Source organism: Amblyomma americanum, chromosome 7 (assembly GCF_052857255.1).
Source record: "Amblyomma americanum isolate KBUSLIRL-KWMA chromosome 7, ASM5285725v1, whole genome shotgun sequence".
NCBI classification, from domain to species: domain Eukaryota; kingdom Metazoa; phylum Arthropoda; class Arachnida; order Ixodida; family Ixodidae; genus Amblyomma; species Amblyomma americanum.
This window is the reverse complement of record NC_135503.1, coordinates 149,661,715-149,733,556: the sequence shown is the minus strand read 5'-3', so window position 1 is coordinate 149,733,556 and position 71,842 is coordinate 149,661,715. Positions and strand designations below refer to the sequence as shown.

Genomic DNA, 71,842 nt, shown 5'->3' with positions numbered 1-71,842 from the left:
ATGTGACAACGAGTAGGATGCAAAACAGAAAGGAAACCAAAAAAGGCCGGATGCAATCTGGGAAAGCAAACTCATTATTTTAGATATGACAATTCCTTCTTGAGGCATCTTGATCAGCGTATGTTAATTAGTATTAGTTAATGACATGATATGATCTTCGCCACGTCACTCGTCGGCTCATGACGTCAAATGGTGCCGATTCTTGCGGGCACTTTTTTGCCGATATGACCTTGAACCTGGGCCATCTAAAGCTTTCGCATTAATCAAAGAAGCCGCTCGCCTCTAGATACACATAAATACAAAGCACCTCATTTGCTGTACTACAGGCGCAGCTTGTTTTCGAAGGCAGCATACAGAGAACAAGTGCTCTCGCTATGCTGGATAGAGCTAAAACATCGAAATATACTGATATGCATAGCCATCAAATAGTAAAGCACATTTCGGCGACCAGTTTCTTTACATTCGCTTTTCTCACCTCCTCTCCCCCCGCGCTCCTCATTTCTGGTAGATGGTGTAGAAGGTTTGTGTTTGTCAATTGCCGGTACATGCGCGAATGAGCGAGAGGCTTCCATTACGAACAAGTATACGTAAAGCAGTTGCCGAGTATTGACACTGATCAGCTTACAAATAGATCGTGAAGCAAACATAATGCAACAATTAGCTGTGGTTTAAGTACTGCTTAACATGGTTAGAGAACGAAAGCTGTGGTGTATGGGGCAAGAAGAAGCAGCATGGCCTCTGTTAAGTTGAGTGCGTTCTGCACACTCGGTAGGCCAGGGGCGCGCCCTGCCAGGTCTCGGATAAAGGCTGATCGCGAGAGTATGGCTACCCAATGAACGCTACGGCCTATTGCTGCTGTGGCGTAGTCAGCGTTAATGCATGCAGCCCACATATATCTCTCTCCACCGCCACGTACCTCAAAGCGCGATTGAGTCGTCCACTGCCTCAGGGAGCCAGTTAGGCGCGTTTCATCAAAATCATCGCAGTCTAGAACGCTGTGTTACTAACGGCGACAGCCAGCCTGGTTTAGCAACGGCGACAGCAAGGTTCGCCTGTTGGCAGCCAGCAAAGCGGTTTCTACTGGGTGGCTCCGAGCAACTCGATGATGAGCGCTCCCAGGCCTGCCATTAAGGAGCGCGCGGAATGGACCCAGGTGTCAGTTGGTTCCACTTACTAAGCTTTGCCCAGTCGGGGTATGGACCCGAAAGAGCGGAGGCGTAAGTTTGAGCCGAACCGGAGCCTTTTGACGCCGCTGCAGCGAGCAAGCGGCCGTTATCTTCCCCAATCGCCGTGACTATGTCGGGGAGCAAAGGGGTCTAATTTCCTGTAGCTCTAGGGTGTTGTGAGCACCGCGGTCTTCGTGCGCAGCCTTCGCAAACATCTCCAAGGACAAAACACCACTTTCGGTCCCTCTTACCGGCCTTGTGTTCTGGCCTTGCGCGTCGGCTGTCATCTGATGAAAAACAGGTCTCAGCAGGGCGTGGAATTCTTCAGCTAGCCAGAGGACATTACTCCGACGGCATCCCCCTCTCTCCCGGGCTCAAAATGTGACGGGAGCGTGTCCGTATGTGCGGTTGTGCGAGTTGTGTGAACAAGTGAAAGTTTCAGGGCACTTCTTCCCCAGCGATGGCATCCTCAACCTGCGGAATCTAGGGAAGCTGAACGCTAAAAAACTCGACCGCTAGTGCATTAGAATATTTCCTCATATTTGATCTTACTCTCGTAAAAATGTAAATTAGCCTACTGTGCATCTTCCTCCTTGACGGAGTCCGACACGTCCATCGGAGTCGGGACTTGCGGTGCTGAAGGAGTCAGTCAACTCAGGGGCCCTCTGTCTCCAACTCTGGTGGCCTGCGGTGGGGTTGATGCGCCATCTCCGACACTGATGGCAGCGTGAGGATGGACCGTGCGACATCATGCTTTCTCTACGGGTGAGTGTTTCGGCTTTTGCTGTAGAATTTGCCAGGCTTCTGATTTTGAGAGAATAATCTTGAACCACTGGGAATCAAGTGTTTGTCCACTGAGAGGGGTTACTCTCGCGACATTTTTGAGACAGCAAAGCCAAAGCTGAGAAAGCAGGGCCATGGACCTAATGAAATTGTCGAGGTCGTACTTGCTGTTGATGTGCAAGGGACTGTCAGTAGAGGTGCTGAGCAGAATAACAAAAACTGAACTGTGCGAGATGATTCCTAAATTCGTCGAGAATAACTATCAGCTTGCAGATACGTGGAACTTGGTACGGGAGGCGGTACGGAAGGCTGAAGAGAAAGCCGACCAAGAAGAAAAAGCACGTAAGGTAAAAAGGAAGGTGACCGGGAGTAGGAAGAAGGGAAGCAGCGCCGTAAGTGCGAAGCTGAAAAAGAAGAAACTGAAATAAAGTAATTAGAGCTTGAACTCGAGGCTGAGAAAAGACGACTCGCAATGCTAAACGGGCTGAACGGGAACGAACTAGCGATGCTATCTCCGTCCAGACAGGGCCCTCAACGTTCCAGTCCATCGCCGAGTTGGACAGGCATGGCACCGCAATACAGGACTGTGAAATGGCGAACAACCGACATGGATGGCACACGACAAAGCGAGGCAAAGAGTAAGTGGTCACACAGACCGTCACAGAGACAGCTGGATGTGCCTCCGCGACAGCTCATTCAGAAAACGTGAGGAAGGGACACGGATGGCGTCGGACAAAACAGAGCCAAATGAGAGCTCCGAACACGCACTGTTCAGTGAAAATGGGAACTGTCGCCGAGCTGGTTAAGAAGCCTGTATCCAGGTGGATAACCGGCACGGGTGTGAAAGGGATAATTTCCCCAAAGGTAGAGGTTTCAAAAGGGAAATAACGGGCAGCCCTTTAAAGATCGTGAATCCTGGCAACTACGAGCTGAAGCGTCACTGTGGCGTCAGCGAGCAAACCAGAGTTGTGGCTACCTCGGCAAAGCTGGCGTATCAAGAGTGTGGAGCTGCAGTTGGGTTAAAATGCTGTGTTGAAAGCCACGCTGAGAGAGAGGACGAGAGCCCGATTCTATACGAGCAGTGCGTTTCTGAGGAAAGCACTGAGGGCGATAGGCAGGCGGTGGAGGTCTACCTTCAGGGAAGCGAACTGCCAAACTCGGGGGCAGAAGAAGGTCCGTCTATCAGCTGGGTAGAGCTGACACTGCTGCGAAGGCCAGCTTTGAATTGGATGAAGGTTTCCGTGGCGCGACTGAAAACCTAGAGGGAGCTATTTGTGATCAGGGGACGCACACAGAACTGTCTAGGCAGAAAAAAAGCAAAAGGGCAAGGACCAAGACTAAACGGTTGAAATATCAGGCTCTAAGTTCAGGTGGACAGACAGGTGCGAACGTTAGCACCGATGGAAATGCGGCACAATTGGAAGCAAAACTTTCCCGCATTGAACCTCGTAAATTTGCGGCTAACGTTACTGCTCAGGCGAAATGCGCGGATTGTTCTAAACCTGACCGAAGTAACAGAAAGGATAGACCGCATTTTGCAAGCCAAACAGTGGCGAGGTTTTGCAAAGGGCATCAGCCTGCGGGAAGACCCAGACCACCCCGACCTGACAGAAAGGCTGTAAAGAAAAAAGGAAAGCTACCCAAAAAATCAGAAGGTGCTAGATTGCGTGACATTCGGCGCATGCGAGCACAGGGATGGAGCAACAGAGACCACACATACAGCCTTGTCTGGCGCGCGCACTTGAGAAGAAAGATGGGTCCTTCACTTTCGGCGCTGTATTCCAGAAAGCGCCCAAGGCGAAAGTGTAGCCGAACTTCCCGCTTGGGGCGAGAAGAAAGAGCAGCTTCTTGCTCTGGTCACAGCGCGTTACCCAATGTCCGCTATCGGGTTTGGATGCCCTATCAAAGCTTTCGGAATGCGTCGACGGTGAGCGGAAATGACAGTGGCGATCAGGAATGGCTTCTTTCAGAGGCTTTTTTTCACGAGTTTACAGCGGGACAATCAGTCAGAGGGTGACCCCGGCGGGCGCGTCTTAAAGACTAATCCTTTCAACGCGGGGGTGGTGAGTCAGCTGTCACCCCGCGTAGCCACTCGAAGTAGCTGTTTTTTTGTTAATTCCTCTTTTTTATGTGTGCAAAATTGGGGAAGGAAGGGTACTTTGTGTTGGGTTAACGATACGGGGTTAATCAGATATCGTTGTATTTTCTTATAACTGCGATAAAGGGCTATTTCCCATTAAGGTAGAAAAGAGGGTGAAGATGCCCTGCTACCAAATGATAAGGGCACTCACAGGAGTGCAGATAAGAGCCTTATAGACGAGACGTATATTCCTTGATTGGAACCGTTCGCGACACTGTAGCTAATGCATTGCAGGGGCAATGAAAGTACGTGTATTTGTACGCATTTGTTTAATCGTGTTTAGCGGCGCCTGGTTGGTTAGCCGATTGTAGTATTCGGAGATTAACCTAATGAAGTGAGAATACAGACTTTTGGCAGAACAGCTGGGCCACCTTTGGGTGTAGACAATGGTGACGGGGTGCAGCATTGATTGAATGAGTTTAAGAGAAGGCTTTCGCGTGTATCGGGAATCAGTGACAGTTGTGAAGTGCAGTCGCATATTTGAGAGTTCAACTGGGATCGTTGATTCTCCGTCTCTAGCGATCAAGCTTCTTTGAAAGGATCCTGCAGGTTAATCTGGGCTGGGCCTAAATTTCGGCAGACTTTCGATATTCGGGTGAGATAGGGGATCAGGACTTTTATTGATAAGGAATGGAGTTCATATTCAAAATTCGTAGGCTTTGACACACAACTGCTTATCGTACAACATGGCAGTCGGTCTTTAACGGTCTCAGATGGGGCACGGACGCTCGCTTTGACCCTAAATTCGTGAAAAATCGATGGGTCAGTATTCTAGAGCAGGATTTTGTTTGGTGCTAGAGGGAAGCCGTGTTGGTCCTGAGTAATTTCCGAGCGCTTATGTGTGAAGCAGTGCTTTGTTGTCTGGAACGTCCCACCTGTGCTTTCCTGTATTCGTGCTTGGGTGCTTTGGGAGTTGATGCTGCAAGCCAGGAAGAGAACGCGGACGCAAGCTCATTCTTCCTGCCCAGCGGTTGTCAACGCTGGCCATTCGAGATTTTTCGGGCCTCGGAGGAGCTGTTACGAACGGCGACAGACAGTCTGGTTTAGCAAAGCGACAGCAATTCTTGCCTGTTGGCAGCCAGCAAAGCTGTTTCTACTGGGTAGCTCCGAGCAACTCGATGATGAGCGTTCCCAGGCCTGCCGTCAAGCATCACGCGTAATGGACCCAGGTGTCAGCTGGTTCCAATTACCGAGCTTTGCCCGGTCGGAGTATGGGACTCGAAAGAGCGGAGGCCTGAAGTTTGAGCCCAACCGGACCTTTCGACGCCGCTGCAGCGAGCAAGCGGCCGTTATCTTCCCCAATCGCCATGACTATGTCGGGGAACAAAGGGGCCTCGTTTCCGGTGGCTCTAGGGCGTTCTGAGCACCGCGATTATCGTCCGCACACTTCGCAAGCATCTCAAAGGAGAAAACGACCACTTTTGGCCCCTATTCCAGACATTTCGTTCTGGCCTTGCGCGTCGACTGTTATCTGATGAAGAACCGGTGTCAGCAGCACGTATGAACCTTCAGCTGGCCAGAGGACATTACTCTGACGGCATCTCGCTCTCTCCCAGGCTCAACTAGTGACGAGGGCGTGTCCTTATGTGCGGTGGTGTGAGTTTGTGCGAACAAGTGAAAGTTTCAGGCCACTCTCACCCCGGCGAGGGCGTCCTCAACCTGGGGACTCTAGGGAAGATGAACGCTGTAAAACTCGACCACGAGTGCATTCGAGTAGTTCCTCACATTTGACCTCACGCTTGTAAAAATGTAAATAAACCTGCTATACAGTTTCCTCCTTATCGGTATCCGACAACGTCCTTCGGAGCCGGGACCTGCGGTGCTGAATGAGTCAGCCAACTCAGGGGCCCTCTGTCTCCAGCTCTGGTGACACGGGCGGTGTTGAAGCGCAATTCCTAACACTGGTGGCCTCCGGTGGGGTTGAAGCCCCATCTCCAAAAGCTGTCAACGCTAACGCCAATGAACACAAAGAATTCCGACGGTCTATAGACCTCCTGCATGTTTGTAAACAAACGAGGTGGCGCTGCAGTCGCTAGCGAGCTCGTGGTAGGCAAAAGGTCGGGGAGTGGCGTCGCGGATAGGTGTTGAGCGCGGGTTTTCGAGGCTTGTAGGCGCGTTTCCAGTTTCTTCGAATCACAGTAATGGTTGATGTTTTCAACTTAGTAATTTCTTGAATTACACGAGCTCGCGTTGACCACGTGCGACGTATTCAGAGAAATAGTTGGCCACTGTGTATTGTATATATGGTTATTAGTAAACAGAAAGCATTTCTGCCGTTGATTTCTACTCTAGGCATTGAATAAAATGTAAAGTTTTTGACACTCTGCTATAGCCAGAATGATATTACTTCGGGACAGCAGTGAGATGATGTGCTGGCGTTCTTTCGGCGGAGCAGACGTGCGCTCACCGTCTGCTGACACACGTACCTGTCGCGCTGAGCGAAAAGTGGGGACAGCGTCGTCTGCCATTCTCCGTCTCGCTTAAGCGCTGTTTTTAGCCGCAGGATCACGCACCAGCCAGGCCGACTTCTGTCTCCCCTTGTTAAACTGGTCGATTTGGTGAAAATTTGATTTCTGGAATTATTTTCTTTCTTACCCTGGGGTGATCTGTTTCGTGACGAAAAAATTATAGCAAAATATTCAGTAGAAATTTATAAATTACGCTTTCTTGATGTGTTCTCGAAAATTGAGGTAATTTCTCTGATTTCTTTGACGCTTTCTTTGAGTTCATTGCCACATTTCTTTGACCAAAGCGCAAGCGAAGAGGCTAAAAACGAGGGAATAAACGTTAAGGTTCGTTTTCTGACCTTTCACTTTTTCTGCGATTGGGCATCACTCACACCTTCGTAATTTCGTAACGCAGGAAAATAGAATGATTCTATTTCTCCCAAACGATTTCCGAGTGAGAGATTGAGAAGTAATAAATCGCTTAATTTTTTCCTACACGTGCAGTACTATATATATGTTCGTTATTTTTGTAAGAAACGTTTTCATGTAACTATGCATGCGTAAGTACATGATCATCTAAAAGAAGAGCTAACAGCGTCATCATACAGAACAGGGCTTTGTGAACATGCTGGCATAAAAAATAGCGCACTTTCTACTCAATTATTTAAGACCTTGGGGTGACTTGACGAGGGTGTTAATTGTAATGACTCAAGAACTGCACCAGGTATACGTAAAAATAAAGCGCATTAGTGAAACTAGCGCAGCAGTTTAATATTTGCACCAAATTTATGTACATATCGCATGCATAAATAACGAAAACGCGTTTCATCGCCGCGTTTCCTCTCAATCTCGCCACATGTCTGTTAGTAGCACGCCTGCTTCTCCAAACAAGCTTCGCGATCATGGACCACATCATGAAACATGACGCATGCGCGATGCAATATATGAAAAAGCATGTGGCGTTTACGTTATTCTAAGCATGCCAACGTGACCGCGCAAGAACTTACCAAATTTCTTTCAACTCGAATCAGATAATTACGTCAGTCATATTTAAAAAAACATTTTCAGGTACACATTAAATGCCATAAAACGCGTCGTTTAAACATGCTGTGCTATTAACAAAAGAACGCATTTCTTGGGGCCGAGTGAACCTGCTGGCGCCCCGTGCACACCGGCTCAATGTGATAAATATGTGCTTTTTTTCCTTGCACAGTTATGAGCGCACCATGCTGATGTTCAGGTGAATGAACGCAGTAACTTCCATGCTATTAAGTACATTCAGTGGCAGTGCCAATCGACTCCCAGAATTCGCGTTCTACTACCACGGCCCATTCCCTGCTAGCCAGTTTCCTTATGCGGTATTTATCTGCTAGAAACCTATCGGGGCTAATTTAAATTTCCTTTTATACTACTACGCGGATCCAACAGTGACGCAGCTGGTCAGTACATGCTGCTTCTGCAGTAGTCAGGCATGATGCAGCCGCCGATAGCTAAGGCAGCTGCGGTAGGCACGGGCAGCCGGAACCTGTTTTGCCTACCATGCGAAAGTCGCTCCTGACATCAGCGCCACCGCATCCTCGTGACGTCGCGGGGTGAAGGAGGTCCATAGGTTCAGTGCCGCGTTTTTGCTACAACGATGTGAATGCCAACGCATGCAGCGCACATCTGTCACCACTGTCACGTAGCTTAAAGCGCTCTTGAGGTATGGACGTCATACTCTATTAGTCTCTTAACTTTGTACTTGACCGTTATTGACCTTGAAATCGACCATTGACCTTGAGCTTTGACTTTGGCATGACCTTGATGTGCCTAGGATAGCATGTGGTAGTAAATCATTGTTATACCAGGGCTTAGTCTTGGTTTGACCCTTGCCTAACTTGAAGGTCACTAGCGCAAGCACCGCGAAATCGTTACGTGGTAGCATAATGAAACTTTGGCTTCAAAAATACCCTCTCACGTACTGGTGGTAACAATGGTACACCCCTGTCCGCAGGCCATGAACTCTTAGACGGTTCAACGCAGATTATAGGTTTTTGCTATTTTCTGTACACAGTGTCTGTACACACCTTATTAAATAATTACAGACAGCTTAGTGCCAGTATTGTAATAACTAGTCATGGCAATGGTAGTATCATAATTTTGGCTTCCCTGTCTCACAGGATTCTGAGAATTGACCTTAACTCAAAAACTCCTGAATGGATTTTTGTTCTTTTTTGTTTTCTGAAGTTGAACAGCCAAACTCAACATCAAAATATTAGGCTTAGGTTGAGTGAGGTCGCCAGTGGCCTCAGGAAAGGTGAGGTGAGGTCATCTAAGGAGACCTCAACCTCAACTGATGAGGTTCAGGTTGAGTGTTGTCGGCATTTTTTTTGAGATTGAGGTGAAGTCAAGATTTTTTAGGTCAGATGCCCACCTCTGTTCATTATATCTTAAGTAAGCTTGTTTCAATCAATTGTATTTTGTACAGATATATGAATTATTATTATTATTATTATTAGAATTTTTACACACTCTGAATAGAATTCTAATGTCAACTCAGTAATGTATATCCTGGAATAATATGTATAGAAAAGGTGTACAGTTGTTATATTTGCCTTGGGCTAATCAGACAAAAAAAAGCTAAATGCAATATCTTAACAAGGTTAGCCGCAATAACCATGAAAATTACATCATGTTACACCACACGCAATCCCTAGTCTCGGAAAGTGCATTCCTTGCGGACTAATTGTGGATTCCAGAGATTAAAATGCGGAACTCCTGATATTAACAGATACGTCAGTGGTAAAATCGATATCTTTGCTCTTAACGCAAATGAACTGAAGTTTTGTTCCTCTAGTGCACGGTTTTTCTCTAGCTTTTTATGTTCTAAGTATTTTGATGAACAGCCGCCGCGGTTGCTCAGTGGTTACGGCTCTCGGCTGCTGACCCGAAAGACGCGAGTTCAATCCCAACCGCGGCGGTCGAATTTCGATAGAGGCGAAATTCTAGAGGAACGTGTACTGTGCGATGTCAGTGCACGTTAAAGAACCCCAGGCGGTCGAAACTTCCGGAGCCATTCACTACGGCGTCCCTCATAGCCTGAGTCGCTTTTTGACGTTAAAACCGTTGAACCTGTTTTTATGTACAGTAAAAAAATTGGGGGACGCTTAAGCTTCGCCTTTAAGACTGGAACACGACAAGGTGTTGCAGCACTGCCAGGGACTCCACGGAACGCCATCGGCTGTTCGGCGCGACGCCTTTCCTTAAAACCAATTTTCATTTCATTTCCTTCCCTTGCGGCGCGGTCCGGGTTGTCCACCGAAGTATGTGACAGGCATTCCTTCCTTTCCTTGCGCTGCCGTCGCGCGCTATCTGTTGAGGCAGTGGCGTGCATTGCGAGGAGGAGGAGGAAGGATTTTTCGCTCACGGGGGGAGGAGGGATTTTTCGCTCACGGCCGACGCCTACGACACTGGCTTTTCTGCGACACGAGCTCCTTAACGCTGTCGCGTTAAAGGTGTGCCTAATTCACTTTACAGAAATGCACGTTTATGAATTTTCTTAATCTGCAATACCTACAAACGTCGCCTTCGTTCGCTTTATTACCCTTGTGTGCTCCTTTTCGCTTGCATTTCATTCACTGCAGTGCATTCACAGCCTTGAGCTCTTCTTTGTCTAATATTCCATAACCAATTTACTTTCGCCTTGGACGCTTATATTTACTTTCTTGCTTTCGCAAGGAACGAAATGAGTTCAGTGTGTATAGTTCTGTATTGTACTAGCTGCACTTTCTATTTTTTTCTACATACTATTCTTTTCGAACTGATGTGTGTCGCTTTGTGAGAGGTGTACTGCTGCTGCTTTGTAGGGAACGAGGACTTGTCAAGCTGCTGACGGAGCTTTTGAAGCGATAGCTTCATTACACCACGTAAAACCGATTTTGCCGTGCCTGACATAGCCCTCTACTGCTAAAGCGCAGCGCAACCGGTTGAACAGGTGTGCAGCGCGTAATGTCACAGGTGCGCCACCGACGCCGGCTTCTTCCCTGCACCGGAGCCGCCGCTGGCTCCTCCGCCTTGCATGACGTCTCAGCCGCGCATGCGCAGTAGAGCGCGCGCCGCGCCGGTGCTCGGCTGCAATAAACAGGGGGTGCAAAGCGCTTCCTAGCCAACAAGATATCTGATACCTGATTTAATATCTGCAGCGGGTCCATGGACCTAAGATATTAATCTTATTTTTGGAAATGATGGTGGTGTTGGTAGTAGTTTTTTTTTTATTAAAGTAATAGTGAAAAGGAAGGAAAAGATTTTTCCTTGCCCCGGCATCTGCCATCGATACTGAAGCACCTGAGCTGGCCGGGGCAGCGGAAATAAAGGATAGCAGGCAGAATGGAGAAATGAAATGGAAGAGGAATGGCGGAGTGCTTGTCTTGAAGCACTCTGGCATGGGTCGGCCCGGTATTGCACTGCCTTCGGGATCGGCCCGGGGTATATTAGCGCGGCGCGTGTTTTCTTTCACTCTTTACTCTCCTATCCTTTACCCCCTCCTACTGTCTGCACGCGGCAGAAAACGTGGCTCGGCTTGAGCCAGTAGGCAGGCCCGTGCACTTTCCTTTTCCTTCTTCCACTCGGCAGCATCAATCAGTCAGTCTTCCTAGTCAGATGCGTGATGAATGAAGAGGTGAAATATCAGCGCACGTAGTCAGTAGGACAATAGTACAGGCTACGCGAAGCCACGTAGACGGATATCGAAGTTGTAGCATGGTATAAGGCGGGTCATCAGACAGCCTAAGAAGAGAGGATTGTCTGGCCTGGCCAGACCAACTCTTCTCCTCAAACGAGGGGTTGACCAAACTAAAGTGAACCCATTTAACCCGTGGATCGCAATCGCCTGCACACTAGGTTTACCCGCAGCTAAACCACCAGCAATTTTTGCCTCGCCTCCCTCATAATTGATGGGAATAATTCTTCGCATCGCTTTGGTCTCCTGGTATTTATGCGATTAAGACATGCAGACTCTGTTCGACTTATTCAAATAATTCAAGAGGAAATACTTCGTACGTCCAGTGAACCTTTCTCATCATGGGCCCATATAAGAGTGGGAGTGCCAGTCGAGTCTCTTCTTCGGCTGCATTTCTCTGGCCTTCTTCCTTTTGTAAGGGCACAGCTATTCAACTTTTCAGAGCTCCGCGATGTCGTCTTTTTGCGGGGCGTGGTTGAGGTTTCCTCGAGGAGTAATAGCACTCCTTCATATTCCCCGAACCGCACTCGCCGAGATGGCTTAGTGGCTCTGGCGTTCGGCGGCTGATCCCATGCAAGGTCGCGCGTTCTATCCCGGTCGCGGTGGCCGTGTCGATGGAGGCAAAGCCCAAAAAAGCGCGTGTGTGCGGTGCGATGTCAGTGCTCGTTCATCACAGCTCTATGTTAACGCGACAGCGTTAAAGAGCTCGTGTCGCAGAAAAGACGGTGTCTTCGGCGTCTTTGGCCGCGAGCGAAAAATGGCGCATCTCGGTGGACACCTGAAGCGCGCCGTAAGGGAAGGCATTTTCTTTCCCTTACGGCGCGGTTCAGGTGTCCACCGAGAACCCACTGCCTAACGCCCACCGGTAAAAATGGGTACAAGCCACCTCCGGCCCGGCGCCCGGCTTCTTCAGGGGTGTGTGCTTGGAGGAGGCTCCGCAAACCACGCTGCGCCCATTCGGGGGCAAACCCAGTTTGGAACAACTCAGCTTGCAATGGTGGCAAAGGTGGATTCACACGACGGACCGAATCGCAGATCTCGCGGACGAACCGCGCATACGTAGGCTTGACGTCACGGATTCAGGCCAACCGGCTCATGTCCGCGGACGACGCGGACGGAAAATGCAAGGCGCTTTTTCGCTTTGGGATTCTGGCGGGAAAGAAACACAAATTCAGAATGAAACGCCACGTTGTCTGGCCACCCTGCTACTTTTTGTGCATTTTTTGCGACAGCCGCATCAGAGTAAGCATCACTGTTTACATGCGAAACGTGTGCTTGCGTGCGCATGTCTAGTGTGCTTGTCGCGTCTTTGTCGTTCTCTGACCAACGTGCGCACCATGAGTTTGTCCGACGACGCTGCGCTTTTCTTAATTAATCTTGTAGAGCAGTTCCCAACGCTTTGGGACATTGCCCGCAATGATTATTCGAACACCGAGTTGAAGCAAGCGTTGTGGGATAAAATAACTGAGCAAATGACTGAACAATGGCCAGCCTACGCTCCCTACCAAACAGGTATGTGATATTTTGTAAATTCGGAAATGCACCTCGCCTATTGTTTTTTCGTGTTTTCTTGTAGCCTTGTTTATTTGGTCATATTTCACGATGTGACGATAAAGTGACTGCTGCAAATAAAAAAACACGCAGCATGATTGACACGCTGTGCACTGTGTGAAAGCCCGGTGTACATTTGTTTGATATGGATAATGGTTGTTTTTTTCATTTCACGCAGAATCATTGAAGACCTTTTTTTAATAACAAAAGACGCACGTACCGCCTGGAGAAGAAAAAAATGCTCGAAACAAAAAGTGGGCAGGCAGCCGACGAGGCGTACACTGGGAAGTGGCGATTTTTCAGGACCCTGAGATTCCTAGATGCCGTGGGAATGCCGACTCACCGCTCAATCAACGGGCAGTGCGAAGGCAATGCAGCGAGCGCAGAAGTGGTAAGATATTTTGTGTTGCGCCTCGCATATCTGACCCTCACAATATTAGCAGTGCATTATTGGCAGTTTTCCTGTCGAAAACTTGGAAAATGCGAAAACCTGTGACCCGTTTGTTTGGAGCGGTGCATGTGCGCATGACCTCTAGTAGAAATAGCAGATTAAGCTCCCAGAGCGGACAAGGATAGAGAAATGAGGTACTCGTTATGGCGCAAATAAGAAAGCCAGCCGCCATCGGAGATCAGGCAAGCATAGGAGAATGTTGCTTGCTCTTTTGTTTGCAGAGCTTATAAATGGGAAATTAAGTATCATATTGTTATCGCTCAAGAATATTTCCACTTATTTTTAAGGCATAATATAATTATTGTTACTATCCCGATTGTCAACCGCACAAAAAAAAAATTGAAACATTCGCCTTGTTTTTCCTGGCTTTAGATGGCTGTTGGCCTTCTTCATATTATGCTTGCAGTAAGAACTGCACGTTTGGGGCAAGAGTTCACTATGTACTTATGTTTTTGAAGTTCGAATAGGATGTTCGAGAAAATATTTTCGTGCGATAACTGTACTTGCTACTTTTCCGTAACAATTACAATAACTTCCAAGACCTCCGACCATGTGTATTGCACACTGAAAACAGTAATCAGGACCATTATCATTTATTATCATTTCAGTCTCCAGAGCAAGACACAAATGAAGCTGTAGGGAGAACTGCAGCAGAGTCTGGCCTACTTGAGACCCAGTCAGCACCATCCCCACCCTCTCCAGGTCAGCAACCAGGCAAGAAGAGGAGGAGGACAAATGAACGGGCTCAAGAGTCGAGTGCTCGCTGGAGCGACCGCCAGCAAATGCTGGAAAAATTGGCCAGTGCATTTGAAGTGCATGTGCAGCCAGAGGATCCAGCAGACCAGTTCGGAAAACTGGTCGCTGCACATATTAAATCTGTGCCCAGAGAGAAAGTGCTGTCCTGTCAGGCAGAGATCTTGAAGGTCATTGAAAGATTTTCAAGTGATATGAGTTAGTCGGGAATAAAAACTTTATAAACATTTTATTTAAACACTTTCACTGTTGTCAATACTTGCTCACGTCTATGTGGGCAGCCTCACGCTGCCATGGCACAGCACCTTCATTTCCAAAGAAGTCGCACAATTGTTGTCGTACTGCTGCACCGATGGCATTAATCCTTCCACGAGGTGAAGGCTGCATATTAAGTTCTGAGGTGTTGCCAAGCTCGAGATGTGCATCTCCATCACTCATACCATCCATTCCCACAAAGTTGTGTAGCACACACGCTGCGTCCACAATCACTGTAGCACGTTCTGGCTTGGCATTGATCACGGTGTGGAGGAAGCGAAACCGATTGGCAAGTATGCCAAAGGCATTCTCAACGACGCGTCGTGCACGGGACAACCTGAAAAGCAAAAATACAAATCAGTCTACAAAGCACGCATACAAGTGCAAAAACAGGCACGGACAGTGCCTAAAACAATGAAAAGGTGACGACAAGATGACGCACTATCAAACATCTGGATCAAGTGACTGCAGGAATCAGTTTTAAAGCACAAAATGTTGTATTCAGTATTTACCTGTAGTTGAATATCTTCTTGTCCTCGGTGAGCTTTTTGTCACTGAACGGCTTCATGAGATTCCTGCCTATTGGAAATGCATCATCACCAACTAATACAGCTGGCACCACAATGTCAGGTGAACTTGCCACTTTCACGCCGTCTCGCAGGCCGGCTGTTTCGTTGGTGATGTTTTTCTGCAGAGGTGTTGTTTGCCAGACCCCCGCGTCTCCTTGCGATCCTGGTGCACCAACATCAGTGTAGATAAACCTGTAGTTGGCGTCCACCACAGCAAACAGGATTATGCTGAACGTCTTCTTATAGTTACAGTATATCGAGCCCGACTTGGCAGGTTTGGTTATGGTGACATGCTTGCCGTCAATTGCCCCGGCACAGTTGGGGAAGTTCCATTGACTTCCAAAGCCCTGCATCACTTCTGTCCACGCTTCCTCTGTTTTGGGCGTTTTTATATACTCCGCTCTCAGTTCTTGGCATATAGCCGTGCAGGTTTCATGAATGATATCATTCACGCTTGAATGACCGAGCCGGAACTGGCAACTCAGCGAATGATGGCTCTCTCCTGGGAAGACAGAGCATAATGCAATGTAAATTCGGTAGCAAATTAAAAGAAGTGCACAAAAATTTTCAATCTGGAATTTGTTTCACAAGAGCACCACAATATAGCAACCCTTGAAATGTTTGTTATTCTAGCGTAACGAAGCTTCTCGGGTGACTAAGTCCCCATTCTTTTGCATCTCCTGAATGTCAAGATGTTATTAATCAAACCAAACGAATCTGCCGCAATAACACATTCCATAAGTTCTCGTGTTACACGGTGCCGCTAACTTGAAGACTCGTAGACTGGTAAAATAGCATCGAGCGGCAGCAGTTAAGCATCAAATATTAGACATGCGGAGCCCCCACCAGCTTCATTTTATCTTTATCGTCAATTGCACTTCTGAAGCAATTCCGGGAATAAGATTCCCATACTAACACGTTCCCTTCAGCTGCCCCCAAACAAAGAAAAAAACTGTCGCTACAAGCACCTACACAGAAAAGTACGACGCTCACCTGAGGCAAGGTACCGTAGTGTCACCTGCAGCCGTGTCTTCGCGGGAATGGCTTTCCTCATGACAGTATCTTGTCTTTCAATCCGTGGACCCACGCGTGACAACAGCTGCAGATATTGTTCTTCGTTCACACGGAGCAGCCGGCGGAATTCGGCTCGATCTGCTTCCAGAAGCTCCTCGTACAACTGGTTTTGCAACCCAAGCTCCTTTCTGGCAACCCAGTTCCTTTGCCAGCAACTGCGTTTTGCGCAGTAATTATCAGAATCATCATCGAGCTGGTCTAATTCGATTACCACTGCAGCGATCGCTGCCAACTGTCGCTTCCGCTGCACCTCCATTTTGACGACTACTCTCGAACCAGTTCTCAGCTGCCGTTCGCAGCCAACCTGGTGTCGAGAGCTTGGCTGCTCCTTCCGTTTCCGTCCGCTCTGTCGTCTGCTATTCACGTCTGTCGTGTGAATGCTTTTAGCCCGCGGACGGACCATGACGTCACGGATTCGTTCCGCGAGGTCTGCGATTCGGTCCGTCGTGCGGATCCACCTTAACCAGCGCTGACATGAGCGTTCAAAGCGTAACCAGCGCTGACATCAGCGGTTAAACACTGAGGTCCTTCGTCAGAAGCGATTCAGAGTATCACTGCTTTCTGGCTGTCCGACATTGTGAGAGAAAAAATGGCCAGGCTTAGCTTGGTTAAGCCAAGAATGCGTTGCATATTTCGATGGAGTTCCGTGCTGCTCCGTTGACTCGATAGGCTATTGACTCGATCGCCATTGAAACTGCCCGTGTAGCAGCGCTCGATCGCCTTTGAGTCAATAGACTATCGGTTCGAAGGCCTTCGAAATGCCCGTGTGACAGGGGTATAAGACTGTCTCGGCGAAGGAGCGCAGCTCTTTTATACATATGCCGTGACGTCAATCATAGCGCAGCGCCCCTAGCGGGAGGAGCGGGAGTCAGGTGGTGGCTGCGGCCGCGCGCGACCGCGCCAGTTGGGGCCCAGCTTTTCCTCCGTGACGTCACGCGCCGGCGCAGCGCCCCTAGCGGGAGGAGCGGGAGTCAGGTGGTGGCTGCGGCCGCGCGCGACCGCGCGAGTTGGGGCCCAGCTTTTCCTCCGTGACGTCACGCGCCGGCGCAGCGCCCCTAGCGGGAGGAGCGGGAGTCAGGTGGTGAGTGAGTGAGTAAAAACTTTATTGAAAGAAAGTGTAGATTCGTGGTCAGTATGTGAGGTTCAGACCATGTAGGTCTCGTACCACACAGGCCCATTCGACAGCCTTGACTTGAGTGCCTCGGTCGTCGCTGACCTTTACTGAAAGCCACGCGTCAGGTGAGGGAGCAGCCATGAGATCTGCGGGTGGGGGATGTGCTTTACAGTCCCAGATTATGTGGTCTAAAGTAGCTTTTGCACCGCAGAAGTGGCAGTTAGGGCTGGAGGTTGTAATAAATATGTGCGAGTACACATTTGGGTTGGGGAAAGAGTCGGTTTGTAGTCTTCTCCACGCCACCTGCTGCTCCCTTGACAGGGAGGGGTGCGGCGGCGGGAACTGCCTACGTGCGAGTCTAAAATGGGTGGTGTGGTCGTGATAGGAGGTTAGCGCTTCACCGGTTGCCTCCGAGTTCGGACCGTCTACTGCTCGGCCGGCTTTAACTCGAGCTTGTGCGTTGGCGGCCGCGTTTCCGGGGTTTCCGGCGTGCGCCGGGACCCATACCAGGTCAATGTCTCGGAGGGGGGATGTGTCTTTAACATTTTCCAGGATATTTCTGGCCGTGAGTGAGATGCGGCATTTGGCAAAGTTCGCAAGCCCCGCCGCGGTGGCTCAGTGGTTAGGGCGCTCTACTACTGAACCGAAGTTCCCGGGTTCGAACCCGACCGCGGCGGCTGCGTTTTTATGGAGGAAAAACGGTAAGGCGCCCGTGTGCTGTGCGATGTCAGTGCACGTTAAAGATCCCCAGGTGGTCGAAATTATTCCGGAGCCCTCCACCACGGCACCTCTCTCTTCCTCTCTTCTTTCACTCCCTCCTTTATCCCTTCCCTTACGGCGCGGTTCAGGTGTCCAACGATATATGAGACAGATACTGCGCCATTTCCTTTCCCCCCCAAAAACCAATTATTATTATTATTAAAGTTCGCAATGGCATATTTGGAATCGCTAACGATGGTTGTAGCGTACGTAAAGGCGATAGCAGCTGCAATTGCAGCTTCTTACGCGGTTTCCGCGTTCTTGGTAAATACTGTAGCGGCCATGAGTGGAGTGGCCGGGTCCGGGTCCTGAGGATGAGATACCCCACAGATGGCGAATCTGTGGGGGCTGTCTTGGTAGTTGGCTGCATCGACGTAGATGACGTCTGGAAGACTCTGCAAGCGTCGATGCAGAGCTCTGGCTCTTGCTTCCCGCCGACCCTGTTGGGTTTGCGGGTTCATGTTCTTGGGTAGAGGTAATATTTTTATCTTTTTTCGGATATGGCTAGGAACGGGGCCTGGATGGTCCGCCATAGGCTCCCCTTCGATGCCAAGTCTGTCCAGGATGATTCTGCCCGCTGCAGTGCTGGAGAGTCGAGCCATCTGTGTTGCTAGGTGGGCTTCCTTAAGTTCAGAAAAGGTATTGTGTACTCCCAGGGCGAGGAGTTTCTCGTTGGCTGTGAATTTAGGAAGGCCCAACGCCGTTCTGTATGCATACCGTATTAGGGTATCGATCTTTTGTTCTTCTCCTTTCTTGAGATGGAGATATGGGAAGGCATATGTAAATGTGCTGATGACGTATGCTTCAAGGAGTTTGTATAGGTCGTGCTCCTTCATGCCTCGTCTCTTGTTGGCGATGCGCCTGATCATGCGCGCCACCCGGTGTACTGAGCTTTCGAGTCTCCCCAGTGCTACAGTGTTGCGGGAGGTGTTGGAGATGTGGAGTCCTAAGACCCGTATGTTCTCAACTTCATCTATGTTTTTGCCTTGGATCGTAATGTTGATGGGGATCCTGTCTTCAGGTTTCTTGCTCCGCCGTACGATTAGGAGTTCTGATTTTGGTTGGGAACACTCGAGTCCTGCTCTCCTTGCCTCCAACTCAACCGTTTCAGCCGCTGCTTGGAGAGCTTCTTCAATTTGTCCATCGGAGCCGCGGTTCGTCGAGATAGTTATGTCGTCTGCGTACAGAGTGTGATGGATGTTTTGAATTGCGTTGAGCCTGTCTGGAAGCTTGATTAAAGCCAGATTAAAGAGGAAGGGCGACACGACTGCTCCTTGTGGTGTCCCTCTGTTTCCGAGCCTGATTGGGGTGGATTTCAGTGGTCCAACGCTGATCTCCACCGTTTTATTTTCTAGGAAGGCTTTAACATAATTGTACGCCCGTTCGCCTGGGTTGAGGTCAGCTAGGTGTTTCAGAATGGTATTGTGTGACACGTTGTCGAATGCCTTTTTGAGATCGAGGCTCAATATTGCTCTTGTGTTCTTAATGGAGGGGTCGAGTATGTCACATGATAGCTGGAGCATGACGTCTTGGGTGGAGAGTCCTCTTCTGAAGCCCACCATGGAGTGTGGCATGAGGTTGTAGTCTTCGGTGTAGTCCCGTAGTCTGTTCAGAGCCACGTGCTCCATGAGTTTCCCGAGACAGGATGTGAGGGAAATGGGTTAGGTTGTCCACGTTGAGTTTCTTGTTGGGTTTTGGAATAAATGTCACTCGGGCATGTTTCCAGCTGCTGGGAATGATTCCTGTCTCCCAGCATACGTTGAAGTAATCTGTGAGTGCCGTGACAGATTTCAGGTCCAGTTTACGGAGGGCCTTATTCGTAATCAGATCTGGTCCTGCCACTGAGGTTGTTCTAAGCTGGCCCAGCGCTGCCCAGACTTCTGCATCACTGAACGGCTCGTCCAGCTGCGGATTTGGTTGTCCCGAATACTGTTGGCTCGTTTCTCCGTCGTATGCGGTATTTAGGTATTTGTCCCTGAGGAGGTCCAAGAAGTAGTGTTCGTCCCCGGGGTGTTGATGGATGACTTCAGCGAGCTGTCCTTGCGCAGCCGACTTGGACTGTGTGGGGTCGAGAAGGTGGCGGAGCTGGTGCCACGCCCTCTTACTACCCAGTTGTCCGTTCAGGCTGTCACAGGTTTGATACCATTGTTGCCGGGTAAGTTCTATCGCATATTGTTCAATTTCTCTTTCGAGTTGGGCGATTCGACTTCGTAGCCTTTTGTTGAGTCGCTGTCTCTTCCACCTCTTCATAAGACTATTTTTTGCCTCCCACATGTGTGCCAATCTTGAATCGAGGTTAGGTTGTGCGGCGTCTGTTGTTATTTCGCTTGTGTGAGACTCTACATCCTTACATATTGATTTAACCAAATCTTGGATGTCTTCGATTTCAGTCGGGGCCGTTTGATCCCGTTCTTTCCGAAATTTTTCCCAGTCTGTAAATTTCGTTACCTTCCAGCCCTTCTTCCGAATATCGGTGCGAAGGGTAATGGCCAGGATGTAGTGGTCGCTGTTTAGATCCGTGCCTGTGTTTCGCCAGGCGGGGTTCTGGTTCTGCACATTCCTGGCTAGCGTGAGGTCTGGGGTGGTGTCTCGGCTAACGCTGTTGCCAGTTCTGGTCACTGTGCTAGGATCGTTTAGTAGCGAGAGTCCTAATCCTTGGATTTTGTTCCAGAGGATGTTGCCTTTCTTGCTTGACTTCTGGTATTCCCACTCTACGTGTGGCGCGTTGAAGTCGCCCGTAATCACTACCTGCCCATTCTTGGCTAATTTCGTGGTGGACTCTAGTAATGCCGGGATTTTTCTGGATTGATCTTTTGGGGAGCTGTATAGGTTAAGAACGCATAGGCTCCCCTGCCTCTTTCTGGCGGGAATAATTTCGGTGAGCGTGTAGTCTGCTTGAGAATCGTCGAATTCATGTTGAATGGCCGTGAGTTGGTTACCCACTAGCGTAGCTGTCATTGCTGCTTTGTGTGGTATGTTTTTTTGTGATATGGTTTTGTATCCTGGTAAACTAACGGGTCCCATCGGTTCTTGGATCGTAATAATGTCCGGTTTGACTTCTAAGTTTTGAATATAAAGCTGCAGATTGCATTTTTTGCCTCGAAAACCTCTACAGTTCCATTGCCAGATGATATCTTGATAACGAGCTGCCATGTTGGGGCACTGTCAGCTGCGTAACGGCGCTCGCTATTGCGCTCACTTGGGCTTGTAATGCCTTGATGGCGTCAATCATTTCTTCTCTGGTCTGTTGTCTGTCTGTCGATATCTGTGCATGTCGCGTCTAGCCTATCTGCTCGGGCTTCCAGTTTGTTGACCCTCTCATTCTGCTGGAGAGCTAGCTTGGCTTTAACAGCGAAAGTTGACGTCGGTTGGGACGCCGCGTCTGTTTCAATTCGCTTCTTGGGATTCTGGGCCTCTTGCTGGTCTTTTGGGGCCTGTCTTTTTTTGAGCCTTCGGTTGTTCTATGTCCATACCCGCACCTTCGGAAGGAGGGAGGGATTGAGACCTGTTATTAGCGGTTGTCGCGCTTTCAATGTGGCGTTGGGTTTGCGTGAGGCTCGCGCGTTTACTGCCTAGCTCACTGATCTGGGACTGCATGCGTTCTATTAAAATGGCTTGCTCCCTCACCTGATTGCGAAGTGCCTGCTTCTCCGGATCTTCCTGCCACTTGAGAGCTTTTTCTTCTGGCTTTGTCCAGGGGTTCTTGGGGTCCCGCTTCCGGCTGGACGATGGTAGGTCCTGTCGAAGGTCTTGCGACTGGCTGCGTCGTGTAGCAGACTTTCTTCTACTTCGTGGCAGCGGCGGGAAGGACTCCTCCCTCTCGTCGCCTAGGGTCAGAGTCTCTTTTTGTCGGGTTCTGTCGCTCGATTGCCGTCCGAATGTGGCTCTCTGCCCGGCGTTTTGGTCGGCGTTCCTGGCCAGGTCGGGTTTCTGGGTGGCTTGCTGCTTGACGAATTTGAACTTGCAGCTGGTGCTCCCGGTTCTGTGCGCCCCCGTGCAGACGATGCAAACGGGGACGCAGGTTGGTGGTTGTCCCTCATGTGGGGGGGGGGGCTCTTCTCCGCACCTGACGCAGCGGGTTCGTTTTGTTTGTGGGCAGACGTCTTGTCGGTGCCCTGTCTTGCGGCAGTTGAAGCAGGCCTCTACTCGGTTGAGAAAGAGGACCACTTTATGTCTTGTGCCGGGGTATCGGAGCAGTCGGGGGAACTCCGTTCCGGCTACCGTAATGATTATATGATTTGTTCTCCCATACCGTCTTGCCGATAGGATAGTCCAGTCGGGGTTGTAGGTGTTGTAGTTATGAACAAGCTGCGCGTCTGTTTCGCCACAATACTCGTTGTGGATGAGGCCTTTTACCGAGAGATCCGGGGAAGGCGCGTAAGCTTTGATGGGGTACTGCTTTTCCCCCATGACGAACGCTTGCAGGTTGAGGTAAGCGTTCTCACGTTTCTCGTTGGGCGTGCTTATCGTGAAGGTGTGGTTTACTGGGTGTTTCTGAAGAATATCTTCGGTAAGGGTGTTGTCGTCGGTAATCTTGGCGGCTTGACGAAACGCTTCGAGCAGTAGCGCTCCGCCATGGGTGGGAAGGTCAAGGGGAGACTGCGGTCTGATTAAAATTTTGTAATGCTCTGCCGGTAGCCTCGGGATCGGGGGTCTTCTTCTTCTATGGGGAGGCCTAGGCTTCCTATGGGTAGAGTCAAGGGGCTTGCCTTTCTTCGCGTAGCCTTGGGCGCCAGTAATGGCGGCGGCCTCGTCCCCAACGCCGGGCGTCCCGATGGCGGCTCCGCCCGGTGCCGAGCGTCCGTCTTCTTTGTCGACGCCGTGCCGGCGGAATCGTTGCTGGTTCTTGAGTGCCATGCAGGTCCATGTTCCGTCGTTCAAATCATGTTCTGTAATCGGTTCACCCTCGATGGTGACTTCCATGTTGCAGGCGTGTCAGCTCCCTCCGGGGAGCCGAGGTCGTCGGGAGTGGTTACCGCCAGGCGGCCGTACTCGTGCTAGGCCTATTAGGCCTAGCGGCGGAAAAAACGTGGTCGACGCAAAATGCGCCGAAAAATAGGCACACGAGCACTTGCACGCAAACACCGGTCGTCCTCGTGGTCCGGACGAGGTCCTGAAGGCGTTAGTAAAGGTTTCGGCAGCCGGTCGAGGGCTATTCCGCGGGTCGTAGCCGTAATCCTCGGAGCTCATGCGAAACGCGTCCGCACGCTCTCGCAACGCCGCCGGTCCCCAGTCAGGTGGTGGCTGCGGCCGCGCGCGACCGCGCGAGTTGGGGCCCAGCTTTTCCTCCGGCTGTCGTGACGTCACGTCACGTGGTTGCGCTAAAGGTCAATGGTGGCTGCCCGGCCGCGCCCAAGGGCTGAACTGAGTGATTGCAATATGCAACGCATAAAAGGGCCACAAATTGCGGTGGGTGTCCGGCGGTGGGCCGTAAGGGAAAGGATTTTCCTTTCCTTACGGCGCGGTACGGGTGTCCAGAGAGAATTGTGAGACAAGCGTCATTTTCTTGCCTTAAAACCAATTTTCATTTTAATTTCCTTCCCTCACGGCCCCGTGCGGGTGTCCACCGAGATATGTGAGACAGGCGTCCTTTCCTTAAATTGTCCAACGGGCCACGCGTCGCGCCGAACGGGCGTTGGCATTCCGTGGACTCCTTGGCAGCGCTGCAACACGCGTCGCGTCTCACTCTTAAAGGGAAGCTTAAGCGTCCGCCAAAATTTTGAAGCGAAAAGCTTCACTAGGGTCGTCCACACCGTGCTTCGCGTAAGCCACACTACATATTTGCCGCCGCTGCGCATGCGCGAAACCGAGTGACGTCACGCGGAGCGCAGGTGGCCGCTGCTGCCGCAGCCGTCGTCGCCGCTGCGCGCTGCCTCCGTTGTTTGAACTTTCGCCATGGAGGTAGGAGAAGACCCAGAAGTGGTAGCGTGGGACAGACAGACAGAAAAACTTTATTCAGCAAGTGAGTTTTAGACCGTTGGTTCAACAGCAGCGAAGATACGAAAAGTGCAAGGCTATACAAACGGCTGAAGCGCCAGAACCACGAAAGGCACGCCTTGGTAAACACTTTTCGCTTCGAGATATCCAGGCTTAACACTTTAGCTAAGCCTTAGCCCAACTTTTGTCCTGAACCTACCTACGGCCACTCTCTCATAACCTTCAACACTGTCTTTTGCCAGGTATGGCTACTAATTCACAATCAAGTACCTCACCATATTAAGAGCGCAATGGCGGCACAAAAGAAGGGAATGGAAGTAGCAATATGAAATATGGAAGTGCGTAACCAACTCGTCCAAAATAATGCATTACAAGACCCTCAGCTGGTCTAACTTAGCGAGTTTTAGGTCCTCAAATTCCTCACACCCTTTTTCTGCCTTTTAAATTGGTTCAAGGCTGTCCTCTTTTCTGTATTTCCGCGGCACATGCGGGAGCAGTCTGCTTAAGTCTCGGGAGATCGCGCGTAAACGCCTACTTGTATGGTTCGGCCTAGACCCCATGCGCTCGGCACACATGACGTTCTTTTACGTGCCCCAGCAGCACTTCCGTTAACGGGGACCGCCGTAGTCCTTAGATTAACTTTCACCACCTACATTTCTTGACGTGTACAGAATTGCTCTACACGGGCGTTTCAGCAAGTCGCTCGGAGCAGCGAAATCGTGCTCAGCAGCCCGCGGTGCCACCCTTGTTTAGTCGCCCTCGATGACCTCTCGCGACCGTGGTGTCTTAACTTACAGGACACCTGTGCACTACATGCCAAGAGATGCTGAACTTCAGATGTGGTCAGGCTATTGACTTGGCGTTGGGGTCGAGTCAATGAAAAAGAAAAAAAAGTTGCGCGTTGTGCACTGGCTGCTCTTCCCCCCATTATGTGGCTCTCGCCTTCGATGTGAATCTCGTTATCGCAGTTTGGGTGGGAAAGTTCTACGGACACTCAAGTTTCCCTTGAAAGTGTTGCGCGATAGGACTCCTTGAAAGAGAAAAGATAATAATCCCGGCTCGCGAATAAAGGAACAGAGGATTGATTCCAGAACGAATATTTGCTTTAAGAGAAACTGCTTCGCTTGGAAGGCACGACCCTCTAGAATAATCAGGATTTTCTTGAAACGCCAACTGGAACTACGATGGCGAGGTATCCGCTGAAGGGAAAGCAATCTCGCGCCAGTATTACCATCATAGCACTAAAACATGTTTCAAAAAGTTCACCGCCGCCCCTTTTACAAAGTCAAAGCCGCCTTTTTGCATGGCGTCCAACAAGGTTGAGTGCTTTTAAACATAATTCTAAAACATTATTTTTAGCTGTGACGCCTGTGTACACGTTTTTACTGATAGTACTGCTTATATTGAAGCTCATATTATTCTCGTCCTATCGTTTGTAGCCCTATTCGGAAAAATACGCAGTGATGAAAATATGCAAATACAGGCGAAATTGCCTCCATCGACATATCGAGAAAAAAATTCAGAGACTATCCGTAATAGGAGTACAGATGACAAGCCAATACAATTTCTTACATATTCTAGGATGGCTTATAGATATTAATAGCTGCAGTCGAGTATCGAGAAGCGCCCCTCATCAGCAAGTTCTCCTATCCCGCCTTTTTGTCGCTAACGGCAGCACGGGTGGCGTGTTTTTTTGGTGCCCTTTGCCTACGATGAAGGCCGCTCGGCACGTACCGACTCCAACACGTGCTACACAGAACGCATGATCAAAGACCTGGCAGTGACTTGATCTTTCGCTTCGGCCAGGCGCCGCGGCCGCCTGCTATGCTCTTTCGCTAACGACGCCAAAGGAAAACCAATTATATATGGCTACTGGCCGAGCTGATGGATGGCGCCACAGGACGCCGGCGCACGCATTACGTAATGACGCGACGCTGTCGCCTTGCTCATCAAGAGCTAGCAGGAATGTGCGCCGCCTCACGGGCTGTAGGACAGAACTTGGGCTCCTTCGCTCCGCACGCTGGCTTCGCCCACCACGAGACTACGAGGACTCGTTGTTGACGCGTGTGCCGCTGCGGTGTCGGCGAAGCAGGCAGGCGCTTTGGGCGATAGGAAGTTTCGCCAAAGTTCGTTTAGATTCGGCTCCGTGTTCTCCGTTCTGGCGCTAACGTTACCCGTGGCGGGCCGACAACAGGAGCTAAAACCGTTTCATGGATGAAAATGGAGGGGGGCAGAAGGCCGCAGCTCAGTTGGGAACAACCTGCCAAACCAATACGATTCCTCACTAAATTTTTTGTACAATACTTTAAGCCAGCTGTGGCTGCTAAAGGGTCAGAAAAATGGAGAAATGCGGCACATATTTTTATAAAGGTGCTATTCGATTTTTGTCAGCACTTTCTGCGGAAGTGGCTTTCTCAGGAGTGGCTTTCAAAAGGAACGAGTGTTTCAAGAGGATCTATTTCTGCACTTTTTGTTAACGGGAGGGGGGGGGCACTAAGAAGTTTCCGGAGATAAAATGGCCGCAGCTGGCAAAGGAGAGGTTTACTTGTCGAGACATAAGATGTCTTTGCTTTGCAAAAAGCTTAGTCAGGCTGGTGATGATAATGATTATGTACACAGCGGAATCAGAACTCGGTTTACCGTCACAGAGAAAATAGAAAACTTCGAGGCGGACTATTTTCTACGGGTGAATAAATAGTGAAGCTCGGCTTCAATGAACTCTCGCCGTTATTTGACAATAGAATGTCAAATCAAAGCTACCTTTTGAACATCAAGTTTATTGATCTGCAACTGGCGATATGCGTCCCATATTATGCATGCGTACTACTGGTTTGACAACACTTTCTTACGCTTTAAGTGAAGCAACCGGGGTTGTTTGTTTAAATTTATGCTTTAGAGATGACAAGAAATAAACCTAGATTTTAAAGATAACTATAAGCAAACCTAGATTGACAGTTAGCGTCCCGAGATAGCAAAGATGCCACTTTTTCTGGAAAAATTTAGCGCTTTAAAAATTCAAACAAATGCGCGAAGTCGAGTTGGATGCCACGGTACCCGAATTTCGGTATCTGCGCTTTCCCGTGCTACGTTATTCCGAAGGCTGCCATGGGCAAGCGGAGTCAAAATAGGGCTAAAGCACTGAAGTGAGTGCGGCCGAGAATGAGAAGTGCCTTTCGCCGGCTCGACTCGCGTGAAGCCACTTTACTCAGAGGAATTAGAGTAGCAAGCTCAAGGGGGCATTCGCGGTGGGTTGGACCTGTTCGACCGGCCGGTCGAGCGGTTTCGTTCTCACTCGAGCAGTCCAATCGGCTCCTTGCTGCAGGTACTCGGAAATCAGAAAATATTGCTTTATTTCCCCCATGAGTTTAATTGGGACAGTTGAAGGTTTCGCCGCTCAAGATATCTTACCGTAGCGGGAGTATCGGATATTAGAGGCCAAGGCCGATTTGGCGGTAGCATTTCCCAAACGTGCTTGAGCGACGCTTTCTCTTAGTGTGTGAGCAGTAGTGTTAAGTGGAGATGAAAACAATAATACCGCTGTCTCGGTGACATTCGCCACGTGTACAGCGCTGTAGAAAACCCGGAGGACTCTTAAGCTCCGGCCGTCTTAAAAATATGATGCGACAGCTTAGCTGGTTAGGCTTTCTCTTCTGGTAATTTGACAGATTTGAACCCTTTTTCTTAATTTTTCAAATGTGTCAATTAATTATATTGATTTATTACACACTCTAAATTTTCTTTATTAGCATCATCCAGCATTAATTATCTTCTCCTTGTGAGAATTTGGACAACTGAACCCCCTTTACCAATCATTTATTTAATTATCAATTATTTAAATTGATTTTTTACTCGTCGTCGCCAATCAGACACCAACAATCATCGATCACTAGAACTACAAATTACCATGATACGATATTTTTACGCAGCCATTAATATAGGTAACCGTTTAGAATCTCTGCCGCGAGCTATCGGCTGTAACTTAACTTAGCTTAGGCTGCACGAAACGCTGAATCTTGTGACACCATCTAGAACATTGTGCGGCAATCGGTTGGCATTCTGCGATTTTCTTTTGCGCAGCCCTCGATTATTTACGACACGCGGTGCGGAGTACACCGACGGCTTTTCGAGCAAACAAGCTGTATCCGCTGTCGCGTAAAAATGAGAGGGTGAAACGGTGAAAAAAGGGCTAGAGAATGCGTTTTGGAAATGCAGAACTAATGAAATACCACCATCACCATCGCGCAAGTATGGCCCGCCGAAATCGCAACCGACCACAGAGGACAGGCTTTGAGCGCACGTATAAAATGCCTTCAAGAGGAAGAAAATAATTTGGGGAGGGAATGTAGTGTGAATGTAAGATAACCGCTAGTCCTTAAAGGTAACGGAGTGGATTACAAGAGAAGGCATGCGTAGCATGGGATGGCATAAGGTTAGGTGGCCGGATGAGATAACGAAGCGGCCGCACCTGGCAAAGGACAGGGTTAATTGGAGAAAATGGGAGATGTTTTCGCCCTGCAGCGGGTGTAATCAGGCTGATGATGATAACGATGATAAAATGCGTTGGCATGATTTGCTAGTTGACGGTAAAAGGGTCCACAGCAAAATATTTTAAGCGGGGAGAAGTAACCAAGCGAAGGTTATCTGATTGGTGGCTAAAATCAAGCCAAGAGTACAATTTCACAAGCCATGGCTAGCTGGCTTGAACCACCACCCGATTTAAAGGGTTTAGCCTTATCCATCCATCCATCCACCTTCCCACCCATCCACCCACCAACTCCCCAACCCATCCATCCACCCATCCACAAAACCAACCATCCACCCAGCCATCCATCCATCCAATCGCCCGCTCGCCCGCCCGCTTATCCATCCATCCATCCATCCATCCATCCATCCATCCATCCATCCATCCATCCATCCATCCATCCATCCACCACCCACCCACCCATCCATTCGTCCATCCATCCACCCATCCACCCATCCACTCATCCACCCACCCACCCACCCACCCACCCATCCGTCCATCCATCCATCCATCCATCCATCCATCCATCCATCCATCCATCCATCCATCCATCCATCCATCCATCCATCCATCCATCCACTCACCCACCCACCCACCCATCCATCCATCCATCCATCTATCGGTCCATCCGTCCATCCATCACCCGCCGCGGTGGCTCAGTGGTTAGGGCGCTCGACTACTGATCCGGAGATCCCGGGTTCGAACCCGACCGCGGTGGCTGCGTTTTTATGGAGGAAAAACGCTAAGGCGCCCATGTGCTGTGGGATGTCAGTGCACGTTAAAGATCCCCAGGTGGTCCAAATTATTCCGGAGCCTTCCACTACGGCACCTCTCTCCTCCTTTCTTCTTTCACTCCCTCCTTTATCCCTTCCCTTACGGCGCGGTTCAAGTGTCCAACGATATATTGACGTCAGCGCTCGGGAAGACGAAACCACCGATCAAGAAGAGAACGAAGTGTTGAGGAAGCGCTCTCGCCCAGGGCTACGCCGCTACTGACTCTCGGTCGCTTAACGCCGTTGCTGACTCTACGGCAACGTCACATCTGGTGGAGGTGCTGGGTACGTTGTTCATGTACCGTACGCCCCCTTCAAGCTGCAGTTCAAGTCCCGGAGAAATACCTGAGGTAGACACGCCAGTCCACCAGGGCAGTCGCCGATTGGAAGGCCTATCCCGAATTTGGACTACTCCCTTCTAATCAACCCTGAAGGGCTCCCACAATGAATACCAACCCAGCTACAGTTCCACCGGTCCTGCTCCACCACCAGCGTTAGCCACCGCATTTCCACGGCCAACCCCACGAGGACGCCGAAGACTGGCTGGACTAGTACGATCGGGTGGCCATCTACAATGGCTGGGGCGCTGACTGCAAGATGCGTCATGTTTATTTCGCCCTCGAAGACTACGCGAGGACCTGGTTTAACAACAACGAAGCTGGCCTTCGAACGTGGGATACGTTCAAATCGGAGTTTGTCCAAGTGTTCAAAGACAGCACATTACGCAAGGAGAAGGCTGACCTGCATTTGCGAGCCCGACATCAACTCCCCAACGAGAGTGTGACGATGTACGTCGAAGAAATGAAGCGACTCTGCCGACGTGCGGACCCAAGCATGCCGGAGGAGAGGAAGGCAAGCTTCCTGATTAAAGGGGTTAAGGAGCAGCTGTTCGCCGGCCTGATTCGAAGTCTTCCAGTGACTGTAACAGACTTCATAAAGGAGGCGAGCTCCATCGAGAAGTCTCTTGACATGAGGGCCCGACAGTACGACCGCCCAACAGCATCGATGCATACGGCCACTGTGGAGGGAGGCACGATGAACTCGGCAGAATCTCTACGTGAGATAATTCGATCCATTTTGTGCGAAGACCTGGCGAAGCTCTTTCCGGCTAAGGTACAGCCTCAGGTTGCCACACTTGCTGATGTTGTTCGTGAGGTGGTGCAACAAGCTTTAAGCACGAGCACACCACTACCTCTCCCAGACCCGGTACAGCCGCAGCACCCTGATTTCAGCTACGCCGCCGTCACACGTCGTTTATTCCGTCCCAGACGAACCCACGTAACGATGCGCCTGCCTCCATCGCTATGCGGAGTCAACCTCTCCAGCCGAATTCTCCACAGCGCCTAGGACGACGCAGAACGGATATCTGGAGAGCGCCAGACAATCAGCCGCTGTGCTACCACTGCGGTGAGGCCGGACATATTTGGCGCCGCTGCCCATACAAGGAGATGGGTCTTCGGGTCTTCGAGGATTCCCCGTCGGCTGTCCCCGTCTGACGTGTGGAGAAAGACCGCATGAAATCGCGGACTACACCTCGCAAGCGAACTCAATACAGCGCCGCTTCTCTCTATCACCATCTCCTCGTCGCTATAGTTCTCCAGGACGATACCAGTCTCGGAGTTACCGTAGGGGAAACTAGATGCAGCAGCCTCTGGAGGTGCGGCTGCTCAACGACAAAATGTGCAAGATCCTCCATCGCCGCAAGACAGTTCCAGTTCACACACAACGCCGAATGCCCTAGTCGTATCGACGACTCCTCAGACAAGGTGTCTCAAGACAAACCGATGTCCTCACCTACCTCTCCGTGGCCACGACGCCTCTCCTCAATGCCGGACTCCTTCGACGCACTGCAGTCAAGACCGAATGCCTCGACATCCCCAAAGTTCGACGCTAGCAAGAGCCGACTTAGAGATTTCGATAGATGGCGCCGATGTAACCGCGCTGGTGGATACTGGCGCCGATTATTCTGTGCTCAGTGGAAAATTTGTGGTGGCACTGAAAAAAAGCTCACAACCGCTTGGGACAGCCCACAGATGCGTACTGCAGGGGGAAATTTGATCACGCCAACGGGAACATGCAGGTCGCGGATAACCGTGCAAGGCCAAACGTTTCTGGCAACGTTCGTAGTGCTAGCCGAGTGCTCTCGGGACGTCATACTCGGCATAGACTTTCTGATTGAAAACGGGGCCGCCATTGATCTGCAATCGCAGTCCGTCAAGCTCTCGACCGAGAAGGCCATATCCGTCGATGGTGTTCTCCCAGCGGCGCGTCACATTCTAGACGAACACGTGACCGTGCCTCCACGTTCTAGTGTAATGGTAACCATCGGCTCAAAGAACATACGGCAAATTGAGGGTGTCGTGGAAAGCAAGCACTTGTTGCTTCTGGACAGAGGACTTTCCGTCGCCAGGGCGGTTGTCTTCCTCGAAGATAGCAAGGTGAACGTTCTTCTCATAAATTTCAGCAACGAACACCAGCACCTTAACAAGGGGACGCCTGTGGCATATATTGACGCTCTTAGTGAAACTAGGTGTGTGTACAGTTTAACGACTGCTTCAACGACTTAGCCTGATATACGTCATGGTGTTCAGTACGACATTAATCCAGCCCTGCCGCTCGAGATGCGCGACAAAGTGCGCGAACTCCTCGATCGCTACCGTGGTGCCTTCGCGTCGTCGTCACGCGTCGGGCGGACGCATCTCGGGAAACATCGCTTAATTACTGATGAAAATGCTCCACCACTCCGGCAGTCACCTTATCGAGTGTCCACTAAAGAACGTGCGGCTATTAGCACAGAAGTGAAAGAAATGCTCGCCAACGACGTTATTCGACCTTCTAGGAGCCCGTGGGCGGCACCTGTCGTGATTGTGAAGAAGGACGGCACCTTACGATTCTGCGTTCACCACCGCCGGTTAAACAACATCACCAAAAAGGATGTGTACCCGCTACCCAGAATTAACGATGCCTTGGATCGCTTATTAAACACCAGATATTTCTCCTCCATGGACCTGAAGGCGGGATATTGGAAAATTAGACGAGAGGGACCGCAAAAAAAACGGCATTCATCACTCCAGACGACCTGTACGAGTTCCAGGTGATGCCATTTGGTCTTTGTTCGGCACCGCGACATTCGGAAGGCTCATGGATACCATTCTTGCGGCTTTGAAGAAACTTGGCTGGTCTACCTGGACGACGTCATCGTTTTTGCCCCGTCTTTCGAGGAGTACCTGCATCGCCTCGAGGAAGTATTGCAGGCCATAACGTCATCAGGCCTTACTCTCAAAGCCGAAAAATGCCATTTTGCATAAGAAGAGTTAAATTTTAGGCCATGTCGTGAACTACGGAGGAGTCTTTCCTGATCCCGAGAAAACATCCGCCATTGCCAATTTTCCACCGCCGCGTGATCAGCCGGAAGTTCGTCGATTCCTCGTACTATGCGCGTATTACCGCCGCTTCGTGGAGAATTTCTCTAACATTGCCTCACCCCTTACTGATCTGCCAAAGGCGCATGTGCCGCTCAGGTGGGAACCACCACAGCAGATGGCGTTTCAAGAACTTCAACGCCGCCTGCAGTCACCCCCTGTGCTGGCGCACTTTGATGAACTTGCAGATACCAGGGTCCATAACGATCCAAGCAACGTTGATTTGGGTGCTATCCTAGTTCAAGTTCGGCGGGATGGACCACGTCTCATTGCCTATGCGAGCCGCGCACTATCGAAGACAGAAGCCAAAAAGAATGCGTCGCCATTGTGTGGGCAGTTTCGAAGTTCAGACCATACTTTTATGGCCGCTCTTTCAAAGTAGTGACCGATCATCACGCACTATGCTGGCTTACCAACCTCAAGGATCCCTCCGGGCGCCTCGCACGATGAAGCCTTCGGCTCCGAGAGTTCGATATCACCGTCATTTACAAATCCCGTCACACACACGCAGACGCCGACTGCTTATCTCGTGCTCCCGTGCAAGCAGCTCCGGACGACGCTTCTGATGACGATGAAGTCTTCTTGAATGCAATACATGCCAACGATTTCGCCGAGCATCAACGCGCCGACCCCGACCTCCACATCATCATTCGTTATCTTGAAGGTACCAGCAGGAGAGTTCCTAAAGCCTTCAGGCGAGCTTTGTCGTCTCTCTGCATACGAAACGGTGTTCTCTTCCAGAAGAATTTCGCCACGAACAGTATGGAATACTTGCTGGTCGTCCCTGTGAACCTACGCGACGAAATTCTTCTCGCTTGCCATGACGAACCAGCTTCTGGCCACCTTGGTGTTACTAGAACACAAGCTAGGATTAAGTACAAGTACTAGCTCCCATACAAAAAAGTCCTATGGGCGTCTATGGAAAAAACTATGTCCGTCTATGGCCTTTTATGAACGTCTATAAGCACCTATAGCGGTGATTATTGCCAGCTATTGAAAAATATATGCCACTAAAGCTATAGCTTTGGAACCATAAAATTGTCTTAACCTCTCTATAGAAAAATATATCAGCCTGTATAGACAGCTATAGACAGAAATAGGAAAGGTCTATAGCTATTTGGGCCAAAATTCAATAGCCGGCCATATGACATTTTTGCATGGACTACTGGTCTCGCCTGGGTCCTCACGTTGCGCATTACGTCCGCACTTGCCGGGATTGCCAGCGCCGCAAAGTTCCGCCCGTGAAGCCAGCCGCATTCAGCAAGCCAAATGAGCCGCCTTCGCAAGTGTTTCAACAAGTAGGCATGAGCTTGCTCGGGACCTTTCCTACATCAGACTCCGGAAAAAGGTGGATAATAGTAGCCACTGATTATCTCACACGTTATGCGGAGAAAGCATCTCTTCAAAGTAGCACCTCCACCGAAGTAGCCCAGTTCTATGTTACTCAACTCGTCATACGTCGTGGTGCTCCGCAAGTTTTAATTACGGACAGAGGGGCTGCCTTTACCTCTGAGATCCTGCACCATATTCTAATTTTCAGTCATACCAGTCACCGTCGAACGACCTCTTATCATCCCGAAACTAACGGACTGACGGAACGTCTAAACTAGACGCTTGCGGACATGCTTTAAATGTACGTGGACGTGGAACATAAAACCTGGGACGACATCCTACCCTACGTCACGTTCGCATACAATACAGCCGTGCAGGAAACAGCCCACATGACATTTGGCCTAGTTTATGGACGTCAGATCAAGACAACACTCGATGCCATGCTGCCTCATGTCGACGATCATCCAAATGACGACGTTGCGTCTTTCTTACAACGCGCCGAAGGTGCCCGCCAACTCGTACGGCCCCGCAGGGGGGCGCCTGCAGCTTGCAGGCGTCGCGACGGTGAGTGGCGACACCGAGGGTTCCCGAGCATCCGCAGGGACATCCCCGCAAGGGGATGATGGTGAACTGTGCATCACCACGGACCCGAGCACCCACGCCTCGCCGTGCGTGGCATCGCCGTGTCCGGGGAAAAGGGGATCCTGGTGGTTGAGCCGATGCCGAGCGTTTGGACCTTTAAGGCCCCTCGGCGGAGGCAACACACCACTTTGGCCCCAGCTTCCTGTAGACGGCACCTCCGGCCTTACCCGACCGGGGGAAATAGGCAGTCCCCTTTTCCTATCCTCCCCTCCATGTTTCACTTTCCTATCTTCTTTCTCACAACTCTCCTATCCCCTACTCACTTCTTGGTTTCTCCTTTTTCCTGGCGGCGAGGGTTAACCTTGTGTGACGAACTACCCTGAGTTGCGTCATATTCGGTTATAGTTGCGGTGTACAGCTGACGCGGGCAGGCCTTGCTTGCAACCTCCTGTCCCGTCCCCATGTTGGGCTCCGTGGTGGGTGGCTGCCACCGCAGCCGAAAAACAACTTTCTTTTATGGATCCCCTTCCTTCAACAAATGATCGCCCTCATAAACGAGGGCGGACCGATGCCACTACGCAGTTCCTGCAAAAAACAAAAGAAGTTTTCTCTAGGTACCATGTCGTACATAGTGAAAATCTAGATCAACCAGCTAGAAAAATGTCCCCATTCATTGTTTCTAAATCTGTTACCGACGCCCTGGGCCTTGGCTACAAGGTGACAAAGCTAGCCAGTGGCGACTTACTCCTCCAAATCCGAGACAAAGTGCAATTTTCCAAACTCCCATTCATAGTGTCCTTTGGAGACATTCCTGTATCCATTACTGCACATCGATCACTAAACACAGTGAAAGGAGTAATATCTGAACACGATTTCCTGAACCTTTCTGAAGAAGAGATGTTGGAGGGTCTGAAAGACCAGAACGTCACCGAGGTACATCGTATTAAAATCCGAAAAGATTGCAAGGAAATAGCAACAAAACACATAGTCCTGACCTTTGCCTCCAGCCAACTTCCCGAAACCATAGAAGTAGGATATCTCAAAATAAATGTAAGACCGTACATCCCAAACCCCAGACGCTACTTCAAATGTCAAAGATTTGGCCATGATTCACAGAGCTGTCGTGGCCGCCAAACATGCGCCAAATGTTCGTCAAAAAATCATGAATCTGTGGACTGCAGGGCTTCACCACTGTGCGCGAACTGCGAAGGGGATCACCCCGCGTACTCGAGGTCATGTCCTACCTGGAAGAGAGAGAAGGAAATAATAACAATAAAGACAAAGGAAAACATAACATACCAAGAAGCTCGAAAAAGGCTCCCATCAGCTTTCCAGTTCACGGCAAAAACTAATTTCGCCGATGTGGTGCGCAGGGGCGGCACACCACACCAGGCTTCGGCCACTGCCCAGGAATTGCCTGAGGCAGGGCCACCCCCGCCCCCGGCAGATGCAGCGAAGGCTGCCCTGCCGCCTCTGAGCAAGGGCCCGCCGGCCCCTCAGTCGGCCGCCCGTAAGGCTTCCCCCAGTCGGGAGAAGCCTACAAACCGTACACCTGCGGGTTCACCACGGAAGTCCAGAGTCTCTAATGAGGCGATGGACACAACTCAGAACTCGCCTTTGCTGCAGCAGAGGCACAGCTCACTGGAGCGAAAAAGAAAAAAACACCCCGGTATTGGCACCCCCAAAACCGGTACCCTAAGTTTTAACTACACTAGTCAAATATGGCGTTCCTTATACAGTGGAACTGCCGAGGACTAATAAATAACTACTCTGACATGAAAGAGCTTTTAAACACAATGTCCTCGGTGGCTTTGTGCTTACAGGAGACCAACTTAGTTCCAAAACAAAAAATATTTTAAACAAGTACAATATCTTTTGGTGTGACCGAGAGCAAGCAAGCAAACTGTCTGGAGGTGTTGCCATTGTCATCCAGAATGGTGTGGCAACCCGCGAGATCAAACTTAATACCAAATACGAAGCCGTCGCAGTCACAATTCTTCATTTTAAAACACTCACAATATGCACCATATATCTTGAACCACACCTAACCGTAACACTTCATGATTTAGAATCCCTTTTAGAACAGCTACTGGAGCCATATCTGCTAGCTGGTGATTTTAATGCCCACTCCGGTTTTTGGGGCAGTGCACACACTGATGCAAGAGTTCGTATTTTAGAAGATTTTCTTCTAAGTAATAATGTTTGCCTTCTTAACACCGGCAAAGATACATACTGCTCTCCGAGCACGGGAAAAATGAGTTGCATAGATTTGTCTTTTACTTCACCTTCTATCTTTTGTGATTTTAAATGGGATGTCATCGATAACCCATACGGCAGCGATCACCTCCCTGTATCAATAAGCCTAACATCCCCACCACTAGTCACCCCAACGAAACCACGACGGTGGAAGTTACAATTAGCCGACTGGGAACTTTTTAGAAAAAGGGCCAGCTTAGATAAAATATTTTCAGATGACCTCAGCATAGACCAACTGAATGAAGCTATCACGAACTGCATTTTAACAGCTGCACGCCTAGCAATTCCTCGGTCATCTGGAGTAGTAAAGCAGAATCACAAAATTTGGTTTACACAGGAATGCAGAGATGCAAAAAAGAAACAAAACAAAGCTTGGGGAATTTTTCGTAGGTACCCAACGCACGAGAACTTAATAAACTTTAAAAAGGCAAGAGCAAAAGCTCGATATATTCGCCGTAATGCAGAAAAAACTTCATGGCAAGGTTACGTGTCCTCAATAAACAGCTCAATTACGTCAAAACAAATGCGGGAGATGGTAAAAAAGATAAATGGCAGCTACTCCCCATTCACAGTTCTGTTTCTATCAACCCCTGGCATACAGACAAATTTAGAAGAACAGCCAGATATTTTGGGTGAATATTTTTCAGCAGTTTCCAGTTCATCTCACTATAGAGAATCATTCCTGAAATACAAAAACGCAGCTGAAAAACAAAGACTGCCGACAAGTGGCAGTTCAAATGAGCCCTATAATAACCCACTTACAATCCAAGAAATTAATAGAGTACTGTCCGCTGGTAAGCAAACTGCACCTGGCCCAGATGAAATACATTATCAAATGCTGGCTCATCTCTCTGAACCGGCTGTGGAGGCGCTTTTAAATTTTTTTTAACAAAGTTTGGGTATCGGGGAAACTTCCCGAAGCCTGGAAGATGGCCGTTATTATTCCTCTGTTAAAACCCGGAAAGCCCTCTACCCTTCCTAGCAGCTATAGGCCCATAGCTCTGACTAGCTGCCTAGCGAAATCTTTTCGAAGTGTATTGAACATCAGACTATCATTCGTGTTAGAAGACCGGGAGCTTCTGGATGTCCATCAATGCGGTTTTAAAAAGGCTTGCTCCACCACCGACCACCTGGTTCGTCTTGAAAACACTGTTCGTGAGGCTTTTGTACACAGACAGCATTGTCTCGCTGTCTTCTTCGATTTAGAGAAGGCGTATGACACAACGTGGAGATTTGGGATTATTCAGGACCTGGCTGAACTGGGCATCCGCGGCAGGATGTTGAACTGCCTTAAATACTTTTTGTCTAACCGTACATTTCACGTCCGCCTAGGCTCAACCCTTTCAAAGAAGTTTATCCAAGAAAACGGAGTACCTCAAGGATGTATTTTGAGCACAACACTCTTTATTCTAAAATTGAATTCTATCAGGAAAATAATCCCAAGGTCTGAAATGTATTCTGTCTATGTAGATGATCTCCAGATAGCCTACACATCCTCGAATACATCAACATGTGAACGGCAGATACTGCTAACAATAAATAAACTGGCAATATGGGCAGACCAAAATGGCTTCTGTTTTTCTCCACAGAAATCGGTGGCCATTCTTTTTTCACTCAGACGAGGCATGCAGATAGATCCCGCCCTACACGTGAACGAAATAGACTTAGCCGTGAAAAAAGAACATAAATTTCTAGGTGTAACATTCGACAGAAAGCTCACCTTCATGCCTAACATAAATGCGCTGAAAAAGAAGGCTTCTCGATCCCTGAACATACTCAAAGTGCTGTCGAGAAAACACTGGGGAGCCGATAGGACATGTCTGTTACAAATATACCGCTCTGTAGTACGCTCTACCCTGGATTACGGATGTGTAGTGTATGGATCAGCGAGACCATCGTACCTCAAACGGCTAGATCCGGTACATAATTTAGGTTTACGTCTCTCCACTGGTGCATATAGGACATCACCCATAAACAGTCTCCATGTAGAGACCAATGAACCATCGCTTACAGATAGAAGAGCCATACTCACATGCTCATACATTCTAAAAATCCGTTCACTGCATAAACATCTATGTTACCCTATCGCCACAAAGTGCCTTTCTAGAACACTCTTCAACAGCAAGCCGCAAGCTACTCGGCCTCTCCTCTTGCTATTTGAAGACATGTGCCGGAACCTTAGCATATTAGACGTATTGCCAAACATTGCCCGAAGGCGAGGTCCACTGCCGCCATGGCACAATTTCCCTGAAATCTGTGATTTCACTTTAACACAGTTCCGTAAGGAACAAATTCCGCAACAACATATAATACAAGAATTCCTCACACTCGAGTTAAAGTGTACTACTTTCACAGCATTTTATACCGACGGTTCCAAAACAGATGCATACGTTGGAAGTGCAGTTGTACAGGGAAAATGGAATAAAATAGTAAGACTTCCACAGTGCACTTCCATCTTTACTGCGGAATGTTACGCCATTTGTGTAGCCATAGAAAAAATACTAAACGAGAACCTACCCAACAGTATTATTTACACAGACTCACTAAGTGTGCTCACAGCCCTTCATCCTAGAAATGCAATAACCCCGCTGCTTGGTGACCTCATACACAACATTACAACGGCCATAGCTCAAGGACAAAACATAAGACTCTGCTGGGTACCAAGTGATGTTGGCATAAAGGGCAATGAAAGAGCAGATTTGTGCGCTGCTCAAGCTTGAAGCCCTACTATGCAAGGACAACATCCTAGCTCTTCCCCTGCTTTCTTTTCAGCATCGGGTCGATGCTTTCGGAGGAGGGGGCTAGTGACGCGAGCGCTCGGGAAGACGAACGCGCCGGTCAATTAGAGAACGAAGTTTTGAGGAAGCGCTCTCGTCCAGTGCTACGCCGCTACTGACTCTCGGTCGCTTAACGCTGTTGCTGACTCTACGCCAACGTGACAATATGAGGCAGATACTGCGCAATTTCCTTTCCCCAAAAACCAATTATTATTATTATCCGTCAATCCATCCATCCATCCATCCATCCATCCATCCGTCCGTCCGCCCGTCCGTCCGTCCGTCCGTCCGTCCATCCATCCATCCATCCATCAATCCATCCATCCATCCATCCATCCATCCATCCATCCATCCATCCATCCATCCATCCATCCATCCATCCATCCATCCATCCACCCGCCCACCCACTTACCCATCCATCCATCCATCCATCCATCCATCCATCCATCCGTCCGTCCGTCCGTCCGTCCGTCCGTCCATCCATCCATCCATCCATCCATCCATCCATCCACCCGCCCACCCACTTACCCATCCGTCCATCCATCCATCCATCCATCCATCCATCCATCCATCCATCCATCCATCCATCCATCCATCCATCCATCAATCCATCCATCCATCCATCCATCCATCCGTCCATCCATCCATCCATCCGTCCGTCCGTCCGTCCGTCCGTCCGTCCGTCCGTCCGTCCGTCCGTCCGTCCGTCCGTCCGTCCGTCCATCCATCCATCCATCCATCCATCCATCCATCCATCCATCCATCCATCCATCCACTCATTGACCGAAAATCCGGTATCTTTCGGGACTAATAAGCGCGTTTCTTTTATGAACGGCACGGATGGGAAGCATATGCATTGGCCGGCACCGTAGACTCCCCTCATCTGCGGCGACTATAACGTGGACGCTAAAACATCTCAGTCGTTGCCAGTGTTCATGCGTGAACTACTCGCGGTCACAGTTCTTAGCCAATTTCAAGCGACTACCGGAAGTGCATATTGAATTCATTACATCTTTGCATGACACGTGGATGTAACCATCAATGTGCCTTACTTCAGTTACTACACATACCGCCGCGGTGGCTCAGTGGTTAAGGCACTCAACTACTGATGCGGAGTTCTTGAGTTCGAACCCGGCCACGGCGACTGCGTTTTTATGCAGGAAAAACACTAAGGCGCCCGTGTGCTGTGCGATGTCAGTGCACGTTAAAGATCCCCAGGTGGTCGAAATTATTCCGAAGTCCTCAACTACTGCGCCTCTATCTTTCTTTCTTCTTTCACTCCCTCCTTTATTCCTTCTCTTACGGCGCGGTTCAAGTGTCCAACGATATTTGAGACAGATACTGCGTCATTCCCTTTCCCCCCAAAACCAATTATTATAATTATCAGTTACTACATGTCTTTACTCGCTGTCCTGCTTGACAGCCCAGAGCACACGTGGAATTAAAACTAAGTTTCCTAAAAAACCGTGCTTTTTTTGTAGCAACAAAGCATGGGTCAGCACGCGTGCATTCCTGCAGTGGAATAATCTAGGCGTAGTACGGATCAAACCGCTAATTTTATTTCACACAAGAGGCGAAAAGGGAGGGTGGAGAAAAAGTGATACCGCTTCATCCCCCCAGAGGCAGCAGTAACAGCTTGCATATTTCACAGCTTGCCTATTTCGGTCATTCCTCAGAAAGCAATGCATGTATCACATAGATAATGATTAATGAGACCTTCAAAGCGCGCAACTGAATGAGGAAAACACCAATCATCTTTTTGTTGCATTAGGCGCTGTGGTTTTTCAGGCCTCCAAACATTTACACCAAATTTAGCAATTTCAGACACAAGAACAATAGCAAGGAGAGCATATGAAACAAATTCAGTCATCGCTGGCAGCATCGCAGCCTTGCAACGTCAGCATGTCTTTTGTTGTGTGTTCAGCGTTTTTCGCGAAACATAGCACCACTGCGGATGAGCAGCGGGCAAGAGTTGCTCGCGGGATCGTCTTACTCACCGGCAGAGTAAAATTCTCGCTCACGATGCGGTTGTCCCCAAGGCGCACCGCGGCCCAGGCAAACACATCTGAAAAATTGGTCCATTTGTCAAAAGTAGCTCTTGTTGTAGCCTGTGTGAACTGTGAGAAAAAAAATTATACGGCAAGCCTTCTGGGAAAGGGGCATGTGCTCGGCTGAATCGTTTAAATGCGTTGATGATTGTATAACAACAAAAATTGGCCGAATGTGCCAACACTTTATAAGAGCCTCAGAGCTGTTTTAAATTGTGAATGTATATAAAGATTTTTTGTAAAATTTACACTTCACGAAGGAAATGTCTGTTTGATTTGCAATTTCTCTAGATATGATTCTGTTTGAGCATAATTTTAAAAAGTCCGATATTAAGTATTACGGCCATCTACAATCAGCGACTAGACGAATATATATATATATATATATATATATATATATATGTATATATATATATATATATATATATATATATATATATATATATATATATATATATATATATATATATATATATATATATATATATATATATATATATGAACAATACAAATCTGACTCCACTGCGTTTCTACATATGTTTCTTAAAGGGGCGGTGAATGAAGGGGGCTCTAATAAAGTTGTAGCATATGCCTGGGATATTGTAGCACGCCGCTTTACAAATAGTGTCCAGCAAGGATTTTTTAATGTGCTTTGTAGAAGCTGATCGACTTATCGGTAGCTAAAATATGAATTTCAACGTCTTCGCGCCTTTCCCTCTCCTCTCGTCAGTTTTTGCACGCTGGAAGCTAGGTGCTCCTTTGCCGACACCCCTCTTGGAGCGGAGCTTCCCGACCCGCCGGAGCTAAGCGGCTTATTGGCCGCGGCCACGGTAGCTGCCTGACGTCTGAAAAAATCTAACCAATGGCCACCTCTCACCTTCTCTACGCAGATGCGGGGGACGGAGGAAAGTGCGAGCATGAAAATGTCGCCGGGAAGGGCTCGCGAACTTTTACGCGTGATTGTGGGTCGTCTGCTGCGTGTAGAAGAGTGTCATTTGGCTCTGGTTTTCATGGCAACACGGTGCAGTGATTAAGTGAGTTGATGTGCTCTCCTCGGAAGGCGTTTCAGAGCCCCTTTAACACAGACCCTCACTGCGTTTTCCAAAATGTGAATTTTCTAAAATCTCGAATGAGGGCCGGGTATGGAATACAGTTAAATGGCAAATCTCTAACCTTTTGAACGGTAGCCCTGACATACTTGATCTTCGAGAACGATCATCGTCCTTGTCAGCCTTCAGAAGAAAAGTCTTTTTACTTTGTAGAACTTATGTCATTAATTTGCTTATTCCCACTGTGTTCTCGCAGTCAATGTTCTTGAAAGTTTTCTATTGTTGCATGCAAATGGATGCATTTTTTGTGCTATTACTCGTTTGTTTCAAGTATTATATCCGCGTACTGTTGACCGATTTTTTGCGCGTGCGCTGCTATGTGTGCTGTTCAGTGTCATCTGAGCTGTGTTGCACGCAGTGCCGAACGCCCAGTCAGGTGACTTGTACGTCACGTTTAGCTACAATCCCACGGCAAAATTGTATTTGCTACAAATTTCTCAATAAACAGAGCTGAAGGGGGACATCCTCTCATTTAGAGCATACAGCAACAGAGAAATTTTGGCCGACACAAACTGGCTCTCGTCAAGCTAAAAAAGATAGACACTTCCTAACGCGTTTTTTAAACATTGCTTATTGTGATGACCCCCATAATGCGCAGGTCCACACGGGACGGAGAGGCAAAGAGACACCGTATGGCTCAGTTTAAACAAACAGGTATATTCAATAATTACACATGATTAAGATTATACATCAGAGGCTGGGGCGTCCGAGCTTACGTGCCGACGACTTCATGGGGGCGATGGAGTGGCTCCGGAGTTGGGCTCGAGCGGTTGCTGGCAGAAGCTGCACGCCGTCGGGCTTCGGCGCTGAAGGCCCTCTTCGCGAACGATGTCGTCCTGAGCGTGTATGCAGTAGAATTTCAATAGTCGTCCGTTTCTTCGAGGATGGTTCACAAACCCTTCCTCTAGTGTCGTTCGGCTTGGAAGATGAACAGGAGGCGAGCTTGTAGATGATGACAGCAGAGCATAATTTTTCAACATACATATACAGAGAGTTAAACTGGAAAAAGCAGAACTGAAGTTACAAAAGAACAAACTTTGCACTACTTTACTCATCGACCGGGCAGGTTAGTGCCTAAGTAGCATCACATTACATGCTAAGCATGGAGCCCCAGCTCAGACTGGACTGCATCCGTTTACATGCGCTTTTAAGCACTTGATTAACAAAGGACTAAGGGCGGTCATTTTCATTGGCCCGCCCAAAGCATCAATTCTCCAATCAAAAATACCATTCGAGATGGGGACAACCCCTTGGGTTGGGCTTAGCCTCGAACCCAGAGTCTTGTTAACAACACAAACTAAATAAACAAAAACGCCACAACTCTCTCTCAAGTGAGAGTACCCACAGGCTCTCCCTTCGGAGCTAATCCTTGCCCCATGCATGCATACCGCCACCCACCATCGGTCCGCGTCGCCCGTCAGCAACAGAGGAGGGGGCGAAAGGGCCCACGATGCTGCCGGGCTACCGACGGCGGGACACAGCTAATAAGCATGAAGGGGTTCGTCTGTCGCTCCGGGAAACCAGATTAAGGGTCGCCCCTGTCTTCCCACATTCTTGGCGAGTCTTGCCTGTCCGCCATGACAGGTGTCCGTCACGGCCCTCCTGGGAATGCGCTTTTGTTCACTAGCGCCTGTCTTCCCACATTCTTGGCGAGTACTGCCCGTTCGCCATGACAGGTGTCCGTCACGGCCCTCCTGGGAATGCGCTTTTGTTCACGAGGCACGGCGGGAAGCTGTGGGTGCCTTCCCGGCGATAGCCCACGTCGAAAGGGGGGGGGGGGGAGGGGGTCCGTGCGTCAAGCGACAATTTTCGTTCCCCGTATGTACTCGGGGGCTCTCGGTTTCCGCGTGTGCCGGCGTCCTACTTTCTGCAAAGGTATGCAGCTGGAAAAGAGGGGCGGCCTTAAGCCCCAACTCGATGCACACACAAGGAATGTACCTCGTAGCACACAAGGAATGTCACACTCGCTCACCCTCCAGAAGAATGTTCTCCGAACATTTGAGTCCCTGCAGCTCCCCTTGTCTTTCTGAATCGCCTCGCACAGTGCGTCCGACAAAACACTTTTCGCTGCACTCAACACCACTGCACAACACCATATGCCTCCGCTGTCATAACTGGCGTCTCCAGGGGCAGCACTGATCTTCTTTTACAGATAAACATGAAACTCAGCACCCAAGCCTCTCCTTTCTAGTCCAAACTGGACGAAATAAATTTACCACAGTTACAAAGGAGCTTCCACTTCTAGCACGATCACGGCACAGACTAAAATATAGATAACGAAAGGAAGTAGGGCAGGTTCTGCATGCGCTCCGCATGCTCTCCTGTGAAGGTGTTACTTAATGACAGAAAGGTTTAACTACCAACTCCGATAACTTAACACATAAGCACATAGCAATGTTATGAGCTGCGGCATTACACAATTCTAACCAGTTCACAGCTCCGCTCTGTTTACGCCATTAGTCCGACTTAGCTTTCCGATTTCGCAGCGGATATCGGCCTTCATGAGTCATACTAAGTAAGTCTGTGCCCCTTTGTCTGCTTTGGGACTCGCGAGGGCTCGTGGCAGGAGCCTCTCCTGGCGTTATCTGCGCGGCAACCTCGCGCGCTTCTTCTTCTAGCAATGCATGAAGTAAATCCGGTGGCATTCCGGCCGTCACCTCGGGCGCCTGCCGAACAAATGCAGGAGAGGGCGTTTCTTGCGAACTATCTGCGCGCTCCGCTTCACTTCTGTCCCCATCAAAATCCGCGCTTTCCCTTTCCTCATTTCGTGAATACTGAACCGGTGCCGACTTGAGGCGATTTGCGTGTATCCTTATCAAACGCCGGTTCACGTCTCGGACTCTGAAGTTTACCGGAGAAAGCTTCTCGACAACCTCGCACGGTCCTCTCCACTTCGTCTGGAACTTACGAGCTAGCCCAATCTGCCTTTGGCAGTTTTCAATGTACACGCTGTCCCCCACATCAAACGGCGCGTCTCTAGCACTGCGATCGTGCACCTCCTTCCTGCGCTTCGCCGCTTTCTTTAAGCACTCCTTTGCGATGTCCCTCGCCACTTGCAAGCGCGATTCTAGCTCAACCTTATAGTCGTACAGTGAAGCGTATGGGACACGACGGGGGCCCTCTGGCACTTCACTAGGCTGGTCCGGGTCTCGGCCGTAGAGAAGAAAGAATGGCGATTCGCCCGTGCTCTCGTGTGCTGCGGAATTGTAGGCAAACATTGCATACGGGAGCCACAAGTCCCAGTCCCGCTGGTCGCGCGAAACAAAATGCGACAGTAACCCGGCCACGGTTTGGTTCAGTCGCTCCACCGCGCCGTTGCAAGCCGGATGGTACGGTGTTGTCTGCTTCTTAGCGATCTTAAGCAGCTCGCAAACTCTCCTCATTAGTTGCGACACGAAGTTCGTTCCCCGATCTGTCAAGGGTTGCCTCGGGGGTCCATGTCGGAGCACGATCTGTTCGACAAATGCTCTTGCAACCGTGTCTGCCTTCTGATCTGGGAGTGCTACCGCTTCCGCGTATTTTGAAAGGTGATCGACAAATACTAAAATGTACTTGTTTCCGGAAGTGGTCGTGGGCAATGGGCCCATTATGTCCATACCTGTCCGCTCGAAGGGAGCCGAAACCTCAGGGAACGGCTGAATTGGAGCTGGTCTTCGTCCCTTGGGTGTTTTTCTTTCGAGACAGGAATGACACTTAGCACAGTAGTCTCTAACATCCTGTCGCATGCCACTCCAAAAGTACAAACGCTCCACACGCCTGCGTGTCTTCGCTACGCCAAAATGACCGGCGCATGGCGCATCGTGAAACGCGCGAAGAACCCTTTCTGTCCACGACCGAGGTATGACGACTCTCTCCCAAGCGGTTTTCTCTGGTCTCCCTTTCCTGGTTGGCCTCGTGCGCCGACACAGGGTGCCGTCTTTGCCAATGAAATAACCTAGCTGTTCGGGGTGAGACGGTGCGTCCTCTAAGCTTTCGATTATTCGCTTCAGGTCCGGATCTTTGCACTGCTCTGTGCGTAATTCGGCGGGGTCGACTACGGGGACAAACTCATCTATAGCTGCCACGGCAGCTGTGCGGCTGAGTGCATCAGCATTCAGATGTGTCTTTCCTGACTTGTGCTCAACTTCAAAGCAGTATTCCTGCAGGTGTAGATTCCATCTAGCGAGTCGCGAGCTAGGGTCCCTGACACTCATCACCCATTTCAGAGGATGGCAGTCTGTGACTAGCTTGAATTTGCGGCCGTAAAGGTAGCATCTGAAGTGCTTTACTGCCCAGACAACGGCGAGGCACTCCCTTTCCGTAGCTCCGTACTTTTGCTCTGTGGGGCTCAGCTGTCGGCTAGCAAAAGCAACGGGATGTTCTTTGCCCTCGATAACCTGAGATAGCACGGCACCAACTGCGAACTTCGACGCATCTGTGGCCATAACGAAGGGCAAATTAAAATCCGGGTGGCGCAACAGCGGTGCACTCATTAGCTTCCTTTTCAGGGCCCCAAAAGCATCCTCCGCGTTTTCGTCCCAGCGAAAGGCGACATTTTTGGCTGTTAAGGCGGTGAGCGGCTTAGCGAGCTTGGCGAACTCCTCTATGTGCCTTCGGTAGTAACCGATCAGGCCGAGAAACTGCCGGACCTGGCGGACGCTAGTCGGGGATGGAAAATCCGAGACACACCTTAGTTTCTCAGGGTCCGGTCGCACGCCGTCAGCTGAAACAACGTGCCTGAGGTATTTCACCTCGTTTTTGAGGAATTGGCACTTAGAGGGCTTCAGCTTGAGACCCGCTGCTCTTAGTCGCACCAAAACCTGCTCAATATCGCGCAAATGGTTATCACAACTTTCACTGTATATGATAATGTCATCCATATACACGAAGCACAGCCTCCCCAGAAGACCTGCCAAGATAACATCAGCGGTTCTCTGCCAGACAGCAGGGCTGTTGGCCAGACCCATCGGCATTCTTTTCCATTCATAGGGAGGGCGTGTTGAATGCCGTTTTCTCGGCATCTGCCGGATCCATTGCTATCTGCCAGAATCCCGCCGCCATGTCCACTACCGTGAAGTACCTGGCAGAGCCCAGCTGAGAAAGCGTCTCCTGTATATTGGGGATGGGGTATGGATCGATGCGAGTTACGGCATTTAGTTTGCGGTAGTCCACTACCAATCGATACGAGCCATCTGGCTTTTCCACCAATAGTGCTGGTGCTCCCCAGGGTGACTTTGAGTGTTCGACAATGCCGCGATCAATCAGGTCCTGCACCTGCCGCTCCATCTCCTCACGTTGGGAGTAAGGAATCCTGTACGCACGCTGGTAAACGGGCGATGAAGTGCCGGTTTCTATCCTGTGCTTTATAACGCCACAGCAGCCCAAATCCAGGTTGGACGCGGCGAATACCTCCGAGTAGTCGTTCAGCAAACCAGCCAGAGCCTCCCTCTCCCTGGATTTTACGTGAGAAAGATCGAACGACACCTTTGGAGCAGCCGAAGGACTAGCATGCTCTACAGTTGCGAGTACCGTATCGGTGGGCTCACGTTGCTCTATCGCAGAGGTGAAGAAAGCCAATGTTTTGTTCTTGGGAAGGCTCAGTGGCTGCTGGCTACAGTTAACCACCCGTAGCGGCACTCTGTGGGCGTCATTAACTGTCACGAGGCACGCGGCTGCCTTCAGGCCATTGCTGAGAGAGTCGACCGGCTCAAGCACTCCCACGGCGCCGCTCTCTACATCTGAAGGCACAAACGCGTACAAAATGTGCTCCGACCAAGGAAGGACGACCGCCTCCTCGACCAGCCGGACGGCAACCCGCGAATATACCTTCTCCAATGATCCCACTGTTTGACGGGTGTCAATATCGGTAATGCGAAACTCAGCCCCTCTCCTGTTCAAAAACGGAACTTTTGAGCCGCCCGCATTAACCTCTTCCTCAGAGAATGAGACTACTACCTTCCCTTTTCTCAAAAAAATCCTGCCCTAATATACCCGACACTCCGTTTGGCAGAGACACCGTGTCCGGGCATACGTAGCAGGGGTGCTCCAATGCAATTCCGCCGAGAGAGAAGTGTAACCGGTAGAGTCCACTTATGCCAAGAGGATCCCCCGTTATGCCTACAAATTTGGTTGCCATACCACCAAACGCTTCCAACACCTCGCGGTCCCCCTTCCTTCGAAGCGTGTTAAAACTGCTCTCCTTAAGCAATGTCACCTTTGACCCCGTATCTATCAACAATTCCATGCAACAACCATTTAACTTGCAACGCACAACAGGGCATGCCTCGTCGGCCACACAAACTACCACTACCTCATCATCCACTGCTCCCTCCCCACGCTCCTCAGGCTGGGGAGGACTAACTAGTTTTTTTTCTCGGTATCTGGAGCCCCGCTGTCGGCTTGCTTAGGGCGTGTCTCGCCTGCTTCTCTTTGTGGCTCCCCACGGCGCACGTTTTGGCAGAACCTGGCGATGTGTCCGCGACCCTGGCAAGCGAAGCATACGATTTCTTCAAAATCTCGCATACCGCGCCTGTAGCTTTGTGGCGGTCTCCGGTTTCCAGCGAATGGGCGCTGTTGAGCGCGCGCTTCAACCTGGCATTCTACCTGCTGAGATAGCAGCTGTTCCAAGCGATCTAACCGCTCTGTCAAGAGAGCAACCTCAGGGTTGAGCACCGCTCTCTCTATGACGCGTACTCTCGCTGCGGCTGTCGTTAACGCCTCATTTCGTTCCTCATCCAATGCGGCCTCCACGGCTTGGTCGAAATTGCTCGGCTTGCGCGAGAGCACGAACCGGCGCACGGGGTCTTGCAGACCAGCCACGAAAAAAGCGGTCATTTCCTCTTTAAGTAGATCCTCCGCGTATTTCTTCCTTAGCTGGTCTCCTTCCTCCTCCCTGCTTAACGTATCGCGTGCTAGGCGCTGAAGCCACGACGCAAATGTTCGCACGTCCTCCCCTACCATCTGTCCGGCGTCACGGAACCTCTGTACCCGCACGTGACGTGGTTCAGTGTCGAAATGCTCAAACGCGAGCTTCTTAAATTCCGCAAATGATTTTGTGGATTTTACTTTTTCGTCTCGCCATGCAAAATCATGAGCAGCTCCTGCCATCTTACACCTCGCCATTCCCAGCATTTGAGCATCGGACCATTCCCCCATTTTCCCAATCTCTTCTAGCATGGAAAAGAAATCGCAGATTGGAACCCCTGTCTTATCTCCTGTAAACGTCGGAATGACGCTTCCTAATGCCAGCATGCTTGCTCCGAGCGACGGCTGTGGAGTGGGAGCTCCCTCAGATAAAGACATTTTTTTTTTCAAGCCCTCCGGTGCCTCAAGCCTCTCAAATGGGGGTAAAAGTCCCACAATCAGTCCCGTGATTCCCTTTTGATTACAATTTTGAAGTCATGAATGTCGCAGCATTCAGAGGACATTTGCTTTTGAGACCCCACTTCTGACACCAGTGTGATGACCCCCATAATGCGCAGGTCCACACGGGACGGAGAGGCAAAGAGACACCGTATGGCTCAGTTTAAACAAACAGGTATATTCAATAATTACACATGATTAAGATTATACATCAGAGGCTGGGGCGTCCGAGCTTACGTGCCGACGACTTCATGGGGGCGATGGAGTGGCTCCGGAGTTGGGCTCGAGCGGTTGCTGGCAGAAGCTGCACGCCGTCGGGCTTCGGCGCTGAAGGCCCTCTTCGCGAACGATGTCGTCCTGAGCGTGTATGCAGTAGAATTTCAATAGTCGTCCGTTTCTTCGAGGATGGTTCACAAACCCTTCCTCTAGTGTCGTTCGGCTTGGAAGATGAACAGGAGGCGAGCTTGTAGATGATGACAGCAGAGCATAATTTTTCAACCTACATATACAGAGAGTTAAACTGGAAAAAGCAGAACTGAATTTACAAAAGAACAAACTTTGCACTACTTTACTCATCGACCGGGCAGGTTAGTGCCTAAGTAGCATCACATTACATGCTAAGCATGGAGCCCCAGCTCAGACTGGACTGCATCCGTTTACATGCGCTTTTAAGCACTTGATTAACAAAGGACTAAGGGCGGTCATTTTCAGTGGCCCGCCCAAAGCATCAATTCTCCAATCAAAAATAACATGCGAGATGGGGACAACCCCTTGGGTTGGGCTTAGCCTCGAACCCAGAGTCTTGTTAACAACACAAACTAAATAAACAAAAACGCCACAACTCTCTCTCAAGTGAGAGTATCCACAGGCTCTCCCTTCGGAGCTAATCCTTGCCCCATGCATGCATACCGCCACCCACCATCGGTCCGCGTCGCCCGTCAGCAACAGAGGAGGGGGCGAAAGGGCCCACGATGCTGCCGGGCTACCGACGGCGGGACACAGCTAATAAGCATGAAGGGGTTCGTCTGTCGCTCCGGGAAACCAGATTAAGGGTCGCCCCTGTCTTCCCACATTCTTGGCGAGTCTTGCCTGTCCGCCATGACAGGTGTCCGTCACGGCCCTCCTGGGAATGCGCTTTTGTTCACTAGCGCCTGTCTTCCCACATTCTTGGCGAGTACTGCCCGTTCGCCATGACAGGTGTCCGTCACGGCCCTCCTGGGAATGCGCTTTTGTTCACGAGGCACGGCGGGAAGCTGTGGGTGCCTTCCCGGCGATAGCCCACGTCGAAAGGGGGGGGGGGAGGGGGTCCGTGCGTCAAGCGACAATTTTCGTTCCTCGTATGTACTCGGGGGCTCTCGGTTTCCGCGTGTGCCGGCGTCCTGCTTTCTGCAAAGGTATGCAGCTGGAAAAGAGGGGCGGCCTTAAGCCCCAACTCGATGCACACACAAGGAATGTACCTCGTAGCACACAAGGAATGTCACATTATTATTAGTTCTGTTTAGAATAGCTCAAGCCCTCCGCTACCATCGCTTACTGCTGATGCTAGCACTCAGTGTGCATGCGCAGATGGTCCCTGGGCGCCAGGTGCACCCGCAACTGGCCTCCGCTTGACCCGTCGGACCCATCTGCCCATGCTACAGGAAGCTTGCTCTATCGGTGTGAAGCAGTCAACCGTCTAATATGACGCGCCTCACATGTGTTCTTTACGGCAACGCTCCGCGCTGTAGCAGACGACGCACATCCGCGGTGGCGCGTTGGCTATGCCGTGCAGCTGCCGGCCACAAAAATGCGGGATGGAATCCCGGCCGCATTTCAATGGAGGAGATATTCAAATGACTCTCCTGTGCTGTACGATGTTCGAGCACATAAGTTAACTGGGCCCAGGAGGTCTTAATTATTTTTTGAGGACGACGAGCTCACGGCCCCGCTCCTCAGGCGATGCGCGTATGCTAATTTAAGCTGGTGCCTAAAGTGGGCGGCACGTAGAGCAAGGTAAAGACATGTTCAGAAGTGTTGACACTGTACTGTGCGTCCTCAGCACGCTTAACACGAACGCTCGATTGCGCGTCCTGAACTGACATTACGGCCGAGACCATGCGTGTTTGCGGCGGTTGGAGAGAGCTCGTGCCCTGCGTCCACCCTGATGTTAGACAGTTTTAGCAAACCGCTACGGCGCTGCGTGCGGTACACTGTCCGCACCGAAGTATAGTTTTAGCTGGCCGAGCCGTAGCGTCCTTCAGGCGCACGTAGCGCCATCTAGTCGTCAAAGCACATCAACGCTCGGTTGAAGAAAATTTCATCCGTGATTGCTGATAACTAGTGTGAGTGCATTGAGCCTTTTTTGTTCCAAGAAGAAAAACTATGCCAACCGAAGAAAATGTAAGAACTGGCTAAAAGCCAGAAAACTGCTTCGCCAGGTGTCGTTGCTACGAGGAAAACACACTGCATATAGTTAGGCCTAGGAGCTTGAAAATCACCAAATTATCTGAAAAACAGGGGCTAGTTATCGCTTATACCGCTTTGTGTGGGCAAGAGTAGGCGAAATAAAAGCGAACCGCTACCATTTGAGCGAGCTATTGCGTCGGAGAATCGAGCGGCGACATGTATTTATTCCGAATCGGGCGAGCATGGCGCCGCCATCTTGTCAAAGTTAGCGTACGCAAGCCACGCAAGCGCCGCTACGCAAAGTCCGCTGGCTAGCGTACGCACGCAAGACGCAGGGCTTGCGCTTGCGTTCTGCGCATGCGCACTACCGTTCCTGCAAACTCCTTGCGTACGCTAAGCCGTTGCGTACGCACAGCTAAAACTGTCTATTATCTCAGACCTAGCGGCCGACGCCCAAGGGCGCCAATGTCAGTGGAAGACACGCGCTCGAACGTTCGCGTTAAGCGTGCTGACGGCCGTACGTGTCGGCAATACTGTCTTTTGCGCACCTTTTGATATACACTGTCTCTACGAGTTCACGTACAATTTATTCATGACTCTTCTGCAGCACTTTGCCATTTGAGAGACGAAGCTTGCAGTCGCTGGCTTGCCTGACGCACACATGCGCCAAGCCTGCATGGAGGCTAGAGGCACACGTTGCTGCAGTGTGCTGGCAGGTATTCTGGCGAGCTTGTTGGCTCTACATATTAACTTGTGAAACAAGGTGCTACATTAACACATAGAAAAAGCGGTGTGATATGTTTCGGCAAATGCTAAGCGCAAAGCCGAGAATGTGGGCGAGGCTGGCTAACTTAAATAATCTGTGCTCCTATGGTGTAATGTAACGGGTTATAGCCAACCTTATATTTTTGTTTTTCGGAACAAGTTTCATATTTCACGGACTTTTTTAAAGCGTCATGTCTGGATGGTGAAAACTGGCATTAATTTTTCTGAGCCAATGCTTCCTGATTGGTGGGATTGGTTAGGAATACATTTTAGTAACGCTTCTTCTGCCCTCATTTAGCAAGAAGGGAGAAGAACCTGACTGCTGACTGCTCCGGAGGTATTTGTCTCCCTGGTGCTGGAACACAGGAGGAATGAACCTGGTTGCGAATTTGAAGTGTCCTCGGTTGATATAGATACAGGAGATTCCGAGAAGTGCTCCGGGTGAAGTATGCGCAAAGCAAAGAAAACTATCCAAAGCGTATGTGTGAGTCCGGGAGAAACGCGGACTGACAGGAGCAGCGGTAGAATGCGCATCGCAGCTCTATAGTTGATAATGTTGGGGAGTCGAGAACGCCAGAAACAGTCCTGCCAGTGGAGCGACTACTCAAAAGCACCATGTTAGCTATAGCGGACCCTCATACCTCTATGGGACGCGTTGACCATTTTCACAAGAACTGGAAAGCCTAGTCCTTAGACGGGAGTCGGAAGAAGTCATAGCGTAGGATTAGCTATGCCATCCCAGTCGCAGGAATCGTGACCACTCGAATCCAGCGCAGCTCCATAAGACATGGGTCGCACCAGCAGTTTCGTGCCCCTTTCAGCTGACGTGAAGGTTTAGAGCAAATTTGCTACAATAGCAGAAGCATGAACCACATCCATAACAAGCCAGGAACACAAAACGAACTGAAAAAGAGAAGAGCGCCGGCAGATTCGCTGGATGTCGCCACTCATTAGCTTCCCATCACACAGGGAAGAAAAGGGCGCCGCTGGTGCTGCATGAGCTTCAAAATCGAAGGAAGATCGGGATGTACAACATGCTTCCTTTGATGTGCAGGCACTACAAGCACTGTGAACACTCAAGCAGTAGTTACTTAGTTACTTATGAATAAGAGCAATATATTTTCCCATGTAAAAGGAACTAAAAGGGGCCGAGAGGTTTGTCTATTTGGGCACTGATTTGTCATAACCAGTAATTCTTTTCGGTATCAATTACAAAACTTCTAATTGTTGGTGATTTACAGCGTAATTTAGATCGGGAAATAATCGATGGTGCTTAAGGGCAACGGAGTGGATTCCGAGAGAAGGCAAGCGTAGGACTGGGCGGCAGAAAGTTAGGTTGGTGGATGATATTAAGGATATTAAGAAGTTTGCGGTGATACGGTGGCCACAGCTGGCACAGGATAGGGTTAATTGGAGAGACATGGAAGAATTTGTCCTGCAGCGCGAGTAGTCAGGCTGACGATGCTGAGTTTTTAACCGCACTTGTTACATGTAACAACAACAACAAAGGAAAGGAATAAGAAAATACAAAGATTCGATCCCTCGAAACTTGCATTGGGAACCCAGCACGGATATAACCAGGCCACCACAGGAGACCGTCCGGAGCAGGAAATAAAAGTCTTATTTACGAAACACACACATTGCTCGGGTTTACCGCGTGGGGAATCAGTCCCGCAGTTTTTCCTTGTTCCTTCATTTCCAGGAATGCCCCGTGCAGCCTCGCCTCGAGGAGGGGCAAATTCTCTGGTTAGTTACCTTAACTAACAAGAGAGGCCGCCAGCGTCGCAGCGCGAGAGACGGTTTGCAGCTCGCGCTCGGGAGAGAGCATGACTCTTCGGCTGGTGCCGTCGGCGCGAGCGGACGTTTCGCTTGTGCCTCCATTCTTCGCCAGCGGGGCGAGGAAGCGGCGGGAGACTCTCCCGTATCTCGTCCCGTCCGGGCTCGGAGTATCCCTTGCCCTAGCGCGGGCGAACCTTCGCTCGTAACCTTGCTGGTGAGTATGACGATTTCGATTCCTTAGCATATTTTGTTGTTAGCTGGCATTATTGTTGCTGCAGCAATAAATGCCTTTTCGTGTCAGCCAGTATGTGTCGTTCCTTTGTTCCGTCAGAGCAAGGCCCGCCGTGGTCGACGTGCGCTCGATAGCATACGCGATCTCGGGGTGGGGTCTGCCGGCTTCGAACAGTGTCAGCTGCGGTTAAATGGGGGAAACATGTTTATATCCTCCAACGTGGGCTCTGCTCTTGAAACATTGTACGACTGTGTGTTTGGTACGAGGAACGCTGTTTGTGCGGAGTTGACAAGTGCTAGGCCTTGAGTAAATTTTGATCGCTAGGTGTATTACGTTGCAGTATGTTCGAACTTCTCGACATGCTCAGCACGTTCTTCGTCATATTTTCTCTGGAGTTTCTTCACGAGAACCACTTGGTCCGCATTGAGGGAGCGCGAGGCCTAGCGCCTGCGGAGTTGCCGAGCCCGAAGCAAGTGTGTACGCAAGCCGCGTGAGTGGTCCGAGTTTTCTCTCTATATTTTTCTCTGCTGTCTCTTTTTCGAACCAGGAGTCGCGGCTCCGGGAGCCGGGTGACCTGGGGCCACGGGTGCCACTACGAGCTCGCTGGTATTGCAGTCTGCACTGGGCGCTCCGATACGGTGGGTTCCGGCCGCTCACAAGCTGCTTCGTGCGGTGAGCGGGGTAGGACCACCCCACAAAGCTGATGTCTCCTCGCGGCTGCGCGCACGTAACGCGTCTCGGGTGTTTGTTTTGTTCACGGTCGTTGTCAGTGGTAGTCAGGCCTAATGCTTTGCGGAGCTGCCTGCACCACGTCATAAGAGGCACGACCACCGGACCTTGGTGTTTGGAGGGGCGCACTTTGCTGCCCACTCGGTTTTTTTAACCTCGCACGAACTGAGCAGTCTCGTTCAAGTCAAGAAAGGGCTTTGTTCACTCGAACTTTGCGTTTGCACAGCCACCCAACACGTATTGCTAGCGAGTTAGGCATTGTGCCCCGAGGCCCTTGCAGATGCCGTTTCCCCTCCCGTGACCTCCGTTGAAGGCACACCGAGAGTGTTTCGGCAATTTTGCAGATACGGTGGAGCACCCAGGCTTGCTGTCCTGGGCACATCGTTTCGCTGCCGCCTGCTGCGACGGAGCGGCCTATATCCTGCTCGCCGCATCCATCCGGGGCAGCTGTGGCGAGGCCAGTCAGCAGTCACCTTCGGCTGCTGTTACCCTGAGGAGTACTGCTGAGTACTGGCCTGTCTTGCAGTTTCCAACCGGCATTCTCTTCGCGGGCCTGCGGACACGGAGTCCGCGGGCCATGGGCGTTGTCCCAGCGGAGACCTTCACGCCGCTTTCGGAAAACCGCGGAAGTCTGCGTGGACGCTGTCGGCGTGGCGTCTGCTGCAAGAACTGCCTCAATGGCATGGAGACCAGGAGACTCCTCCATAGCATGTACTCTGAGGCGCGGGGGTCCATTTACGGTTGAGGGAAAGTGGGTAATCAGCCGCGCAGTTACCCCTTGTGATTTGCTTTCCCGCAATGCACCGTGCAGCTTCGCCTCGAGGAGGGGCACATTTCCTGGTTGCCTTAACCTTAACTAACAAGAGAGGGCGCCAGTGCCGCATCGCGAGAGACGGCTTGCAGCTAGCGCTCGGGAGAGAGCATGACTTTCTTCGGCTGGTGTCGTCGGCGCGAGCGGACGTTTCGCTTATGGCTCCGTTCTTCGCTAGCGGGCGAGGAAGCGGTGGTGAGACGCGCTCCCGTATCTCGTCGCGTCCGGGCTCGGAGTATTCCTTGCTCTAGCGCGGCAGAACATTCGCTCGTAACCTTGCTGGTGAGTATGACGTTTTCGATTCCTTATCACATTGTGTTGTTAGCTGGAATTATTGTTGCTGCAGCAATAAAAACCTCTTTGTGTCAGCCAGTATGTGTCGTTCCTTTGTTCCGTCAGAGCAAGGCCCGCCGTGGTCGACGTGCGCTCGATAGCGTACGCGATCACGGGGTGGGATCTGGCGGCTTCGAACAGTGTCAGCCTCGGTTAAATGGGGAAGACGTATTTATATCCCCGGAATAACAACCCCAAAACCGCTAGAAGTTTTATGAAATGTATTGCTGTGTAGAGCAAGCTATGTTGATTTTGCCGCCATATAATTTTGCAGCAAGCTACAGCAAGAATTAAACCATATGCACAGGACTGTTACAAGCCCAACAAAATCTTTCTTTTCAAAGTGTGTCTGTCGATCCCATCGAACAGTTAAGACGGCAATAGAAAACCAGTTGGGAAGGCTTTTGACGATAGCAAAAACGTTAATAGAGAAAAAAATTCAACAATGGTATCGGTTGATTTAAGGAAGATATTGATTGTTATAGTAAATAACGCCGCCGCCGAAATCGTGCCTCGTTCTCATTTCCCGGCCACCATGTCGCCGTTCATGGCGTACACAGACATAACTACAAATGAGTATAAATCGACGCGGTCTGAGACCTGTAAAGGTGTGCATCCATACGTACGCTAAACGTAGGCATTTGGCGACAGGTTAAGCTTTTTCTCACATTTCTTCTTTTCGTTCTGCGCAAACAGACAAGCAACGATAAGTCCAGCTTATAGTGGCGCTGAACCATTTTTGGGAAAAACTGACGCACCCCTTAAGCTTAGAAGCGGCAGAGTCGTCATTCTAAATCAAAATAAATTTATCACTAATATGTTTTGTTATAGGGGAAATGAGATGAAGCAAAGACTGGCGCCCCATTTATGGCCAGTGAACACTCTGGAAACACATTAACAACGACGAAATAAATGTCAAGCGAGGAGCCCTACTTTGAAGGGCGCTGCCATGTTTGTCGCCGCGGGAATGCAACTGCTGCTATGCTTTAGTTTCTCTTCCCCCCCCCTGTTAGTATCTTTCACAGAAGTTATTTCGTTGAGTTTTCTAACGTTATGCATTTGCGGCAAGAGGAGTGCCTTGTGCGAACTTGAGAACTAACGGGAAGTTTTGAGGACTAAAGTTGTGTTTTGTAGCACTGCGCTGGGCCTGTAGATTAAATGAAACCTTCAGGAAATGGCGTAACTTGACAGCGACTACCGGAGAAAGGGTAGGAGACAAGCGCTTCCCTCTCTCTTGCTCGTTCTGCCGCTGTAACACTGCCCGAGCGCACTTCTACATCCCCGTTCGAATTCTATGTCTGTTTTCAGTCGCTTAATTTGTGTTGCTTCTAGCTTTCCACGAAAGTCATTTTCCAGTTCGTTGAAATTTTTACTTCTCCGGTACACAGGCGACGAAGTGTATATCCGAGGTTGTCTCGTCATCTACGAGGGTATGCTCCAGGATAAATCAGTTTGGAAGCCTAATCCCACCATGCGCAAGTACGATGCAGGCGCAGAATTTTTTTTTTACCTGGCAGAACATAACGGAAAAAACATTCTCCTGAGAGCATTCATAGGCTACACAAAAAATATCCCGTTCGTCTTCGGAGGAGTTGATACACAATAAGAGAAAAACTACTTATTCCATTAAATGGCAGGAGCAGTCCAATGGTTACAATAAAAAGCAATGCATTTATGCATTCGTAAACACTGGGCGTAATGTTAAGAAGACACGGTCTACTGCAAAAAAAAAAAAGAGTTAACGGATTGCCGTGAAATAGAAACGCAGAAATTCGAAGCCTGCGCCTCTGCAGTGGCGACATCAACGATGGAAGCTTCGCCGGTTGTATGCGCCGGTCGTGGGTACGTACCCAGCCCAAGCCCATTCCTGATCGCCTGCGGAGAGGGGCCGGAGACGGGGAAGGTGTAGACATACAGCAGGATGACGGCGGCGGGAACCATCACCTGCAGCAAGGTCAGGAACGTGTGCCTGCGTAACTGGTACGTCCAGACGTCCTTCCACAGCAGCAGGCGGAGGTGCATCCGCCACAGCGACATGCTTCGCCTTCGACGCCAGCCAGCTCGAGGCAGGGGCAGGCTGCTTCTTCCTCTTTAATTGCTGGTCAGGCTGGCCTGAGCTCAGCGATGAAGCCGGAAGAATTTGCAGCCGGCCATCACAGGCCTAGGAGCGCCATCTACGAGTTTGAATTTCTATTTACTCTACTTTCCCTTTCCTTCTTCCCCAGTGTGCAGTAGCAGGCCAGGGCCTTGCCTAAATTACTTTCTCCCTCTATAAAGGTGCGTCGTGGTGTGCTGTGGTGTGGTCGACGGGCGACGAGAACGCCAGGAACATATATATATATATATATATATATATATATATATATATATATATATATATATATATATATATATATATATATATATATATATATACATATATATATGGGCATGTTCAGATAAGAACGGTAATCGAGGTCCCATGACCATTTTTTGTTTTCAATTATATTTTTATATGTGATGGGTCAATGTGTCCACACAAAGTAATGAACCTTAGTTTTGCAAGCAACTTCATGGTTTACTCGGAAAAAAATCGTATGTCACATGAGGTGGAGAATGTCGTTTTGCCACTTCTCAAAGTTGCAAGTTTGGAGCAACACTGCATGCACAATAAATTGTTTCCGTGCATAAGTATTTTTTCAGTACTTCATTGCAACTCGTACTATACGAAGAAATAAAAAAACGTTTTCTTGCTGCGTCAATCTTCTGAGTAAAAAATCGTAAACTTCGCTTCCGGAGCTGTGCGGTGCCAAAAAGGCACTTTTGAGGGCAACCTTACAGCAAGATGCGTAAAGATCTTCCGACCGAATCTTTTTCCCTGTATTCTTCAGCTACTTTTAATCACTTCAGGCAAGTTTTGTAGCTCTACACTTGACCTATAGTGTTCAATATGGCCTCAAATTTGGCAGAAGTTCAAAAACGTGAAAAAAGTGACAACTTTGACTTGAAATTAAAAAAAAACAACATCATCATCGATATTTATTAAAATTTGCCCTAATAATACTCAATACTTCATAATTTTAAGGCATTAAAAAGTATTGCATTATATTGTTTTAAAGTATGAAAATAAATACAAAACGGACTTCATGATTTCAATCCCTACGACTGCTCAGTATTCCCTCTTAGGATGCGCAATCGTCAGAAGCTGGTTTTAGTATTGGTATTTTGTAAGTAGATTTTAAACGCTACAGTTGCAGAGTTCATAAGTGTAATTTGTAAGCATTTTTTTCTATTACAATCAAAGGTCTAAAGCTCCTATTCGCTTTCGTACTGTTCTAACGGTGGGACCTAAATTACTGTAAGCATATTTCAGCACGTTATTTTGGAGTGACGTGTGTGTAGGGGTAGTTTATGCAAACAATTAATGCACCCGTCGCACTCTCAAGGTGACTTTAACTGCTACCGCCGCTCCAGGAATGAACCGCGCTTGGCAGGCGCTCCTATAGCTATATAACGCCCGGCGCGACCCTGAAATTCACAGCATCATGTGTGCCGCCGCCGCACCGAGGCTTTAGCCGCCGCGATCATCTTTTCATCGCAACGCACCGAACGCCTAGCAGTTATGCCTCAGCCTTCGACCTTCGACCGAGATAACCCTTGTGAGCGGATGTTGTTCGGATATCGAGTTTTGTATGTCGTTTTCCAGGCCTGGTAGACACGGTGGGGTCATTTTCTGTACTCACGTGTCTTTTCTGCGCTGGAGCGCTCCCTCGACAAGCATACTTGGTATCTCAGTCCCAGCTCGTACGCCAGACCGAAAGAACATCAGTGTCGACGGTGGGCAGCCTGTGTTAAAAATCTATTCATCTGTCCATCTCCTTTTTTTTTTTGGGAAAAGCAGCTCTGGGCCCTGCATCCGTCACCTGCTCTTCTGTCTCGCGATAATCTCCGGAAGCCGTGAGCTTTTGCATTCATGAAGAGATTTCCGCGGCGAACGTTTTGTGCCGACTACTCAAAAAGGCACTAACAGAGAATTGAAAAAGGACGTAATTTTCGCTGTGTAAAGACACTCAATGTCGCTGCTCTCAAAAAAGTCCTACTTCCCGAAGAAGCTCTCTGAGTACGAGAAAGTGACTTCATCTGTCAGAATTGTTACCGTCGGTTCAAGGAAGACATAGATAATATGCAGCCAGAGTCATCCGAAACATTAGAAGAATTCCGCCCTGGGGATGAAATCGTAGAAAATTTAAATTCAAGTGTCAGCCTTACCTCCGAAATCTCGCCCCTAAAGCCACCGAGCGCTCTAAAAAAACGCCTCAGACTTTCCTATGCAAAGCGGAAGCAGGAAGAGGTGGCAAGAGCTATGGTGACGAAAATCCGATCGGGGATACAGGCACCATACAATGCCCCAGAGACTTCGCGTGCGTCAGAAGAAAAGTGAGCGCAATGCAGCAGCTGGGAAGACAACCTACATGTGCCTACAATAGGTGTACGTCCTTTCAAGAGCGTTGCCAGCTGCTGACACTGCTACCACGCAACCTAACCGTGAAATATGTGCAGGAAGTTATTCTATAGGCAACGAGGTACGTTATCCAAAAATCGAATAAGATGGTGGATGAAGAAGGCGTATGGTCAACACAGGAGAGATATACAAGATGTAAACTACAACAGGAAGACATCACTACCGTTTTAGAATATTACACCATGGATGAACTCGATTGATCTAGACAGACTCCGAACAAGAAGGACGTTGTGAGAATCGAAAAGGAGGGAGAGAAAGAATGGATACCTAAACTCTTCATGACGCGGTCCTTGCGAGAAGCATTCCGCCTCTACAAGCAAGCTCACCCTGCCTCCCAGGTTGGCCTCACAAAATTCATATCCTTGCGTCCTAAGTGGGTGAAATGCTCGCCACAGTGGCAAGTGTGTGTTTGTGTGTGCTGTGCAAACTTTCAGTTGTGCCTCGTGGGACTGCAGAACGCGTCCGGAAGGTCGCTTTCTCCCGAAGATATGCAGAGCCTCTGCGTATGCCAGGAACCTACTGCGTCGTGTTTCCTTAGGAATTGTGAGCACTGTCCACAAGATGGCATTTTCACTTCGGAAAATTTTGAAATGAGCAGCGAGGACGAGGTGTTGATTGCTTCATGGGAATACGGTGAGCTCGTTAAAAAGACTCTGACCGCTTCATCATTTATGGGAGAATTTCTAAGAATGACCATGAAATGCATTCCCCACAACTATATTAGATCTGTGCAAGCAAGAGCAATACATGAAGAAAAACACAGCTGCAAGAGAGGTGCAATTGTTTTGCATTTTGATTTCGCCGAAAACTGGACAGTTGTGCTTCCAGACGCAGTACAAGCGTACCATTGGCAGAAAAAGCAGGTGACCGTGTTTACCTGCGTTGTCACGTCAAGAAAATCGACTCGGAACTACGCCGTTATTTCCGACGATATGTCTCATGATTCAGCTCATGCATGCTTGGCTCTGTCAAAAAATCAAAGCACACCTCGAAGACAACGCGCCAATCTACACCAAGATAACATATGTGAGCGACGGGGCTCCCGCTCACTTCAAGAATAAATATCAGTTTCATGAGCTACAACGCAGTGAATGTCAAGAGACGAAATAGATGTTTTCGGCCACTGGACACGGCAAAAATGCTTGCGACGGCGTTGGTGGGCTTGCCAGACATCAAGCATCACACCACAACTTGCGGAAGCCTGCAAGTGAGGCCAAACAGCCAGCGGCTTCGTAGACGCAATTCAAGGAACGCTAAAGAACATCACCATTCTGGAGCTCCCACAGAGGGAGCTTGCAGACTTTCGCGAAACGAAGAAGGAAGAATGGAAAATGGCAAAGAAAGTGCCTGGAGTTCAGACGCTCCATATGTGGAAGTACGTTCAAACAAATAAAGGCAGTGCATCCTACGTGGCCTCAATCGCTGCTTCGGAATGGAAGAGACTGTGATCTGGTTTGTGCTTCGTGCTGGACAATATACTGTGCGCATACCGACTGCAACTGCTGCCGTTAATTTCTTGTTACGATTTTCTGAATTGCAATCTGCATATAAAGCGGCATCCCATTTGTAAATTGCGTTCCTATTAAAACTCCTCCTGATTAAAAATCTTGCAGATAAATTGTTCCTCTCAGAAGACGACGTTCTGTCTCCTTCATTTCCGCTCACAGCGCAACACGAACGGGACACAAGACGAAGGACTAGCACAAACAGGCGCTGACTATCAACTGGTTTTTTATTGAAGAACGAAAAGCGTATAAATACAAACACTGAACTACTTATCAATCAACAAAAAGTTATCTGGAAGGCACGTGGGAGGTTAGATAGCTCAATTCCCTCTCGGATAACGTTATGGAAGGGCTGCTGATACATTTTGCGCCGTTGTGGTAAATATAAAAAGCTTCCATAACTTTGCGTGTTAATTTATTGTTATGTCGGAACAGGATGCGCGTGTTCTTGTAATCGGGAACACATTGGCATTTTTTGCACTGGAAAGACGCCTGGGCAAGGGGGTCCCCTTTAGCTCTCCTTTCTGCATGATCCTTTTCATGCCTGCATTGGCATTGCCTTCTGTGGGAGCCTGTGTGAGACAGGGGGTCATTTTTTCTGGTGTTTTCATGCTCCATCAAGCGTTTGTTAACGCACCTGCCAGTCTGGCCAATGTACATGGCACCGCAAGAGAAGGGGACCTGGTATACTACCCCTACCTCGCAAGGTATAGATGGCGACACATGACGAACTTTACAAGCATCCCTCTTGCTCTTGCCCTGTAGAACCTTTGAACACAGAGGTAAACAGATGCAGGTACGGAAACGTCGGCTTCAGAAACACATTAATATAATTTTTTATATATAAGGATTTTTCTAAGAACCGACAAATGGTCTAATATTTTTAAAAAATCGATTACATACCAATGTATCTTATGATCATAAATTAGAGAATACAAAAAAAACGTTTGACCGCCAGCAGCCAGTTCATCAGGTGAAATAGCGAATGTATTCCCATTTTGACGCATTAGGAACGCCGCTAAGAAGCGAGTAGAAGCTGTACAAACATTCAGGATGGTTCGCATTATGTGGTAAATGAAATTTAACCACGTTCAGTGAGTGCTAAATCAAATTTCTGACAGTTACTATTTCTAAGAGGCAGTAATAAGCAATTCCAGGTAACAAAAACATGAACTCAGTTTTGTATTTATTTTTATACTTTAAAACAAAATAATGCAACACAATTTTGGTGGCTAAAAATTATCGAGTATTGAGTATTATTAGGGCAAATTTTAATAAATATCGATGATGGTGTTTTTTTTTAAATTCAAGTCAAAGTTGTCACTTTTTTCACGTATTTGAACTTCTGCCAATTTTGAGGCCATATTGAAAAATATAGGACAAGTGTAGAGCTACAAAACTTGCCTGAAGTGTTTAAAAGTAGCTGCAAAGTGCAGAGAAAAAGATTCCGTCGGGAGATCTTTACGCATCTTGCCCTAAGGCTGCCCTGAAAAGTGCCTTTTTGGCACCGCAGGGCTCCGGAAGCGAAGTTTGCGGTTTTTTACTCAGAAGACTAACACAGCAAGAAAACGTTTTTTATTTTCTTCGTATAGTGAAAGTGGTAATAAAGTACTGAAAAAATAGTTATGCGCGGAAACAATTTATTGTGCATACAATAATGCTCCAAACTTGCAACTTTGCGAAGTGGCAAAAACGACATTCTCCACCTCTTGTGACATACGATTTTTTTCCGAGAAAACCATGAAGTTGCTTGCAAAACTGAGGTTCATTCCTTTGTGTGGACACATTTACCCATCACATATAAAAATTTAATTGAAAACAAAAAATGGTCATGGGGCCTCGATTACCGTTCTTATCTGAACATGTCCATATATATATATATATATATATATATATATATATATATATATATATATATATATATATATATATATATATATATATATATATATATATATATGCAAAGTTGAGAAACGCTTGATATAGACAGATTTATTTTTAGTCGACGTTACGGAGAGAGCCTGTCCTTTCTCAAGACTATATATATATATATATATAGATTTAAGAGAAGTGGGCACTTCTACAAAGACACTTTTATTTATCAACGTTTCGACCGCGGTGCGGTCTTCTTCAGGACTGTAGTGGTCTCGCGTCAGATGGACGTTTTAAGTTTGTGAGCTCAAGAGGAGGGAGAAAGGAGTGTAACACGCAAATAGCAACAACGGTTCAAAAAACTGAAAAAAAGAAAATAAAGATGGGGGTGCGTGGAGCAGACCGGGACCATATTGGGGGAGGAAGCAAAAAAATAGAAATAAAAGAAAAAAAGGGGGGAAAACTAGTATAGTAAGGAAGGGTGGGGTACAAAATGAGATGGCGAAACGAGAGAAAGGGAGAGGAAGACGGTGCGGGGGACATGGGCAGCACGGAAACAAAACACACAAACAAAATGCACAAACACAAAGGGCGCCGCTGCAGATGCGTGGCCAAAGAGGAGCCGCTGCGCAAATGACACTGGCAGTGACGAACAGGCCAAACCAGGCGCCTTTTGGGGGTCTCACTAATTTCCGGTGAGCCGAGGGCTAGAACGTTAAGGAAGGAGTGGGCTACGTTAACGAGCACATGTCTAAGAACTCACTCACGGGGTCTGGGTTTCACTGAACGGTGCACCCCTCTCCGTGGGTAGGTCGTTGAACCGACCTCGCCGGGAATACTTGTTTGTAGGGGAGGAGGGCTGGGCTAGCTGTGTGCAAAGATTTCAGATTGTCGGAAAATGTAAGGAAAGAACGTCAAAAACTTATCAATACTGCACGAGGCAGGATAGTGTAAGTAAGGAGGGGTATGATTGCCTGGGATATACACTAGGAGTTATAAAAGGTATATCTGAGTTAGCCAATTAACGAGAAGTGTAGTATTATTTTGTTTGGAGGTCGTGAATAAAAGAAAGGGTACCAGGCTTTTCGTTAAGACCTTCTTGAATAGTATTAAACTTGTGGATAAAATAGGATTCACGCTGTTCACGTTCTCGCCTGTTTTTGAAGCCCCCTTGAATAATTCTTACTTTTAGTTGGTCAAATGGGTGTCCTTCTGCGTTTACATGCTTGGATAGGGGAAGGTTTGGGAGAGACTTGACGTGTGCGCGGTGATTGTTAAATCGAATGCGGAATGCAGTGTTTGTCTGTCCTATGTATTGCTGGTTACACAAAGTGCATTCAAGAAGGTAAATAATGTTTGATGAGTCGCAGTCAAAGTTACCGTTGATTGAATGCTGGAAAACTGACCTCGTACTAGTTGCGGAACACGTAGTCTGCATGTGCTTGCAAACTTTGCAGCGACCCTTACCACAGGGCTGGCATCCATATTTTGGGGTTTTGTGTTCCTTGGAGTGGACTAGGTGGTTCTGAATGTTTTTGGCACGCCTGTAAATCACGCGGGGTGCGCATGTAAATATTTTCGATAGTCGTTGACTTTGCTGGAGAATGTTAAAGTGCTTATTAAGAATTCTGTTGATGTTCGGTGCGTTACTGTTAAATGTGAGGATAAGGTTTGTAGTGTAATCATTTCGGTTATCTATTTGGTGCCCCTGGAGTATTTGACTACGGTTAAGATTTGAAGCTCTGCTTATGGCGTCATCAATAAGGGAACGTGGATAGCGCTGTGTTAAGAGCACGTTGCGCATGTGTTCGGAGTTTTCATGAAAGTCTAGGTCGTTAGAGCAGATTCTTCGAAAACGATGGGCCTGCGAATAAGGGATGCTGGTTTTGCAGTGACGGGGATGGGCGCTTTGAAAATGTAGATATTTTTGTGAGTCGGTTGGTTTTCTATAAACGGTTGTACGAACTGACCCCTTGTCCACCAGAATGTCAACATCAAGAAAATTGATTTGACTGGCTGAGTAGGTGTGCGTAAACTTTATGTTTGGGTGCACGGAGTTGAAACTGTCAATGAAATGGATAAGTTGTTGTTCTGTGTTTGTCCATATTATAAAAATATCATCCAAATAGCGCTTGTAAAAGTACGGCTGAATTGTACAAGAAGAAAGAAATTTTGACTCTATATGATGCATGAAGATATTGGCATAATTTGGGGCCATTCTTGTTCCCATGGCGGTGCCACTTACTTGCAGATAATATTGAAGATCAAATTCGAAGCTATTATATTCTAACACAATTTTGGCTAGTGTTCCTAACACGTTTGGGCTTGGAGATTCATGAGGTTTCTGCTGTTCATAAGATTCTAAAAGGGCTGCAATGCCGTCGGCATGGGGAATGTTTGTGTATAAAGATGTTACATCCATGGTCACAAGAAAGGCTCCTTCTGGTAATGTTATATTGTCTATCTGGCGGAGAAAGTGGTTTGTATCTTTGATGTAGGATGGATGTGTGGCTGGAATGTGGCTAATTAGAGTGTCAATGTACTTTGATATTGGTTCTTTGAGAGTGCCGATTCCTGAAATTATTGGCCGTCCAGGAATACCGGCTTTATGTAATTTAGGGAGCATGTAGAAACGCCCAGGAGAAGGATGGGTAGCCGTGAGTGCCTTGCATAGTTTCGGGGAGATTTCATTGTGTTTTATGAGGTCGAGGAGAATGTCAGATATAGCTTTTGAGTGCTCGTCGGTGGGGTCGCCATGCAGTTGTTTATAAAAATGGTTGTCAGAAAGCTGTCGGATGCCTTCTGCTATATAGTCATCCCTGTTCAAGATAACAATGCCTCCGCCCTTATCAGCTGGCTTTATGACGATGTCGGTACGGTTGCTGAGCGCCTCGAGAGCAGTACGTTCTCTTTTAGAAAGATTGTCTGGTCCTAACCTGCGGTTCTTAAAATTTTCAACAATGTCATTTTGAACTGCCTTAATATAGATATCCAAGTGTTTTTCCCGCCCGATGTTGGGAGTCCAATTTTGGTTTGCTGGGTGGAAGTCCGTGTTTTGGTGGGGGTTTCCGGGCTTATCAAAAAAGTATTCTCTCAGGCGAAGTTTTCTGGCGAAGTCGTCAAGATCTTTCAGGAGTTGGAATTCATTGAATTTGCCTGTGCGGGGGCAAAAAGTCAGCTCTCTAGATAGGACGGCTCGCTCATACTCTGTGAGCGGTGTTAGAGATAGATTGGTGATGTTGTCTACACTGTGATGGCCCTGTTTTGAGAGCGTTTGCCCTTGGCTGACCTTTGACTGAGTGATATCGGGGTTGGGAGAATTCGATCCAACCGCACTTAGTACTTCTTTCATCCATTCGTCATGGGGAACTTTGTCCCGTGTAAATTTTCTAATTTTGATTATGCCAATTTCTGAAGTTTTTTTTGTTTTGAAGCGTTCTAGTTCCTCGGCCTCCAGCGCGGAAACAAGAAGATTATTCCGAGCCGGACGCTCCTCCGTTCCCAGTATCACCGAAGCTTTCTCAGAGTGCCGAATTGTGATTTTGAGTAACTCTAGGGAAGCTGATTTTAATATGTCGTTCCATTGCTTTTTGTCTCCTTCTGATAGATTATTCATTGCTGGTATCAGCTTCACTTGTAAACCTTTCGGTACGATATTAGCCCGAAGGTACGTTTTTAAGGTTTTAACATGAAGGTCATGTCTAAGCCGCTTATCAATTATTTTTCGTAATTTAAAAAAAGCTGAAGATTTGATATATATATATATATATATATATATATATATATATATATATATATATATATATAGAGAGAGAGAGAGAGAGAGAGAGTATGTTGGGCAAAATAAGGTACGTTCATTTCACTCATTTTCAGTGCTCTTCTAGTGCTCGGCTTGACAGGGTTTACGTTTCGGCAGACATGTTATCCAGGGTTTTGGTTACTTGGTGGGGCCCATATTCTGCGGTGATGTTGTCTCTTCAGACAAGGAGGTACATTCGGCGCATACTACATCCTCGATGGCAGCTGTGGAGAGCTGTCTGCTTTCAGATGAAATCTTCAAACGAGCTGTATCTATTTGCTGGATGAACACGTGGCCACGCGGTGATCTCTCAGTTTTGCAAAAGTGGGACTTGTTTAAACAAAAAAAAACATTGCTAGTGAAGCCTAAGCAAGAAGCGCGTTTCTGAAGAGACATTACCTTCGAGAGCTCAGCCGTACTTTGGTTGAGCTACATAAGTTAGAAGGTAGAGAGGATTATCCGAGGTGCCTATGTAGAAGATATCTGCCGTAAAAGCAGAGCTTCAGCGTTTCAAACCGAAAGATACAAAGGGACCTTGATAAGATGCAAAACGTGTAGGTTTCTGGATGAGCAACCATCTCGTCGGTGAACACTGAAGCGTTGGCAGACGACAGACGAAAGGAGTACGAGACACACAGTGCGCTGAACTAACAACTTTAATATCAAAGGAAGGCGATCCGCACGTTTTTATACAGTGACCCAAGATTAGCAGTGATTACAGGGCGCATGCGCTATTCAAGGCAAAAAAAAACACAAGCGAAAAAGTAGGGGCAGCGCGCAGGCGCATTTTCGAACCAACCCCAGGCCGACACAAAAGACATAAGGGTGTCCGACCCACTCCGGTTGGCCAAAACATCAGGAACACCCCCATTCGCACCGAAATCAAGACGTGGCAGCGAAGGGGAGAGGGGGCGGGTAAAGGGACGCAGTAACAACTCTTGGCAAAAAAAGAACTATCTACACTCACAGGCAGTCCTGTGAGGCCGGCAATGACCGGGATAAAAAGACAAAAGGCAAAGACGCAAAATAGACATTAAAATCTCGCAAAGCAGTCTGAAGACATGCATAATGAGAATGAAGTGAAATGGTGATTTAAATGGGAAAACAATTACCAAGCTAAAAGCGAGCGACGAAAGCCGACAATGAACACGGGCTAAAAGGGGATGAGAGGTAACCGTAAAATCGACTTAAATGAGTAATGATGGCTAAAGCTACGAAGGGAATGAAAACTAGATGAAAAGAACAGAAGTGGCGTCCCTAAAGATATTTAAAGAGCAGTGGCGAAAACAATGGGCTGTGAAAAGGAGCCGCGTAAGGAACCACGGCACCAAGAATTTAAAGAGAATCGGAGAGAAGCTCAAACTCTCTTTCCAACAGTGCTATTGAGGGTGTACTTACGCAGACGTCTTGTAGCTTGTTAATGAAACCTGCCTCAATCATCTCGTCGGGCCCGGAGTGATGAAAGGCAGACTGCTCTAGCTAAAGAAATATTGGAAATTCAGTACGGTCGTTGCACATTCAGCGATGATCCTGGTGTTATTGAGGCTTTCTTTGACTATTATCCGAAGTGGTTTGGTGGTCGTGCGGGCACAATTGGGACAGCAGATTACAGTCACTTATTCGAAGCCTTGCCCCGACTTGACGATGAGCAGCGTCCTGTAGTGGAAGGGCCTATCACTTTGGACGAAATTAAATCTGCCATTTCTGACCTGATGGCTCAGAAATTTCCTGGGCCAGATGGGATTACTTCGAGGTCTATAAAACATTTTCCACTTGCCTAGCGCCTGTCTTGACAGAGGTTTTCCAGGCTTCTTACGATGTTGATTTTCTGGCCCCCACTCTCTATTCGGGGCATACTATATGAATTACAGAAAGCACAGATTCAAATCGGTTGAAAACAGTTGAGAAATATTGTCCAATTTTCCTCTGTAATGTAGATTACAAACTTCTTGCAAATGTTATTTGCAATCGTCTGCAGCGAGTTGTCGCTAACTTAATAGGCACGCATCAGGTCTGCGGTATCAGAGGCCGCAGCATCAAAACCCATAATCATATTGCACGTTCAGTAGTGGATACAGTATCAGAGAAGACCGGACATAGCTCCAATTCAGATTGACCTTGCCAAGGCCTTTGATAAAGTTTGTCACGATTTTTTGTTTGCGGTCTTAGAGCATGCAAATATTGGGAATGTTTTGCTTAGCGGCATAAGATCGTGCTATAAGGAGCTCTATACTAGGATAATTGTTAACCAAGTGCTAACCAAACCTATTTTATTGAAATTATTTGTTCACCAAGGCTGTCCATTATTGGATTTGTTGTTTGCCCTATATCTTGAGCCCCTTTGCCTCAGTATTATTAATTGCACATCTATTCGGGGTTCCTGCCTCGAGTAGTGTGAAATTAAGATTTTTAGCCTATGCAGATGATGTCGCCTTCTATTGTTCTGACAAAAAGATCGTGCTTGAGGCATTGTATTTGACTGAACAGTTTTTCGAGGTATCAGGTGCGGCTTTTATTCTAAATAAATTCAAGGGTTTTGGTTGGGCCATTGGGGTACAACGTCAAGTCATTATGGTGGCATAAGCTGGGACTTCGGGATCCTTCACTATCTAGGCGTTCCTCTTCACCAAATTCGCGCAACAATGGCGCCTATTGGGATTCACAGGTAGCCTCCATGAGGCGACAAACCCAGGTTTGGATGTGCAGGAAACTGTCAGTGTTTGCTCGGGCTCAAGTCTACAGCATTTTTTATTTGCAAAACTTGCCTGTGTGTTGCAGGTTCTCGACTGCGTTAGGAAGAAAGTGCAGGTGATGCACAGAATATTTTCTACATTCGTATGGCGTTCCCAATGGGAACCCATGCGTCGCGGTAACCTATCTCTATCTCTAGAGTCTGGTTGAATTGGGCTTGTTCGCTTATTCATGAATCAGCTTGTTTCGCGTTTTTTTCTTTTTCAAATTATCAAATCACCCTTTTTAGTAGCTGTGCTTATTAGGCGTCTAAGTGCTCATTTTCCTTTCCTATTCACACCGAAGGGACACACTCGTGAGAGGTCTTTATGAGGATTCTTGAAGGAAGTTGCTGACGCCTTCAATTTCATCACTGTGCACTTTTCTTTAGAATACCTGTATAGCCTCTCCAGAAGGCAGATGACCCAGGCACTTACAGAGTATTTGTTCCCTGTACCGTTGTATCGGCAACCTTTTCTCGAGTTCGTTGACACCAATGTTTAAAAACGTGTTAGGTGAATGT

The 71,842-nt window shown here is 48.8% G+C and overlaps 1 protein-coding gene and 1 long non-coding RNA gene across 2 annotated transcripts; one reads left to right on the top strand and one right to left on the bottom strand.

Moving 5' to 3' along the window:
• The first annotated feature begins 12,430 nt into the window (after positions 1-12,430).
• Positions 12,431-14,211, top strand: LOC144098169 (uncharacterized). The gene is made up of 3 exons (XM_077630689.1): positions 12,431-12,769; positions 12,994-13,195; positions 13,864-14,211. Exons 1-3 carry the CDS (start codon positions 12,591-12,593, stop codon positions 14,209-14,211), a joined length of 729 nt encoding a protein of 242 aa, XP_077486815.1. The 5' UTR covers positions 12,431-12,590.
• Positions 14,212-40,780: 26,569 nt separating this feature from the next.
• LOC144098168 (uncharacterized) lies at positions 40,781-58,959 on the bottom strand. Its single transcript, XR_013307138.1, has 3 exons — positions 58,763-58,959; positions 41,378-41,445; positions 40,781-40,792 (listed from the first exon to the last, which is right to left on the bottom strand). It is a non-coding gene; the product is annotated as an uncharacterized LOC144098168 (long non-coding RNA).
• Positions 58,960-71,842: the final 12,883 nt, after the last annotated feature.

Bases quoted from the DNA above. Each gene is read 5' to 3' on its own strand.
- LOC144098169 (XM_077630689.1), top strand. From the start codon at position 12,591: ATGAGTTTGTCCGACGACGCTGCGCTTTTCTTAATTAATCTTGTAGAG. The intron at 12,770-12,993 runs GTGATATTTTGT...GAATCATTGAAG, and splicing joins GCTCCCTACCAAACAGGTAT to ACCTTTTTTTAATAACAAAA. The intron at 13,196-13,863 runs GTAAGATATTTT...TTATCATTTCAG, and splicing joins ATGCAGCGAGCGCAGAAGTG to TCTCCAGAGCAAGACACAAA.